Here is a 60,948-nt window from a genome sequence, read left to right as displayed (position 1 = left end):
GCACACAGCCTTGTTAAGTACACAAAGGGAGGTCACAGAAAATTTTGTTTACGGAAATTTATAGTATTTATAATAATAAAGAATTTGAGAAATATTTTACAATTGAGCAACATTTCAACAAAAAAAATGACCGTATTTATGCTCAAAGCTCTAAGGAAGCTTCGCAATTAGTCGGCAGAGTGCAACGTAGGCACTATCTGACTTCAGTGATGGAATTGAAGACTAAGTTATAGTGAAAATTAGCAGTTTCACCACAGTGTAAAAATGGTATCGTATTTACCAAATTATTTCTAAACCTCTCAAGACGGCTACCCGTAACTGGTATAATCGTCACCTTTTTTGGTCTGACATTGTCCAATCTTGTATTTACTTTTATAAGTTGCCCACTATGGTCGGACTGAAGATTATTAATTATGAGTTTACTAGTAATAGTAACAAATGTAAAAATATTATCTAAACAGGTTGCTGTTGTAGAAGTGATTCTAGTAGGTTCCCAAAATACATTGAACAAATTAAAACTTTGAAATAAATTTTTAAGGCTAGTACAATTGGCCGAAGGTTCAAGCAAGTTTATATTAAAATCTCCACACACTATAATTGACTTGCTAGTTTTGCTAAATTTTGATAGTACTTCCTCCATTCTATGTTGGAATTGTTCATATGATGCAGTGGGGGGGCGCTATACACTTACAATAATAAATTGCTCTAGTTCTATACAAGCTATCTCAATTAGTTGTTCTATAGAGAGATTAACAATATCTCTTCTATTTTTACATTTTAATCTATTATTAATAATAATTAGGGAACCTCCATGTATTGCCCTACTTCTACAAAACGAACTGACTACTTTATGTTCTCTAAAACTAAACTGGAGCTGATGACTCTTACGCCAATGTTCTGTAATACATAATATATCTATATTACAGCAGCTCAAAAACAGTTCAATTTCTAATTCCTTACTTGAGATACCTTGTATATTCTGGTGAACAATATTTATAATATTTATGAGCTTTATTTGTAGATACAAACATAATATTATTATACAGAACAAGTGATGAATTTTAGGAAGCTATAACTACCGAGCTTAACATCACTTCAGACGTCCCCCAAAGCCAAGCAGATTTTTAAAAGTAATATATAATCACTCATATGCCGGCTATATATACTATGTATATAGGTACTGTGGACTGATGTGCTGAGCTGCTAATAATATATTGTTGACAGTGACAGATGGACAGGGTGAAGACGTCTATAAAACGCGATGTCTCCCTAACGTTGACACACTTCCGCTGCAACCGTTGACGAATTAGGGTGTTACTCAGCCCAATTTCAGTTCGAACATTAGTCATTTTGTTTTTTGAAATTTATTCTTAGAACGCTGCGGGAAGACACCGACTCCAAAAGTAACAATAATCGTAACTAGAATTAGAGTGTATAAAAATACGCAATTATTATATATATATATATATATATATATATATATATACATATAATGCAAAAAAAAATTGATTACAGATAATTTGATATTCTTCCACATTAAGGAGTTCCATTGATAATCATATTTTACTACTACAATTACTTGACCATAACGACGATACGGTAGGTGACTCAAATATCCGGATAGCATAAAAAAGATTCGGTTGTTTCTTTGTCGTGGATACCATAGTCAGAACCTCACCAGACTCTCATCAAACTATCCTTGAATTATATCCTTTCCAATAAAAAATAAATAATCGAAACCGGTTGGCGTGATATTAAGTTATTCGTCCATTTGTCGCGTATATACTTAACACAAATTTAAGACTTTTATATATTTTCATGGATGCCATTGTCAGATCTAGACCAAATTGCAATGGGACCATACGGGAAGCACCAGCTTTCACACAAAAAAATAATGATCTAAATCGGTACACTCAGTCGAAAGTTCTGAGGTAACAAACAAAAAAAACCCTCGAATTGAGAACCTCTATCTTTTTTGAAGTCGGTTAAAAATGTAGATATTATATCCCTAGCACCTATATAAACTGTTAAATATATTAAATGTAAATGATGAAATTAATAATTGTGCAAAAAATAGTAAATTAATGTCAACAAACAATATTGATTATCAATTAATAAATTAATATGTCTTGTATCTATAATCAATTACTTCACAATATGTTTGATATCAGTTTAATCTATGATGCCATCAAAAATATTACTTGTAAAAAACCAAGTCTTCCAACTCAATTCATCTCAGTAGTACCAAGTCAGTCTAATTAATTCAGAGCCTACTAAAGGGTCCTTGTGTCTTAAAGTATTACATAATAAGCTAGCCTAACAAAGTCTTATAGTGACCATATTGAACATATTTTATGTTTTAAATAAATAGATTGACTTGGCCATCACATGACAACACATTTTTTTTAATAAAGCACATTCTATCTTTTTTTTAAGAAAACTTTATCTCGCAATAGGCTATTTAGTATGTTAGATATCTGCCTCTATTATAATATTATGAGTTTGGTAAAAATAAATTTATAAATGAGCGTCCAATCAACAAACATATTAAACAAAATTGTATTATTTTAACGGATACTTATTTTATTAATTCGATTTATATAAATTTTTCATATAAGTACGATAATTATTTCTTTTTCTGTCGTCTGTAAGGAATACTTAACAAGTTTAAGTTTTGAGTTTACGTATATACTTATTTTTATTAAATTATTTTTTCATTAGTTTTTCTTTTCCTAAATGTCTGCCGAAATTAAATAAAAATCTGCCAAAACTATTATAAAGCAGTTTTTTTTTAACTAAATTGTATTTTTCTGAAATGCTCAACTTAAAATTATTTTACTATAATTTCGATGATATTTGACACTTATTTAAGATTATCAACGCGAGCGAAACGGAGGGTAAGCACAGAATATATATCTCAATGTTGTTTCGTATTTATGTGCCAGCTCGCTGTATTGACGGCGACAATGGGGCTCTACAACGGCTCAATAATTGGGGAATGACATCTATTCTTTGTATTTTATGGAGTTGAAAGTAATTGCCGGCATCCCTTGTGTGACGCTCACTACCGCCGCACTCACCCCGCAGTCACGGAGCGTGGCCCATGACACACACACTCGGTCACACTCGGTCACGGCTACTTCTCGAACAAAGTGCGATATTATTTCGTTATCATTCACGTGTCTGACACGTAATCGCTGGCATTAATACGATAGCGACACTTTATTGTTGTAATTATATCTATAAATACTGATAATAATCGTTGAGTTGTTCTCTGTAGGCAGGTGTAATAGCGGTCAGGCTCACCTGACCCCTGATAGCTACAAACTAACAAACATCTTTCTAATTAACATAGAACGGTGGAGTTCATCAAGTCACTTGTGTGTGTTTGTTACTTCTCACTGAACGATCCGTTCTCCTGATCCTCGTGATACTGCTTGTGTCATAAAAAACTAAGAAAATAATTGTTGTCTTTGGTTCCTGTGTTCAAACTATAAATGATCAAGTTATTTTTGACCTATAAAATAAAACCTAAAACGTAACAGTATAGCCTATGGAAACAAATTTAATTTGTACCAATATTTTATGAACGTTCGTAACCCTATTGGGCTACGTCCCAGTGGACAGTTAGCTTAATCAAATCAAATCTTTATACTAGTATACTTAGGTATCATAATATATATTACTAGGTAACCCGATAGACGTTGTTCTGTACATAATAAATAATTAACTGTTATTTATGAATTCGTCAATAATATTTCGTAACATCACGGAATTATTTCCTAAAATATGGTCGCTGTTGTTAAAAGGAAATTGTTTCACAGCAGAACTGTCAAACCGTGCGTCAAAAAATTCTCTCATAGAAAATATGTCGATACTAAACAAATATTGTAAATAAAAATAATTATGGGTCCCAAATCGAAATAAAAACTATCCTATCTCTCAAGTTGGACTAAATTTCACTCTATGAAGTAATCCCAATTAAAATCCGTTCATTAATTTAGGAGTCCACGCGGACAAACAACGTGACACATAATTTATATACCCATATTAAGATATTAAAAGAAAGTGTAACCATTGCAACCAATTGTTGTATACTGAAATTGTCTCTTATACAATATTCTGCGTTTATAAATGAACATAATATACATTTTCTGTATAGATAAAGTTTATTAATTAGTCTCTAGAGCTCACTACGTAATAATCGTTGTTTTTTTTTCACGCAAATTCCGCAAAACTACTAATATTACGTCTTGAGTTAACATCACGTTCACCAGATTCCACTGCCTATGGTCCTAATCAATGTCGAAAGGAAAGAGAAAATTTTAAATTACGGATTGGTTTCTGCTGTGCTCCAACTCGGAACCGTATTAACTAAGAACAATAGCTTTTTATTACGAGAACTTTATACTGTAGTGTGTGGCATCTTGACAATCAATGGCATTTTACAATTTTTTTAATTTGTATACGCTTCGTGTTATTTTACATTGAAATTAATAAAATACAATTACTTGCTGATGATATGTGATCCCAGTCTCTTTCTTAGTTCCTGTGGTATTATTTTTACAAAGTTTTACTACGCAAACCAGCATTTTAGTTTCAATTGTTAGAAAAGTTTAACAGATCATGTGGCACATCAACGTGACACATTGTTCGAGAATGGCTCGAGAACGCCCACGGCGTAGTATAAGTTGCCCCATTTTGCGAGTACTCATGCGATATCTAGTTAGAACGTAGCGGACACCGATCCTTAATCTAAGTATTTTTTTTATGGAATAAGAGGACAAACGAGCGTACGGGTCACCTGTTGTTAAGTGATCACCGCCGCCCACAATCTCTTGCAACACCAGAGGAATCACAGGAGCGTTGTCGGCCTTTAAGGAAGGTGTACGCACTTTTTTTATATGTATATTAATAAAATAAAATAGAATATAGTTTGAAATCGGTATTATGTCTATAAAAAGTATTTTTTTTCTTAAGTCCAATATTTTTCTACTAACTGTTAATTGTGTGTGTAACTGTTAATAATTGTGTTCGATATAAATCTTTTTGTATTTGAAAGCACAGTGAGGAAGCTGGTGATCCAATTAAATGAATATATCAAATATAATAATTAAACTTCAACAAGTTTTGGGCCTTTCCTATATTCCTGTCAGGCCTTCTCCCTTGCCCCGCCGCAGCCCTGCAGGTTATGATTCTGAAACATTGGGGAATAAAGGGCTGCCTTCGATCTTCTGAGCTCATATTTAAGTTATAGAATTCAGAAAGTCAATGTTAATGGCAAGAATACTTTTAGGGCTCCTTTCAATAACGGGGTCACGCAAGGGTCTATGCATCGACCACTCTATTTCTTAGTATATTCTAATGATTGCCTTATTTTGGAGTAATTAAAATATACACAACATTATTTGTGATTTAAAAAAGAAGGAATTTATAGGACGATGTATATGCTTTATATGATGCCAGAAAACGTACAAAACAAATGTGTTACGAAATTTAAATGAATTGTTAAAAAACGATTGTGTAGTAAAGGTTATTATAACACAATTCATTCTCATAATTATACCACAGACTGGCAATGGAGCAAACACCCTCAAGCTATTTAAGTATAATAGTTTATTGTACGATATAACATGATAACCATATTTTTATGAAAAAAAAGCTGAGTTTTTTGCGCCCGTTTGTCTCAGGTCTGAGGCACATTATTTCGAACGGGTGGCTTTTTACGTTCAATTAGTGATTATATATCGTATTTTGAATAAAAATATTTGAATTTGAATGACACTTTGTAATGAAAGAATTAAATAAAAGTATTTGGTGTATTCAAAGACAAATTAAAACAAACAAACGTATGACATAATGAATATTGTTTTAGTGTGTATTTTTGGTTAAGTTCAAATAATTTACAGCTAATTAAGGTGTAGCTAATGTTTGTTCGAACGTTCGAAAATTGGTAACGCTAATAAGTTTTTTTATTTTTTTAGAATTTTGCAATTTGCTTACTTTGTACACTGCATCCGAGAATCGATACGCTTGTTTTTTGAAGTCAGCAGCTACTATATGTGACGCATTGAACCAGGGTTGTGATCTGCCACCTACAGAGCTTGGTATGAAAATATGCATGCCCTGAAGTTGGTACTATGTGGTGTGATAATCGGTCATTGCAACGGCACAGGCAATGCGATCATTCGAAGAGAAACAAACCTTGCCCCAAGGGAAAGATGCGGACCAGAAACGCATCCTATCCCAATGTGCTGACCTGTAGTAGCAATCGCGGCGGGTCGTTTATTGGCACTAGTCACCAGGCAATGCTGACGAGTGGACGTTCCGAGAGGGTCTTCGACAGAGACCTTGTAACTAACGGGATGAGTAGTCAGCAGAAAATCTAATAAGCATGGCATGTGGCCGTCCATACACCAATTCAAATTAATTATTATACACAGATTGCCCTGCGTAGTCTGTGGTGCGGCACGCAAGCTATTCGGCATCAAGCCCGTTGAAGTCCCCAAGCATACAATTTCAGCGGAGGGGATCCGAGCAAGCACGTCGTCAATTGCCGATTGAAGGCAGCCCATGGTTTTGTCCACCCGTTTTACTTCTGCGTTAACTCTTTATAATATGATATTAAATAAATAAATTAATAGATAAACCTACTTTAATTGATTTAATTGTAACTGGGCTACCTAATTTCATAGCAGATGAAATTGATAGAAATAAATTAAAAGAGACTGAGGATTTATTTAGTAGTAGTCGGGGCTTAGAACATTTAATGATTAAAAAGATTGAGGAAAAAAAGGCAGTAGAATCAGAAAGTAAAATAATAGGAAAAAATTTTAAAGACCGGCCATGCAGAATCTGTGAAAAAGAAAAGAAAGGGTCTCGGTATCATTCAGAATCTGTATGTTGGTTCAAAAATAAAGATAGTGATCGTTCTAAGAAAGAGCCAATTAGGAGTGTTAATAATTCACAATTAGAGATGAGCTTAAATGAAATAGATCCAAAAAACTAATAATTCCACCATTAATTAAAGTTAAGTTAATAATAAATGATTCAATAGAAACGTTGGGGGTTTATGATTCAGGATCAAATGTTAGTTTAATTAATTCAAAATTACTATCCTTAAAAAATTACCCAAACGACACTAAGAATAAACAACCAAATTTGAAAACGATTAATGGTGTAAAAAAGTCTATTGGAATTATAACATTAAAGATAAAGATTTTTCAAGTAGAAAAAGATGTGAATGTTTTTGTAATTGATGAAAAAAATTTTGATTATGATTTTTTGATTGGATTGGATTGTATAAAATCTTTTCAACTGGTTCAAAATGAAAACTTAGAAATCATACAAAATTTGAAGAAAGAAGTTAAACAAAATAATAAGTATATTCCTGGCTTTACAGGTGACAAAATTCAAAACAAACCATCTAATGATAGGGAAGTATCGGTGAAAAACAATTTTTGTATTAATGATAGGAATATAAATCACTATTTGCGAAATATAAATATGATGTGGGTTTAGTGAAAGGCTATGAAGCACATATAGACTTACTAGTAGATACATACTGTGGCAAACGACCATATAGGTGCAATTTTGAAGATAAAAAAGAAATAGAAAACCAAGTTTCAAAATTATTACAAAAAAAATTAATTGAAGAATCTTATAGTCCTTTTGCAGCACCTGTAACATTAGCTTTTAAAAAAGAAGAAGGAACAAAGTCTAGACTATGTATAGATTTTCGTGATTTGAATAAAATAGTGGTGCCTCAGTCGCAACCATTTCCACTTATAGAGGATTTAATGGTAAAAACAAGAAATTGTAAATTTTTCTCAACATTAGACATAAATTCAGCGTTCTGGTCTATTCCTTTAAAAGTAGAAGATAGCAAGAAGACAGCATTTGTTACTCAAGAAAATCATTTTCAGTGGACATGTTTACCATTTGGCTTAAAAACTTCACCTGAATTTTTCAAAGAATACTAACTAGCATTATTAGAAAACACAAACTATCAGATTTTACAAATTTCATTGATGACATTTTAATATTTTCTCGGACATTCACTGAACACATTAACCACTTATCAATGTTATTAGAAGCACTTTCAAAGGAGGGTTTTAGACTGAAATTCTCTAAATGTAACTTTGCTCAGGATTCTGTGAAATACTTAGGGCCACATCATAAAAAAATAATACAGTCACTCCACTAAAGGATAACTTAATAGCAATAAAAGATTTTCCTGTGCCAAAAACAAAGAAAAATATTCGACAGTTTCTAGGTAAAATAAATTTATATGGAAAATATATACGAAATGTATCAATCATATTAGATCCTTTACATAATTTGTTAAAAAAGATCAAAAATTTAATTGGACAGAAAATTGTCAAGAATCTTTTGACACAATTAAGAAACTGCTTTGTTTAAAACCTATTTTAGAAATCTTTGATCCAGATTTACCAATACACATTTATACTGATGCTAGTATACAGGGTATAGGGGCTATTTTGAAACAACTACAAGAAAATGGAGATGAAAAGCCATGTGCGTATTTCTCAAGGAAATTAAATAATAGTCAGAAGCGAAAAAAAGCCATTTATCTAGAATGCTTAGCGATAAAAGAAGTTGTAAAATTGCTCCCGTTCTACAAAAACATATCTACATCTTCTGGTAGACCATTTTACCAGATATGCGCACATTATAACATCAAAGACTCAAAACGCAAATGATTTTATAAAACTTGTAAAAAAAGTTATTCCAGATAATAAAATTCGATTGATTCTATCTGATCAATACCCAGGCATGAATTCAAAAGAATTCAAAAATTTTTTGGAAAAAGAGAACATACCTATTATCTTCACTGCAGTAAATGCACCTTTTTCAAATGGTTAAAATGAAAGATTTAACCAAACATTAGTTAACAAAATAAGATGTAAAATTAATGAAAACAATGATAAAATTGCATGGACAACTGTCGCTCATGAATGTACCCAGAAATATAATGATACTGAACACACAGTGACAGGATTTTCTCCAACTTATTTAATGGATGGGAAAATTATTAATATCTTACCAGATGAATTTAAAAAACATAAAACACAAAATCATTTATTACTAGATAGAAAAATAGCTTTGGATAGAACTTTAAAATCACATAATTATAATAAGAAACAATTTGATAAAAACAGAAAAAATATCCAATTCAATGTTGGAGATTCTGTATATGTAGAAAATGGCAACAAACTTAATAGGAAAAAACTTGATGAATTAAAAATTGGCCCTTATAAAATTGTAGACAAATTATCTAACTCAATTTATAAAATTAACACAGGATAAAAAAAAATTGAATCAAACTTGTATCACATTACAAAACTTATACCAGTGTCTGAAGAATTTTGGAGATCTGAGGGGGGGAGACGTAAATGAACACATTAAGTTTGACTTTAAATGTCAAAGTTTTACATGTCTATTTATTCTATGGTGACAGCACTTTGCACTATGTTCCTTCTTTAACGGTATTCACTCTGGTTTTATGTAATCGAAAATTAACTAGGATTATTTGTAAAGAAATACTATTAATCATTTTAGATTATTAAAATATAAATTGGAGCAATAGCTTTTAATGTTGTTTCTCTTTACAAGTTTGTAAATATTATTGTAATGTTTGAAAGTGTAAAAGTTAGTAAGTTTTATAACTAAATAAATTTCTCTTTACAGAGCAACAATTAAATAGTTTTTGTTTCATTATAAAACATATTACATTTATTTAAATGGTACGGCTTATGTAAAGGGCAATCATGCAAATAACTATCGTCTTCAATTTGTTTAGACTTAATACTGAATCCGTGTAAATAGTTTCGCAGTTTGCTCATTTTAATTAATTTGAATATGTTTAGTGTATTCCATCGTCGACTTTTCTATAGACCTATAAAATAAAAACAATGACCCCATACCTTGTTTTGTTATAAGACATTAGGAAGCGTTTTCAATGGAAGCCGGGTTGATTTTTTCCGAAATTATCAACAATCATTGTCATATTTAAATTATTATACACAGAACCCAAACATATTATAAACCTTAACCTTCCTCGTGAATCACTAAATTTTTTTGTGAAAACCATATTTAAATCCGTTCAGTAGTTTTTGAGATTATATCTATCTATCTATACGCGGCGGAGCACTTTATTTTTTATACAGTAAAACCCACTTAACACAATTTCATAGGGACCCAACCAACAAGAAAGCGTACTGTGCGGAATAGGGAAAAAAAACGTACTACATAATAATATTATATTATGATATCGCATATTAAATTATACATTTATAAATTAAATTAAATTCATAGTGTAATTTAAAATACGTTGTTTAAAGTTATAACTTATTTTGGTTTCACAGAAAGATTTTGATGCTAACAAGATTTTCAACATAACTTAAATTTTGCAGTGCGTTTTCGCTTTGGTTTAAAGAAGCTGCAAGGCGTCTTAAATCACTAACAGCTGATAATGACTGGGCGATTGACAAAATCGGAGTTGATTCCTCTTCGTCTTTATCATTCACACCTTTTTGTGTGTTATTCACATTATCAATAGGTAATTTATTTTAGTTCATAGGGTGCCTGGTGTACATTGTCATCAATAATGAATATCCAGGAAAACCTTGGAGTATAAGGGGTTGTTGGCGTATTAGGAGTATGTATTAAACGGGATGATGACGAATCGTTCTAAGCATTAAGAAATATATGAAATCTGACTGAAAATGACTGGAGTAAAATGGCGTATTATGCGAGAAATCGTATTAAGTGGGTTCTAGTAGTAGATTATCAGTTCATCTTAATAATTATGGTTGAAGGTGGAATATGTCAAAGCATGCCTTGTTGAGGTGCTCACCTGCGACGGGGGACAACTTCCTCATGACACACCACCGCGACTTCCACTGCAACAACAACAAACATATATGTGAAAACAGAATGATAGCCGCGAGATATGAGACTCGCAGCAGACAGGGTGCTGAGTCCTGGCTGCTGGCTCCCACTCGACACGTTGAACTAGTTTTCCCGGGTCGTAATTTGTTGAAAGCAACAACGTGTTATGTGTCTACAGATTATCCACATAACATAAGTTATAATTAACTCAGCTTTTAAGCCCGAATATGCAAAGAATTTATTTTTACAAAAACCTAAGCGCTGAAGTTTGATACAATGAACATTAGCCCTGAATTTACCTTTCATAAGAATTCCAATAATGGAATTCTGGATGTGTGGCGGTCCTCCACAGAGCGGTTTTCAAGGAGCTTTCTTCGTACTACAAAGCTGTGGAATGAGCTTCCTTGTGCGGTGTTTCTGGGACGATACGACATGGGTACCTTCAAAAAAAGCGCGTACACTTTCCTTAAAGGCCGGAAATGCTCCTGTGATTCCTCTGGTGTTGCACGAGATTGTGGGCGGCGGTGCTCACATAACAACAGGTGACCCGTACGCTCGTTTGAATCCTCCTATTCAATAAAAAAAAAGTTATAGTAAAATTGACCTCCATGCACGTTATATGAAAGGATAGGTTGTAGAAGAGCTATCTGCTACGTGCTGTGCACTCAGATGCAAGCACGCAAATTATTGCAAATGGTAGAAGGAGAACAACTGCGAGGATTTGAAGAAATAAAGGAGAGCGACCTTCTTTCCGTCCCGGAACTTGACGGTGCCCTCGATGATGGTGTTATCGTCTGCCATGATGGAGCCCCGCGCCGTCGCTCCCGCGGGTCATCACCGCCCCCTCACATCACCGCAACACAGCCTGCAACAAAGATGGCAGGGTCAGTAACTCGTCCGAACAGCAGCAGTGATACTGGTTTTAAAAGAAGGCATTTCGGCCTGGGAATATCAGCAAATATATTTTGCTTCATATTTTGGCTCAGGAATAATGTTCTTTGGTTCATCATCTCCATCGGTATCTCCGTTAGAGATGTTCTTCATTTAGATGAAGATAGAAAAGTGAGAAAGAAGAAAAGCATCAATTCGTGAACATGTGGTGCTTGTAGTGCCAGGTTAGGTAAGCCGACCTGATATAGTTAGTAAATCATTGTTTTTGTTGGATGCGATTACTAATTATGACAATAACCACGACCATCATGTTCACGAAGCATACTTACAATATTGAATTCAAGCTTGATGGTAATAAAGGTGGATACATCAAATATACGATAATAATTTATATTTATACATTTAATTCTTTATTTCTTTTTATGAAATAATTTATATTATTTAAATACAATTCATATATTGCATGCAGCTCCTTACAAACTAATTTGCTATGTATATTACAGCCATTGTAAAATACTCTATTTAATTGAAAAGAGTAGCCGTTGGGTTTCTTCTAAGTTTTTCTTACAAGCTCAACTTTTTCCGAATATATGGTAAATTCAGTAATTAAAAAGAAATATTTATAGTGACTATTCAAAAACGCTTAGTTTAAGCCTAATTGAATAAAGGTTATTTGACTGTCTGACTGTGTTAATGTATGTCATATAGATAAATTGACTTAGCTTTCAACTTAAGCGATGACGCCATTATTGTTGGTGATTAAAACCTAGGGTTTATTAACTGGAAGTCACAAGCTAACGAAGTTTTTATGACTCCCTTTAACAATAACAATACTCTTGGCTTTGGCAATTTAATTGTATTAGTAATAGCGATGACCGCTTTTTAGATTTAGTATTGAGTAACATGTCTAATATTAATGTATCAGCCCCTCCTGACGTGTTAAGTAGGAAATATACGAATCATCCTAGCTTATTGTTAAATATTGAAAGTTCTGGAATATCATGAGAGGTAATACAAAACTAAATTTTTATAAAAGTGACTATGTTTCTATGCGTCCATGATAACGTAAATAGTATGGTATCTGAGTTCTATAAAATAATTAACAATACCATTAACAAATTTGTTCCTAAAACAACCAATACGAGATCTAAATATCCGGTATGGTTCAGCTCTTCCTTAATAAAATTGCTTGCTGAAAAAGAAAAATTACGTAAGAGGTTCCGAATATATAAGAATCCTAGAGATGAATTAGAGGATCACATGATTAGAAAGCGTTGTCATAAACTTTACGATGATTGCTATACTAAATATAAGCGAAATATGGAAGCAAACATTCCAAATAATCCAAAATATTTTTGGAGTTTTGTTAAAAATAAAAAAGGCGGCAATTCAACACTTCCCTCTTGTATCAAAATGGATAATTTTACAGCACAAACAGCAGCGGATATTGCCAATCTGTTTTCATATAAATTTTCTTCTATATACACTTCTGGTCAGAGTCGTGTTCGCAGTTCTAGTTTAGTCCATATTGGTAATGTCCATTCTCTGATGTCCCTGAGCTTCAGTGAAGCTGAAATATCTCTGAAAATAAAAGGAATCGATATTAATAAAGGAACTGGGCCAGACTCGATTCCTCCTCTCTTTGTAAAACGATGTAGGTTTTCAATATCATTACCCTTAACTATTATCTTCCATAGATCACTTAATTAAATAAGGCACCTCTCGCTCGAATTCTTCGCGAGTAGAAAAAGTTCAACGATACCAATTCAGAACTTGATATATTCGGTGGTGGGCTGGTCAGGTTTAAAGAAAGTGTTGTTAAACACTTAGCTGTTACTCAATCTGCATTTGTCAAGTTTTTCATTATTTTAATAAGTTAAAGTTATAATTTGTACTTTCATTTTTTATTTTGTTTTTATTATAGCTTAGATAGCATTAGTTCTATTTTTCAAAAGTATTTTTTGTAATTTTTATGTTCACCATAATTGTTATATACTTTAGAACTACTAATTATAACATAATATTAAGAAAATTGTATTGTATAAGATGTGGTGTGCTTTAATAAATAAATAGTATAGTCATTTTATAAGCCTTAGCTTTCCCGCACGGCCGCACGTCCCATGCCCGGGTCATCTAACACTCGTTTGGGTGAAGTTAGCTCGATTTGACTTTAAGAGCGCGATCAGTCAGAGTAAAGTTAACCAAAGTTTTGCACATGGTTGTGTAAATGATGTTGGGAATTCAGAGATGAAATTATTGTTTTGAACTGAAGAATTCACACATTTATGCTTTGTAGACTGCGCGGCGGTAGAACTATAGGAACTTGCTTCAACAAACGCTGTGAACAAATTATGTATTGCTCCGTGAGAAGATCTCTTTTGCCATATAAAAAAAAATCCAATTCGAGCAAAACCTGTAGTCAGGGCCCGGTCTGATGAGTAGGGATCCTCCAGATGTTTTCAGTCCTGTCAGATGGTTTCTTGTGAGGTCTCCGCTGTCTTAACAATGGGTGGGCGCAAGAAATGGTGAAGATCGGTTGATGACTCCGAGCTGTCTCGCTGCGAATTACGCAGTTATTGTTGAGTTAGTAGTATCTGTGGTTTAACAGGCATTTGGTGTTGTTGTTTGACCAGATCTAAGGATGTATTGTGAATTACACCAACAATAAAAGACCAACAAACAGCTACCACCACTTTCTATGGGTAAGCTTCCCTTTAGGGTATTACCTTTTATGTTTGAACCGTAGTTAGCCATTGCAATGTTCACTTTATTTCTGTGCCAGTCCCACGTGCTCTACAATATTTCTGTGTAATCACCGGGTTAATCAACACTAATTTTCTATATTTTTTAATTTGCCGATGCCAATGGGTCAAAATTGTGGGTATGCCCGTTTCTACCATTGAATTCAATTCATTATTAAGATATCTCAGTGACTGGTCTTCCTCGGGGTTCATTCTTCATTCTTCAAGTCGAATAAGGGTTTCAAAAATAAATTTGTAAAATTGTTAACAATAGTATGATTGCAAGGTGGCACGCACACGCCTCGGGCGGTTGCTGCTCAATCATACTAGCTATAGTCATAATAACATCAACATACCTGCTGTTCATATTAATTAATATTTAATTTTCTTTATTTATATAATTAATAATTTTATTTAGTTTATGTTGGTCTCAGTGAGTAATACATCTTTATGCGCTTTGGTATCGAGACACTTGGCCCGTGGGGCCCAGAGGCGCGGAGAATGTTCAAAATACCTTCTTCGCGTCACAATAAGGCTACTGGAAACCCAAGCGCTGGCAGCTATCTCGGTCAACGGATCAGGCTAGCTATTCAACGCGGAAATGCTGCCAGTATCCTAGGTACGCTTCGACGTAATGACAATTTTAATTTAATATACTTATAGTATTGTAAATCTATACTAATATTATAAAGCTGCAGTGTTTGTTTGTTTGTTTGAACGCGCTAATCTCTGGTACTACTGGTCCGATTTGAATTATTCTTTCAGTGTTGGGTAGTCCATTTATCGAGGAAGGCTATAGGTTTTTTTTCAAAATTAGGGATCCGTAATAAAATTGCTATTTTGTAACACAAGGTGTAAAATCGAAAACCTATTTTTGCGTGCGCTGCAAAAACTATTGACGATAGAACAAAATGATGTACAGGCTATAATATAGGCAATATTTTATAAAACTATCGCGTGAATTATACTTTATATGGCAAAACAACGTTTGCCAGGTCAGCTAGTATAGTTATAAGATTTGTTTTGTTTGAATAAATATTTACTTTATTTATATAATTAATAATTTAATTTACTTTATTTTATGTCAGCACTTACAAGCGATTCCAGAGGAGAATCAGATCCTGATTCAACACTTTCATAATTATTGTTTGATAAAATAGTAGGTACTCTAATCAAGTTATATTTTGAAAAATTTTCGACATTAAGAATGTATCTGTTTTTTTGTAAATAAGAACAAAAGTAGTTGTGAATAATTATAAGTATCCATTATTTTTGTATTATTATTCATTACCCGGCTGTGCGACTCAGTGAGTGTGAATAATATTTTATAAAAAAATAACGATTTGTAAATAAACGTGAGGAGTTGAAATTACTCTTCAAACGTACAAACCTACTTATACAGTGGTTACTTGACAAGCAATCCTCATTATCAGTGAACAATAAAGTCCTGTGTGGTTCCACAAATAAAAATTGTTCTGCATTTTCTAAAAGAAGTGACTCGGCAACGCTGGTGGAGGAGACAAGGGTGCTTGAGATGGAAACTGGAATGTCAGAAAAAAAATTCTCAAAAGCAGAAGCTACTTCCTGCTCAGAGTGGATTTTTGTATTGTTTATTATTAGATTGTAATCAAACTTGCAGTCTTTCGCTCTTCCAGATTCCCAGTTAATAACTTTCCAAGTCATTCTTATTTTATTTGAAGCATTTTTAATTATTTCTCTAATATGCATTGACTTAGCAATAGTACATACTTTCTTAAATAATTTTGAATAATTTTTGACATATATAAGGAAAGATGCATCATGATTACATGATGATCTCTCACTATATAGTTCATATAACCGTTGTCTGCTCCTATGAATACCAGCTGTTGCCCAGTTGTTAAATGACAAGAGACCACCCGAGTTGACTGTCTTTGAAGTAAATATAGAAGCAAACTCTGTTTTAATTATTTTAAATTACTTACCATACATCTCATTTGGAGTACTGTTATAATTCAAATACAAGTTTGAGAGTTTTTCTGAAACATTGCCTCTATATTTCTCCATTCGCCTATTGTTTACCGGAACAAACATAAACTTTTTAGTTGAAGTACATTTGTTCCCTTCAATATTAAAAGAGGCTAATTGACCAAAGTGGTCTGAGCACAGTTTACTAATTATTGATTGAGAAATAGGTTTATAATTAGTAAAAATATTATCAATACAGCTCTTAGAGGTGCTGGTTACTCTAGTAGGTTCTAAGACAATATTTGATAAATTATATGATTTAAACAAAGATTTGAATCTAATACTTGTGGTGGAATTTTCTAATAAGTTAATATTAAAGTCACCACAAATCATAATATATTTTTTAGATTCTGATGATTTTGATAGAAACTCCTCCAATACACTCTCAAATAACTCATAAAATATAATTTTATTTTTATTTTATTTTATTTTAATAATGTAATATTAAAGACAATACTTGGCGGAATTCACACTTAATAGAAACCATAACATTTGGATCATAATTTCATTATCGAATTTTCTAGAAATTTTTGAAAAGAAATACATAACATTATCACCAAGAACAAACATAAGCTTAGAACTCTAAAGGTGTCATCCATGATAGGTTTGTAACTACATGCATTGTTATTGGTGAGACGTGCCTGAGTCGCACACGTGACGTGACGTGTTTAAAACAACGCAATTATATTTTGTTACTGTTTATTATTGTTTAATATTGTTTTAAGTCGGTTGTTATTATTATTATTATTTATTGTTATTTTTCTTTAATACTGAATTGTTTTTTTTCGAGACGAGCAGGACGTTCAGCTGATGGTAATTGATATGCCCTACCCATTAGAATGCAGTGCCTTTCAGGATTCTTGAAAAACCCAAAAATTCTGAGCTGCACTATAATTGCGCTCGTAACCTTGAGACATAAGATGTTAAGTCTCATTTGCCCAGTAATTTTACTAGTTACGGCGCCCTTCAGACCGAAACACAGTAATGTTTACACATAAATGCTTCACGGCAGAAATAGGCGCCTTGTAGGCTCCTATGAAATGCCCAGTCACTGAATATTGATTAATTATTGATGTACACCTTTTTACTTTAAAAATCTAGTTAAATTTAATTGTGAAGTCAATTAAAAATGTTTAGAACATTTGCTTTGGGCCAGTACGGCACTTTAAAACTTCAACCATAATTTAAATACTAGAAATAAATACAACCTTATAATGCCCCCTACTATACTCTGTAAAATAAACAATTCTTTTCCATTCAATATTATTAAATTTTACAATAAATTCCTAAAAAGTGTATTTGAATTATCAATAAGTAAATTTAAATCTTTTATTTAACGCAGATTCATATCAAAGGCTTATAACAGTATTGAAGATTACGTAAACGCTATTACAATGTGGAATTGAATAGTACATATTATAGTTGTTACTTTTATGGATTTTATGGTTCAGCGTTGTGTTGCTTTACTGAATTTTTTTAAATATGTAAACTTTTGTGAAATTAGCATGTATTTGAATTGTATTTTTTGGTTATTAACGTTGACGAGCAGTCTGTAGAGTTTAAGTAAGTAAAGTATTTTTGACTTTGACCTTGACTTAATTTATATAAGGCAGTCGCATACACATTATAATGTCAAACATTATAATAATGTCGTGTTTCAAGTGAAGTACCTTCTTACTCGCCGTTATCAAACACTTTATCATCGACTGGTTGTTCAAATGTTTTTATCTTAATCCCGGTGATAATTATTAATTATACATTGTTTATCAATATAATTATTAGCATACTGATTATTTAAATTCATGTTTATTAAATATTCAATAAGTACTTCGTATACGTTTCATAATCACTATAGTATGGTATCAAAACGGCGTGATTTTGTGCAGTTCGGTCCGTTAACTATTATCCAGGAGTCTAGCATCAGTGAGCACTCGATAATCTCTCGACATCGACTTGATTGAGAACAAAATAACATTTGTATGCTGATCGTTCTTGACTTCTACAACACAATGATAATAAACAAAACACAACCTCTCTCGAATAACAAACAAGTGGCAGTTGAAACATCGTGATGATGGGCTCGAGTATTGATCCGCCATTCAATTATAATTGGCTCCCGATGGAGGAGCGAGTGCCAACTGGTTCTGGTGCCTGCTACCACTGCGATCTATGTTTGAACGTCAACTACAACTTTTCTATCAAATCTCGTTAGAGATTGAACAAGACTAGTAGATAGACCAGATAGGTATATAAGTTGCATTGTTAAGCGGTCCATCAGCCAAAAATTTCTCCCAGCCACTGCTGTGTATCGGTAATAACAAATTACCTGTTAATTAATTGTCGAATAGCGTTTCTATTAATCAATTCATTTGAGTTTTATATTAAGTATTCCTGAACATTTTAGCTAGACACAAACAAGAACGCAACTGGTGGAGTTCTTGCATAAAGGAAAGGGGGCCTGCATAATACAAAGTCAAATCTTTATTTAAATTTATTGATTGTGTAATAAGCGAATACGAATCAACCAATCATCAAATTTTTTTCGATAAAGGTAGTCGTGATAACTCTAAATCTAAGTCAGCCAAAACTACATGACGGAATACGTTTAACTGGCATGAAAATCTCATTAGCAATGTGATTTTCGTGCCGACACTCAAAGAAAAGGTTTATATTTAAACACAAGTCACAGCTTGTCTAAGGTGTGTATAACGGATATTTCATATTCATATGGAAGATTTAGATTATTTGATGACAGATATCTATCTGCTTCATTTTTGTCAACTGACAAAAATTGCTTTCTTTAATAGATCTTGATCACTTCAGTTTATATTGTGCTTTACGACGTTTTAGTTAAGCACAAGCTAAATACTGTTTTGTAATAGAAAAAGATAAACTCCATTTTAGACGTCGTTATTGTGAGTTCACCGACGCTGTTATAGTTGGATCACCGTCTAACAAAACACGTGTCTACGCCATTTTTTTTGTAATAACACCATAATTGTTTTATATTTATGTGACATAATACTTTGAAAATAACTAAATTAAACGAGTCACGCCGTCCTTATCAGTTTATTGTCTAATCATTCTAACCACGCCTGCTACAAAACTAAGTCTTAAATCAAATTCTTCAATATGGGCGCACCTTTGGAATCAAGAATGATGCCAAGAAATATAGCAGATTCAACCGGTGTTATCACCTCTCCGTTAAACAAAACACTTACATCTACATTTATGTCATGATGTGCGGTTAATTTTAGATACTTGGTTTTCTTGCTATTTAACTCATCAAATAAGTGCAAGGCTGTTTGGGACCTCATTAAAAACAAAAGTGTCAGTAAATTTCTCTCCGCGTACATAGATAAATTAATATACAAAGAAACTACAATAAGTAACCCTCAAGAAATTGCTGACCTCTTTAATAATAAAATATTTGCGAATGTGACAGATCCCAATTATAAAAATACTCACACCAATATTTGTTACAAACAAGTTAAAACAGGAAATAATTCTATTTATCTGAAGCTATGCACTCACGATGAAGTAGCAGCTGCAATAAAATCATTAAGAGGTACACAATCAACAGGTTACGATGAGATCTCTACCCAGCTGCTAAAATATTGCAGTAGGTTTACCTTATTTGTCGAACTCCTCACATATCTAATAAATCTTTCTTTTTCCCAAGGAAAATTCCCAGAAAAACTTAAATATTCAATAATAAGACCAGAGGGCCTACCATCAACTTTTAATAAGCGATGCGATTCCGACGCAGTTCAGTTTGGGTACCTAAACTGAATCACTAAAATTTGTACCATGAGGTGCCTTTTATGAATCGCGCTTGGATCGCTTATAAAGAATGAACGAATTAAATCTGTCTGTGGTCCGCGGTGTGAGAAAGAGATGACGCTCTACAGTCGTTGCATAGGTTTGTCTCTCTTACTCGAACCATACGCGTTGCGTTTCGAAACCTAAAATGATATGATTTTATTTTAGCGGTTTTTTTGCGTAGAAAATACTAAAAATACATTTAAAAATTGCGCAATTGCTTCAAATTATAAAACATTAAGCCCTTTTTTATACTTATTAAATAATAGTAATATAAGTAAATATAGTTCTTTAAATTACAAATTCAATGTTTGCTTAGGTGTTATCGTAAAAATAACGAGTTATGAACGCACCTCCATTGATGTTTGATTTGACAGGACCACAGAGTACATTTTTTTTAATTAGTTCTTGCGAACAGTCTAGCCTGGGCCCTTACTGCCTCGTCTTTAGTTTTTTCATTTTTGGTATTTATTTTCTGTATTTTGTTTTAGATGGAAAGAAACAAACTAAGTGTAAATATTGAAAAAACCAAAATGATTCAATTTAGTAACAAGAACAAGAATCGTAATATGTTTAAGAGTATAAGTTATCAAGGTAAATCTATTGAAGAAGTCCCTACTATAAAATTCCTTGGTACCAGTATAGATAAAAATTTAGACATTAATTTATCTTTGCTCTTAGGCGAACCAGAAAGACTATATTAAAATATGAAGCTGCAATCATTGCCTATCATCGCTATATAGCATCTATAATTAGGTATGGTATCTTGCTATGAGGTAACTCCACAAACATAAACAAAATACACTGGTCTTCAAAAGTAAGTATCACACTTTTAAAATTGGGATAACGTTTTAAGTTCACAAGATATACTTTCGAAATAAAAAGGACTCCAAAGAGAATTTAATTTTGTACATAAAAACTTTATAGTCGGTAACCTTCTTTTAAGAATTGGTTGAAAAAAAAACTTCAAAAACAAAACCATTCCTTTTTCAAAGTGGACGTTTTCGAATTACAATTTTACCATTCACATTTTTCTTTCTGTTTTAAATTTCTTTTCAAGATCGATGGGTCTTGTTTTAAAAATTTATGCTAAAAAGCACATAACATTTATTTATCATGCTTCTTTCAGTTGAAGAATGTGCTAGGATCATGGCTTTTCTGGAACTAGGCATCAGTATGCGTCGCACTGCAAGAATGGTGGGTGTGACGGTACGAACGGTCCAGAAGGTAAAGCGAAGGTACGAAGAGACTGGACACCATCTGAGGAGACCTTGTAATGGCAGACCCAGGTGTACCAGTGCCCGAGAAGATCGTTATATTATTTCCACTGTGTTAAGAAATCGCCACCAAAATGCAGTTGAAGTCCAGCAACAGCTACTTCAGACCCTGAAGGACTACATTAGTGCCAGTACAGTGAGAAGAAGACTTGCTGAAGCAAATTTGAAACCCCGAAGACCAGCGTGTGGCCCAAAACTCGAGAGACAGCATCGAGTAGCGAGACTGCGATACGCCCGTGAACACATGCAGTGGGATGAAGAATGCGACAGGCGACCTGGTGAGCGATACCTTCAAGCCTGCATCTCAGAAAGAGTCCAATACGGTGGAGGCAGTGTACATGTATGGGCTGGCATATCTTCAGAAGGTCGCACAGAGCTAGTAGCCATAGAAAATCACCCTCACTGGGCAAAGATATGCTCAAGAGATTCTCAATGAGTATGCAGGGCCGTATTTAGCAAATATGGGTGATGGATCGATGCTGATGCATGATAATGCCCGGCCACACACCGCTCATATCGTACAAGAGTATATTCAGGAGGTCGGCATCAGCGTGATGGCTTGGCCATCAAGAAGTCCTGATCTCAACCCGATTGAACACGCCTGGGATGAGCTTGGGAGGCTAGTCAGAAATCACAGACCACCACCTACTACCCTCAGGGCACTAAAGCAGGCCCTGGTAGAAGAATTGGAGAATATTCCCCAACATCAGCTCCGAAACCTAGTGTTCAGTATGCCAAACCGGCTCGAAGCTGTAATCAGAGCTCGAGGAGGCAATACCATTTATTAAAAATTAAATAACATGTAATACATTTTAGTTGAATTTTTTTACACTAAACTAAAAGTGTCTATTTTCATTGTTTTATCTTTTTTAAGTTAAAAATGTTACTAATGTGTAATTTTAGTTTCTTAGAATTAAAGCCTATAAAATTTGCAACAAAACGTTTTTTATCTTAAATCTCTACCTTCTATAGTTAAGAAAAAAAATTAATTTGAAAAGTGTGATACTTACTTTTGCAGGCCAGTGTATTACTGGCTCAAAAGAGATGTATAAGAGCTGTGGTTGGTATAGGGCCCTTCGATAGCTGCAGACCTCTATTTATAAATTTAAACATACTGACTGTTACTGAAATTTACGTACTAGAGGCTAGCTTATTTGTTAAGAAAAATTCAAATCTATTCACTCGGCTGGGCGACTGTTCTTTGTTTCCATCGCGTGATCCTACGAGACTTCGAGTACCCCACATTAGAACCGCGTTGTACCAAAAAAACTGTCATGCTATGTGTATAGAAATGTTAAATAAATTACCAAAAGAAATAACACTTGCTAATGAACATAACACCTTTCTTGAAATCGTTTTGGAAGAGTCTCCTCCCGTTATCCTGCACCATTCCCGCTGTTTTTGTGGGAGGGAAGTAGCATTTTATTACCATTGCACCCAATTTAAGTGTGTTACTATTATATTTATTATATATACCTATACTCGCATCTATATTTACAAATATTACAATTAAATTAATTATTAGAATTAAAGAGTATTAAAATTAAATCATCAAAAATTATAGAGTATATGCTCCTGTTATTGAAACACCTGACATTATTATATTAATGAATATTAACGGAAGTTGGAAATTGCCGAGTTGTAGTGAAAAATTGAAATTCGTTTTTCCTTTAATTTAACATATTTATTTAATCAAAATAATTACCATTATTATATATGAATTACTGCCATCTAATAAGAAGGTCATTTATGTCTTTGCGTTAGAACTGTGGTGATCTAGATTCGACTGTGAAAGCAATTTTGTACTGCATCCTGAGAAGAAGACTTTTTATGACGTAGAAAATTGTCCAAATCACAAAACAAATGGTAGACCGTTGGAGCAAGATCTGGCGAATACGGAGACTGACGAATGGTTTGTAATAATTACAGTTCCTGTAGAGTTAAAACGTTTCTCGTGCTGTATGTGGTCTCGCGTTATCATGGAGCAATAATGGTGAAGATCGATTCATGAGTCAGGGCTATTTCATTGCTAGTTTTGGTATCATTTTTTGGAGTTCGGCACAGTAGACATCATCGTTATTGCTTGACCAGATCGGAGAAAGCTATAGTGAATAACACCATGCCGAGGCAATCAAACAGTTACCATTAACTTTTTATTGGTTTTGCTTTGCTTCAGGACACTGTTGCCGTATTTGACCTGGGGTCAGCCATTGCGGTTTCGCTTACGGTAATAGTAAAGAATCCACTTTTCTTCGCTTTTCACAATTCAACAACCAACGTTCCAATATTCTTTTATTTATGTATCGATTAAATAAGGCAAGTTTCATTCAATACACGTTTCTTTCTACAGATCAGTCAAATCATGAGGCACTTTTTCATATTTTTTTATTTTATTGATTTGACTTGACGTGACTTTGAGTCAACCATGCCGCTAATTCCTGGGTAGTTTGCCTCGGATCGGCTTCCACCATCTCTTTAAATTCATTCTTATTCACCTGTGTGGGCGGTTTTCCACGTTGTTCGTTCTTTAAATCAAAGTTTACATCACGAAAGCGTTTAAACCAAAATATCTCGGTGCTTTCGTTAGCAGTCCCCTCTCAAGACGCAACATTGATATTTGTTATGTATTAAGCTGTTCCTGCCGCGGAACTAACTGCGTCGGAACTCGTATTCAAAAATCACTTGAATTTTCGAAGTATACGCCTTTCTTGTCTAAGCTGAATAAAAAAGCAACTGTAAGTCGATAATCGAATGTTGCATATTTTTTAAAAGAAGAACTGCAAAGGTACCATGTAAAAAAGTTTTGTTCAAAAACCATGAAGGTTCTATGTCAATTCGAAGTGCCTACTAGAATAAACCTATATAGTTATTAATAAAGTTTTCATTCATTCATTCAATAGATATCAATATAACGTATTCATTAAATATTTCTGAAAAAGCATTTTCTTTTTAAATATTTAAGAGGGGACGAACGGGCAAGAGGATCTAGTGATGGGGAATGGTGAGGCAACCGCCCATGAACATCCACAACAACAGGAGTCAAGAGATGCGTTGCCGGCTTTTAAGGTGTGAGTATGCTTTTTTCTTGAATGTCCTTAAGTCGTATCGGTTCGGGTAAACAGTAGCAGAGGATTGATTCCACAAAGTGGCTTTGCGAGTCAAGAAATTTCATGCAAAAAGCACGGCTGTAGAATGCTAGACGTCAACGTGATGAAAGTGGTATTTGACGTATAGCAATTTGACGTACTGTTTGCTTGTGAAATACGTCCGCTGGAATCAACCCAAATAGCTCCCCTGAGCCCTCCCCGTGATAAATGCGGTAGAAGATGCTGAGAAAACTATACTATATATATACTATACTATCAATATTAGACCTAAATTTTTTCACGCACACTTTCAATTTTATTATTTTTAATTTTTATATTAAGATTGTATCGCTTGAAGCCATTGAACATTCGGTACACAGTATGAATTCGTATTGAAGCCATTCTGTGTACCAAAAATCATATATAATTTGTTTTTACTGGGTTGAAAATTAATGAGTTTTTCTCTGACCATTTGTAAAGTTCGTCTAAGTCTGAATTAATTAAATTTGTTGCGTAATCTATGGCGTGAGGATCGAAAGATAAATATAGTTGAATGTCGACTGCATATATTTGATACTTACAGTGCTTTATATTTTGCAGTATGTCCACACTATACAAAATAAATAAAAGAGGGCCTAGTATGGAACCATGTCGAACTCCTCTTTTTATGTTACTACACTTTGAATAGCGAACTCTACCATACTCTTCTGTGATTACAACTTTCTGAGTTCTATGACTGAGGTAACTATGAAACCATTGTATAGCATTTTCACTGAGTCCATAGTAGGCTAATTTTGATAGTAATAGAGTTAAATTTAAGGTGTCAAAAGCACGAGAATAATCAAGCAATACTAAAATGGTTACTTTACCCACATCCTGAGCTGCTAGAATGTTGTCAACTACGTCTAAGAGTGCAGTCATGGTACCTCTTTTCTTTCTGAGCCCGGATTGATGTTCTGGTAAAATTTTATAGGTTTCTAAATAATTTATTAATTGCTTATTTATATATTTTTTTTAATTATTTGAGAAGGTAAGGAAGAATTCTTACCGGTCGGAGGTCTTTTAAGTTATCGCGATTGTCTTTTTTTAGCACAGGACAGAAAATAGCATGACGCCATAGGTTTTGAGATCGGAAGGAGACATTTATTATAGTTTAGTATTTTAGGTACTGTCAGTAGTAACATGACAAGTGTTGCGTGGGATTTAATTTCATAAAGAGCTTTACGTGCTATATTATCATCAGTCGTATTAAAATCAAATGTTGTATTACTGTATTTGTAAAATTAATAGTAAGTCAGAATTGATAATGACACATGGCCAGTGCCTGGAATTTAATGTCTTGTGTGTTAACTATATAACAGAGTACTAAACGGTGGTCTCATGCCGTTGTCATATGGCAATGGTAGCTTTGGTATGCCAATTACATCTGCACTTCGTGTTTCTTCAACTTATTTTCGTAGCTGTTTATTGAAAAGCAATGTATGCTTCGCGGAACATTTTAACTACGGCAAACAGCAGCGAGCAACACCATAGAGTTCTTTACTACTACAACACACGCAACAGGATATTTATACACGTACCTATTGTGTTCTTTGATATATTAACGCGTAGCTAATTTTGAAGAAAATATAAAACATACCATCAAGATCATCAATAAATCATACGTGGCTTAAAAGCTATTCATTTAATATTATTATAATATGTTAATTTTCATTAAACCGTTGACTCATATCACTAATAATTATTAACACGATTCTAAAGTTACCCATCGCTACCGATGAAACTAGGGAAAAACCATAATCGTAAGTAGAAAGAAACACTGGTTGAATAGTCATGATGACAGGTGTTTTCTATATCTGTACGTTTTGACATAATTACATTGTCATTAATCAACTCATCACTGATCGCAAGACCGTTGGAAAAGAATAGTATTAAATTATTAAAGAAGAATTTCACATCTGAAAAAATCGGAAAAGCCAGGGATTTTTTTGTTTTTGTGGTCGGTGTGATGAGTGTTTTCTTGCTTAGTTTAACGTTGAGTCCAGCAATCCTACGCTAAAACTAACAACAAGCTTGTTGTAAATTGAAAAAATCAGATTACTACAAATTCCCTGTTTATATCTCACTATTTTTTTTACTTTATCTTGAGAATATTTTTAATGTTTTACCAATGATTTGGTTAAGACGCAAGAATAGCCCAATTTTCATATAAGGATCGGCATTGTCCTTTATGTTTTAGCCCAATAAGGTACTTAAAATGCTTCCCAGATATTATCGGTTTTTTAATATTTGAATTTATATATGCTTGTTTTTCACGAATCAGTGCTTGAGGAACATAACGTTTCAAGTCCTTGTAACAGTATATGTACTACATTATTATTTTTACGAGCTCTTCTATATGCTTCATGTCGACTTTTCATGATCAATTTTGTATTATACGTAATCCGTAGGTATATTATTTATGGGTGGGGTTTGCAAGAAGATCTCCAGCTGTGAGACCTTGACGGAAACCGTAGTGGCAGTCGCTTATCAGCTGATGCGGTTGATAATGGAATGGAGGTAATGGTAATAGGTCGGTGGACGAATCCAAGCGTACACCTTTCTTAGGGATAGGGTGCACTATAAGTAAGAGAGCCAGAAATGACAGATAAGGGCTGGTGCCAATTCCGGAGCAAATGTCTACAGCACAATCAAGGGAATGTCATCGGGTCCGCTCGGTTTATGAATGTATGCGAAAAGCGCCTCAAGCACAGCGCTATGGTGAAATTTTACCTCCGGCACGTATGAGTGGCAACGCGGAATATGCGGAATATGCACCTTGGTAGGAAGCCCAGGGGATCACATTTCTCTTTCGTGTCATGGGCCAGCGAGTCATTGTCCCTGTACAGTTGCGGAATGGCAGGCTGGCAGAAGTTTCCTCGGACAGCCTTGGCGACTGACCAGAACGCACGAGTTCCCGAGGAAGGCGTGCAAGTCTCTCGCCAATTCTGCCGCTGTGCGTTGACTTCGCCTCACCAATATATTAATAATAATTTAACTATGTATATATGTGTTGTGTTGTCATGAATAAATGCATACTTTACTTTACAATAACTCTTTTGAAGTTGATTTTGAATGTAGATGATTGTATTTTTTTTAATTTGAATTACTTTTATTTAGGAAAATACAAAACATTACAAAAGCGCATTGTAGGTAATTCAGTTCCACGTCATTCAAGCCAAGTGGCATGTTAATACTTCCGAGTAATAAATTAGTATACTTCGTTATTTATATCGACCATAAATATACAATTACGATACGACATGGGTAGATTAAAAAAACTGGACAAGTGCGATTCAAACTCGCCCGCCGAGGTTTTTATATGTATTATTAGGCGCCTACCTGCCTGTTAAAATTCTTATAATTCTCATAAATCGAAAACTATAAATCATAAAAAATAATTAAAAATGTTTAAGCTTATGCCAACGAACCCCGTTCATACGAAACCCCTCATGACACGGTTAGCTCAATTCAAAATTTGGGCTGCCCACGGCGTTTCTTCTACAAAGACACTGTTTTTGTTGTGTAGGTATAGTTTTTAGACTTTTTGCTACACTTGTAGTATAAGACCGTAGTACTTGCCAAATGCCAAATTTTATAGTAGTCAACCGAAAATACCCTATAACTTTTGATTCCCTTGTGAGTTCGAAATATATACGTTTTTTGCAGGTCGGATTTTTTTAAGTTAACTTGGAAGTTTGTTTTTTCACTCCTTCAAGAGACTGTGGACTTAAGTATATGGTTTTAATTGATCAAGATAAGGGTTTTGACAGACGGACGGGCTGACAACAAAGTGATCCTACAAGGGTTCCGTTATTTCCTTTTGAGGCATGGAACCCTAAAAAACGCGTACACCTTTCTAATAGCCGATGTTGATACCGGTGCTGCAAGTGATTGTGGACGGCGGATATCACTTGACATCAGATGACCAAGCGTGATTAAGATATTTTGTAAATCAATGAAGCTGTACCGTAATGTTTAATGATGAGGGTCTTTTTACTTCTCCTCCTTAAAACTCTACCTTTTCCAAAGTGATGGTAAATGGTAAAATGTACTTTTAAGATTCATAAGTACCATTTCATTAGGCTAAATGAATATATATATATATATAAATATATATATATATATATATATATATATATATATATATATATATATAATTTATTGTATTGTATATATAAAATATTCATTTGATTTTTGATTTGAAATATAAAATAAACTAGAATTTAAATAATTTTTGAAAATAAAATTAAAAACAACTCATTTGTGATAATTATATTTGAAAATTACTCATAAAATATAAAAAAAATACTGAAGTTACATAGAAAATGTAGAGAACATTTAGATATTTGAAATCTATAGTTCGCTCGTTTATATTATTACTTATACCTTAATGATTCTTAACTTGTTTTGTCACTTTTAGACACACACACTTATTGTTGCGTTCTGTGTTTATTTTAGTTCTGTATTTATATGTCCTTTATCTAGCTAAAATAATAAATTAATTGCGTTATAGAAATCTAAAGACGGTTTATCTCTTGTATCATTTAACATAATGCTTTTAACTTTTTGAATTTCCTGCAGCCATCTCCATCTTCATACCGTTTTTCATTTCATTCCATCATATAACAACTACCTACAAAGTACCAACAGGTTCTGCTCCTTGGACCGTCCTCTTTATGTAACCTATAGTGACCACTGTCCGCTCACCTCGCGTCCGCTGCCGGCTCACCAACACAACACTACCACTTGCGACGATGAACTCACAAGATTGTAACATTCGTTCTGCAACATTCACCACCAAGTAGAGCAGCACTAGCGCGGTGTCGACAACTAGTCACTGTCGGTAGACGATGCCACAATTCAACAACAGGTCGCACCTCGCGCCGGGTGTCACTCGCGGCTCGCGTCACGTAAAAGTTTTGGGACGTTGAGTACGGCGTGACGTCACCGCGTGCCTCCGTCCTCGTGCGGCGTTCCCGACTGCCGGAGCGCCGAGCGGGGTCCCTCTCGTGAGCGGGGGGGCGGCGGGGGACACGCACCCCGGCCTGGAGTCCCGATATTGGAGCACTCCGGTATACAGGACTCCGGAGTGGGAGCACATTTATAACACCAGTAGCGTCGAGCTCGGTACTCGATGCGTTAGCTGACATCTCACAGCTGCAATACGGAGCAGCGGGTTCATGTGGATTGGCTTTTGTTGAGCAACAATTGGACAATTCAATAAGTAATGAAAGTTGATGGTTTTAAGCTTTTACCGAAAAAAAGTGTGTGAGAGTATACTTTACACGCAATTTAAGTAAAACTGTTTACCTACTCTTGCCATAAATACTTTAAAATACGCAACAGTTTCTAGGTGCTATCTTCATCTCCCAAGATAAAATCTTTTGCTTTCAGACAGGATTTCTTCGAATTCTTTCACTCCATTTTAAAATCGCAAAAATATATTATACAATGTATTGGCGCGAAAATGAGAAAACTCAAAGAACAATCATATAAGTGACAGATTCCAAATTCAAATGTAATATTTAGTTAATTTTTAATTGTAACAGTATTTATGGCCATACTAAGTATATATAAATAAATAAATTGCTGTTCGTTAGCCTCGCTAAAACTCGAGAACGGCTGGACCAATTTGGCTAAATTTGGTCTCAAATTAATTATGGGAGTGGACTTCTCTGGAGAGAAGGTTTAAAAGGTGATTAAATTATGAAAATGCTCGGAATTAAATAAAAACAACGATTTAGATATTCCTTTGATGTGTCCCCCGTCGTTCAGAAATCAAATTAAAATAGTTTAAAATGAATAACTAATAATAATTTTTATATCTTTTTCAGGAGGTAAAACTAAACTTAATTTAAGATAACTATAGTAGGTAGACTACAGTTGTTAACTTTTTTACTTTTTTTTATGAAAACGAGACGAGCAGGACGTTCAGCTGATCGTAATTGATACGCCCTACCCATTACAATGCAGTGCCGCTTAGGATTCTTGACAAACCCATAAATTCTGAGCGGCACTACCATTGCGCTCGTCCCTTGAGACATAAGATGTTAAGTCTCATTTGCCCAGTAATTTCACTAGATAACTGTTAGATAGTTATTTTGTAGTTATTGATTATTTTTATGTAGATTGATAAATCTTAAGTTCTGTCACAAATTAAATTTCTGAACGTAAACAATTTTATTTGACATTTGACAACAAACTATAATGTCGATATTGATAAATCAAGTTTAGTCAAAAAGTAATTTTTTTGAACCTAACCCCACCACAAAACAAAACAAAAAATATAGTTTATCAGAAAGCTTTTAATTGATTAGCAGACTGTATCATAACTGTGTGTGTCTGTCAATATTAAATTGAAACCTTATAAATAGCCGGTATGTGTAATTAAACGAAAATAATAAAATTTCATTCAAACCGAGCATTTTTTTATTTGTTTTGAATTTATTTTATACAAAATTTTAGGTCTTCTATTTATCCATTGAAGCAGTACGAAGTCTGCCGGGTCATCTAGTACAGAATAAATAATTATTCTTAAAAAGTTGAAAGACAAGAAAAATTTATGTATAATATCATCAAGTATATGACTCGTTGGTTTATGACTCATTACATTATTTTTTATTAAAGTACCTAGTATTACCTATTTACAGAAAATTAGATTAAAAATTAAAAAAAAACCTTTCAAACTTTTTTACACGTCAGGGCATTATCCAATTCTTGATTTTCTTTTTATGGAAAAGGAGGACAAACGATCATACGGGTCACCTGGTGTTAATTGATCACCGCCGCCCACATTCTCTTGCAACACCAGAGGAATCACAGAAGCATTGCCGGCCCTTAAGGCGCTATAGTCCTAAAAAGTAACATTTTTGAAAATCTACTTAAAATAATTCTACAAATACCACGGTTCCAATTTTTTGACATGTTTATCTTCATTTATTTATTTAAATTATCGCAGTTTCGAAAACACGATTACGAAAAGAAATCTCAATAGATTTATTTTGAAATATAGTCTTTTTTATTTGAATTGTTTTATATTATCATAAAACTATGATAGCTATATACACAAAACTTATTTTATTCGATAATTTATTAGTATTTATAAATTTTCCTCGTGGGTTTTGTCAAAACGCTTTGTGAATTATTTTATATAATTTTTTTTCGAAAAGCTCATGCCAGCAGTACGCCCTGCGTACGCCATGCGGCGGCTTTTTTGGTTTTCAAAAATGATCACAAAGTCTTTCTCTGTACCCTCGAGAACCTCGGATACGATATCCATATATCTGAAATCATAATTATGAGCGGCGGCTATTTTGGATTTCAAAATTGATCCCAAATTCGTCCTCGTCACTCTCGAGAACCTCGGATACGATATCCATATTGTTGTTGTCATAATTTTGCGAGGCGGCCATCTTGGATTTCAAAAATGATCCTAGAATCGTTCTCTGCACCTTCCAGAACCTCGGATACGATACCCATAATGTTGTAATCATAATTTGGCGCGGCAGCCATCTTGGATTTCAAAAATGATCCCAAAATCGTTCTCTGCACCCTCGAGAACCTCGGACACGATATCCATATTGCTGAAATCATAATTTTGTGCGGCGGCCATCTTGGATTTAAAAAATGATCACAAAATCGTTCTCTGCACCCTCGAGAACCTCGGCTACGTTACCCATAATGTTGTAATCATAATTTTGCGCGGCGTTCATCTTGGAATTTAAAAAAAATCCTGCACGATACAAGGCTGGTAGGGAAGATGTTCCACTTACTAGCGGCCGCGCGCTAAACCTGCACGATACAAGACTAGTAGGGAAGCCCGAGAGAAAGAAATACTCTTCCTCAATCGGTGTCAATCGCTCTCTCCCTTCAACAAAAACGTCTCAAATTTCCGTGACGTTCTTTTCCGTTTCATTTGTAAAGAAATTACCCTTATGCGCCTGAAGAAGTTTCACTTCAAAATGCATAAAAATATCGCAGCATTTCGTACTCTTGCGCAACCGTTTTTATAAAATATTACGCGGTCCTTCCGGGGTTGGGTCGTTGACCCGCATCGCTCGGCTAGTGTCTCAGGCATGCCCGCGTCGAACGTATATATGTAACGCTAGTGTTGGGAAAACCTCGCCTTAAGGAAGGTGGACGCGCTTTTTTTGAAGGTAGCCATGTCGTATCGTCCCGAAACACTGCACAAGGAAGTGAACTTCCTTTCACTTTTCCTTTCACTCCGCCATTTCATTTTACTGATTATTATTTAATTTTATATTCTTTATGCGAATAAATAATTCCACTTTCATATTTTAAAAATTTTCACTCATAAAAAAAATGAGATTCATAACCAATTGAAGGTTAGATTTGCATATTAAGATTGTCAATGTATCGTTGTTATTGAATATTAAAGAATGCGCAAACGTTAGAAAATTTCTGTAAACTTTATAAATATTTTATTTAAAAAATATTACTAAATCATATACTCGTTTCCATAATATAGTAATCAGGTGTCTTACGTAGAAAATGAATTGAGGTGCAAACTAAACATGACATTATTTGATTGTAATAGTTCTAAAAAGTGTATTGTAAAATCAGTTGAACAAGTTACTGTCGTAAGATTAACTATTAATTTAGTTCATCAGAATATTCAGTCTATTAGAGGTAATAACTTGGAAATTGATTTGTTCTTGAAGAGTAAAAATATTCACATTTTTTGTGTTTCTCCACACTGGCTGAAATTTGAGGAACTCAATATGTATAATTTTAGTAACTATATGATAGGAAGTTCCTTCAACCGATTCAACTCTATTCATCAATTAATAATAATGAATGTTGCGGCACATCACTAGTGCCTCGGGTGAGGCGCGAGAACGAAGCCTCCTGTCCCCACCATTTTGTTTGCCATAGACGGTCAACCGTCGCACACGCATCATATTTAAGAAACCTATCGGCCGCGGCACTAGTCATATTTGTAAAAGTCATTTAATATACACTAGATTCAATACAATTTTGAAGTATTTATTTATACATTCCCGAGAAGGAACATTGGTAACCCCGACGTGATGACGTCGTGATGCCGACATTATGAAGACGTAATACATATACACTGCAGCGAAGATACGCCACGTGCACAACATAGCCAGGAAAGTGCCCAGTCATTCACATACTTATATCCTTTTCAATTCTTCCAACTGTGATTTTTCCCTTCTTGTTTGCCTGAATAGCATTGCCAATTCTTCTTTATTTGTTTATTGCAACTATTCAAGCTAAAGCCGCGCAGCCCACTTTCATAATGTTAAACGTTATTCATAGTAATTATTAATTATTACACTTTTAAACCAGCTTAACGATACATTCAATTTACATTTTGCCATTAGTAATTGTACAAGAAAGCCATACATTTTCTGCTTTCTTCATTCGAGTGCAAGACAACTTTTATTTTTTTTGCTTTAGAACAATTGAATATCGAATCATTAATTAACCATTAAACACAGATAAAACCAAAGGTGAAGCTATCCGTTTGCTTAAACCCAGTTTTTTTTCGTTACTTATAATTTTTATACTGTGCATTCCAGTACCTAAGCCGCGCCGCATGGCCACGTTACTCGCATCCTAATCGCCGCTATTGTTCTCGAGTGCATCAGCTATTTCATACCTACATCAGTAGCAGCGTCTGAACGAGCGCCAGGTGTTGGGGCGTAAACTGGCTTGAATTTACGTATCGGTCTATTTATGTTTTTTATTATTTGATCTTCTTTATTTTTCTTGATTGGTTCAATTGTAATTAAGTAATTACTGTAGTTTTTATTAATCAATATGCCAAGAAGTGGTGAACAATCCTCTAAATCACCTTAAGAAGGTGACCACTTAAGATTAAATATTCCTCCAACAATAGTTAATCGTGATATAAAAGATTTAAATGAGAAACGAAGTTCGATAAAAGGTCGTATCACTAAATATAACAATTTTATAAGTTGTTCAGTGAGTCTGATCCTATTACGCGTGCTAATTATGATATGATTAACCAGAGATTTGAGCGTTTACGTGAAATGCTGACGCAGTTTGACGAAGTGCAGTCGGAAATAGAATCTATAAACCATCATAACTTGGACGATGAACTAGATATTAGGGAAAATATTGAATCCGACATTTATTTACTTATTGCACAATCTCAATGTTTTCTTGAAAAACATGAGAATAATTTCAAAACGAACAAGTCTGAAGGCGACGATTCTCATTCGGTCTGTCGCAATTCATGCAATCAAAATCATAGTAGGAATATATTATATAAATATAATTATTTAAATTATTTATCTGGGGCCCAGAAGCGCGGAGAATGTTCAAAATACTATCTTCGCGCCTCAATAAGGCTACAAGCGCTGGCAGCTATTTCGGTCAACGGATCAGCTTTGCTATCCAACGGGGTAATGCTGCCAGTATTCTTGGTACGCTTCCACGTAATGATAGTTTTAATTTTATGTAGTCGTAGTATTGTAAATATAGTTATAAGATTTGTTTTGATTAAATAAATAATACTATTATTTAAATATTTAATATATATATATAATATTTATATTTAAATTTATTATATAAATTACTATGGGGTTTCAACTACCAACTATAAAAATTGCGCACTTTGACGGTACTTATTATAAATGGCTAGAATTTCGAGACACATTTTCAGCACTAATTCACAACAATGACAGAACTGAACCAATACACAAATTCTATTATTTAAATTCCTATTATAAGGTAGCTTGGAGTCTCCTCTGTGAGAGATACAACAATGTCAAACAGCTAATCAGTAACCATTTGCATTCTTTAGTCAACATTCAGCCAGTACAGCGTGATTCTGCCAAAGGCTTACGATTCATTATTGATCATGTTTCAAAGAATTTACGTGCATTAAATACGCTGGGTGAAAAAACCGAATCATGAGATCATCCTTCGGAAATATATTTAGTCGCAGCCAAACTCGACAGTCTAACAAGCTTTAAATGGGAAGAACGTCGGGGTCACCAATGTTCCTTCTCGGGAATGTATAAATAAATACTTCAAAACTGTATTGAATCTAGTGTATATTAATATGTATATATATATAAAAATATATATATAAATGACTTTTACAAATATGACTTGTTGCCGCGGCCAATAGGTTTCTTAAATATGATGCGTGCGCGACGGTTGACCGTCTATGGCAAACAGAATGGTGGGGACAGGAGGCTTCGTTCTGGCGCCTCACCCGAGGCACTAGTGATGTGCCGCAACAATGAGAAAAGATTTACTTGTTTAAGTTGACTTTTTTATTGCGGAAGCCGCTGCATGCTTCCGAGCAGGTCGCCGTGGATTTGCGGTAACTGCATCAATAACTCTATCAACGTTTTCATATGTTGAAACAGATGGAATAGGTCCGATGTTTTTATGTTCTTGGTAGATCCTGTTTCCCAAAACTATTTTATCCAACCTTTTTGTAATCTTAAAATCGTATATGAAAATGTAAATGGTTTTAGAACCAAAGCGCATATTTTACGAGAAAATGTACTAAAACAAGACTTGGACGTTATTCTATTAACTGAGACAAATTCAAACGAGTTTGTTTATGACCATGAACTTATAGACAGCAGATACTTAATTTTTAGGCGAGACCAACACTCGACAGTCCCGCAGTAAGTGGAGGGAGGTGGGGTCCTCATAGCAGTCCACCAAAAACATGCCCCCATTAGGAAATTGAAATGGGAGAATACTAATGAGAACCTATGGATTACGATTAAGTTTGGCCAGGGTAACTCAAAAGTGGAATTATGAATTTGCACTTACACCTACCTCCCCCCGTTAAGTATTATTCTTTAGAAAATTTAATGAATAATGTAACAAATGTAATACAACACAAAATGTCAAAAGAGACTGTAATTCTTTTAGTGGGTGATTTTTCTCTTTCTTTCAACGATCTCCACCAAATGTGTGCTACACCAAACTTAAATGGGAGGTTTTAATGGGAAAAGACAAAGTATCATCGTAGATTTAAAATGTATGGCAATCCTATGGATCAGTTTACTTATAGGTTGTCTCATCTGCGAGAGATGTGACAAAATCTTAACGACTGATATAAATAGTTTGAAATCAGAAGCCAAAAATTTTATCAAGAAAGATCCTAAATATTTTTAGACATAGGCAGACATATTTTATTTCACATCAACATCACACAAAATAATTTACAAAGTTTTATTATACACCTTAAAGTTAAACATAATAATATCGCTTAAAGTAAAATAATATTTGTGAACATAATTATATAATCAACAATACAATCAAGAATGATGCGAAAATGGACACCGCTCAGCGTATGCTATAGGAAATGCTACAGCGCTGGTTTTCAACGTAGCCCATTACGAGACAAACTCGCGCTGTGGTTTGGAAGCGTTTGAAATATTTTTATATACTTACAGCATAACACATACTTAAAACTGAAAACCTACCCAAATAACTTATACGTAGAAAAACCAACATTGAAGAATAAAAAAAAATACCAATATACAATATACAAAATATGCAAAACTTGAAATCAAAATATGATACACAACAAAAAATACAAACGCTGCGATTACAATATAAAATTAAAATAAAATAAAGCCAGTTCAGAAAATATATATATTATATATATCGGCGTAAAAAAACGTGGACTAGCACGTGCGCCGGGTCCTATAAATACAGCCGCACGGTCGATACTCGAGTCAGTCGTGCTCGGGCCGACGTACGGTACGGACCTCTCTGGGACGTCGTAACGCTAACGCTGGGAATAAACGAAAGTAATAAAATACCTACTCGTGTAGTTTTCTTTAGAAGAACCAATGAGTGATCTTCAGCAAGATAGCAATTGTGATGTCAACAGTAATGACGTCACACCTCTTAAAAACAATACAGAGGTTCTTTCCTCGTCATCAGAAGTGGGATACGATTAGATCAACTGCGACCAACCAACATCCAGCAGAAGAGACCGTTGGTAGATAACAATACGCCATTGGAAGCAGGGTCACAAGGACTGCAAGCATACCCATATTATGGAAATCAGATGGGAGCGATACCAAGTCATTTCTTGATGCAAATGATGGAGACGTTTAATGCAAAACGCATTAGGTTTAATGAAGCGAATTTCAAAGAATTTTAATAATATTAAGACTATTAAGATACTATATTGTACTTTTGTTAGAAGTCATCTGGAATATGCTTCACAAATTTGAAATCCTACATATAGTACGTATGTTGACCGTCTAGAAAGTGTTCAGAGGCGATTTTTAAGATATCTTTGTTTTAGATTTAAGGTACCTTACGATTCTTACATCTATGTAGATTTGTGTAAAAAGTTTCACTTCTTACCACTGAAAGAACGGCAAAATATAACTGCCTTTTTATTTATGTTAAAAATTATAAGCAATCATGTCGATTGCCCAGATCTGCTGCATAAATTTAATTTTTATGTACCTCAAAAAGCTCTTAGATATAGCCCTCCACTTTGTGTTCCTGCTGTTAGTAGCAACTATAGGCAAAACTCATATATGGTGCGAGCGTGTAGAACAGTGAATGATGTTAGTAGATTATTAGATATTGACATATTTGCTACTAGCATTTCTAAGGCAAAGCAGTGCATAACCCTCAACCTTTTTAATTAAGTATTGTTTTTTTTTATCTGTTTAAAGTATCTTTATTGTCATTAATTTGAGCCGCAAAATAGTGTTCACATACATATTTTATATTACTTCTATTAGTGAAAACCTTTAATTGGCAATCTGTTACTATTAAAGTTTCTACAGAAATTGTATTAGCTGTTGGTTTTCCTTAAATAAATATATTCCCCAATAGTTTACCCAAGATAAGTGGGGACTATTTTGCCACCTATTTGTAAATCAATATATATATTCAGTTTACCTACTATTTTGCCACCTATATGTAAATCTTTTTGATAGTTAATTAAATATTTTAATTTAAAACTATATAATATGGAGTAACTATTCCTAACTGGTGGTGGTATATTGTTCCAACACTTAGTGGTAGCGTAACGGAAACTACCACGAAAGGCGGAAGTGCGGGGAGGAGGAATAGTAATTGGAATATTTCCTTTTCTGATAGGATACCTTGTTTCTGAGGCATGGCGCCATTTTAGTTTTTCGTACAGATTTTCCGGGCGACCCTTGCGTATTATACCAAACAAAAGAGTGGCTAAATGAAGCTCCCTACGTAACGTCATCTTAAGTATACCGGCGTTGTTTAGGTGTGGAGTGATATGAGTTCGAGGCGGTAAGATAAAGCAGAATCGATCACAGGCGTTTTGGATTACGTATCAGCAAATGCAGCTGTAGAAGCACTGTCATCAAAACGATGACCCTTTTAAATCTTTTGTTGAGTCACTTCGGAACCGAGCTACCTGGTTTCCGTGGACCCTCCTCTGGGATCGTCGCACCATTATGTCATGCTGGTGATGGACTTAACACGAGTCCGAACGATGCCCCTGTTAACTCTGTTGCTGTTGTGGTCTGTACTGATATTTTATTACTTTCTCTTTGGTCATGTCAGGCGATCAGAGAGTTGATATCCTGTACCCTCTTTGGGCGCTCAAATTTCTTATTAATATTATGAACTAAAAACTAATTTAGCATTCGATCTATTTCGCAAGAACTATAATGATGATATCCATATTATTATTGTTATGTTTAATCTACACAGTGGATTTCAAAAAGATTCCATTTTAGTGTTTGCATAATATTATTATGAGATCAAGTTTTTCAGATTGAATTGAAGTGAACCAGTAAAGTGAGTAAAATAATGACTTTTATTTATTTATTTTCAAATTTGGTAACATTGTTGAAAAATACATAACTTATTTTTTAATCTAAGCTTATTTATTATTATTTATTAGCTAATTACTGAATAACATAAATTGTTTACTTTAATTAATGAAAAGGGTAAATATGTCATGGCATAAACTAACAAATATGATTACTGTTAACTAATATGTACTTAAGTTAAAGTACATAATATTAGCAGTAATGTAACAGAATATTTAATTGACCTTAATGAGCTAATTATAAATTTACAATTTTGTTAAATTATAACTTTTTGCTTACTTTTCTATAAGATTGGCATCTTTCGTAATGATACAGTATTTGTACATTAGAATAAGTTTTTAATGTATAAATCAAGATTTATTATTACTGTATGATTTACCCAATAACAAAAAATAAAATTCAATGCGAAGATATTATTTTAAGTCATAAAAGCCTAATAGCAAAACAACATGTTAAACAGATGCTTAAATTCCGAGTTGTACATAGATTTTTGTTCATTTAAATGAAATTGTGTGATTAATGTGCAAATCTCCTTTTCCTTCATGGCAAAGATTAAAAATTTCACTTTCGTGCTGGAGCACGAAAGTGTGCTGGAGCACAGCCTTGACCTAAAGCTTTAATTAATTATGTTATCGATGATGCGACCGGTCACGCATTCGTCATCGAGATAGGAAACTCAAAGTTTGTTTATGAGTGAAGAAGGAATTAGAGAAGAACCATATGAAATAAAGGCTATGACATACACAGTCATACAGGAGGCGGTTAATACTAACGCTCACTAATTATCGTCTATCTCGAAAAAAGGATGCACCACTGGGTTTACGATAAACTAGGCAGTGGCGTAGAAGGCTGCGAGCAGCGCCAGGGCGGGGGCCAAGGCGAAGGCGGTGCGGGCCCGCGGGCTGCCGGGGGCGCCGCCGGTGCAGGGTGCCGCGTGTAGCCCGCGGCCCACGCAGCCCGCGTAGCCCATGCGGTGCGGCAGCTCGCTCTGCTCGTAGAGGCCGGAGAACATGTTGTGCTGCGCGCCCCACGCGAACACGGCCACGTCGTCGCCGCCGTGGGTCTCCGACGACAGCGGCACCTCCACGTGCGAGCGCCACTGCAGCTCGCCTGCGGCACACATCATTTTACAATCTTCGCTTTACAAGACTTTCTGGTGCCTTGAATGCATTGCAGAGACAATCAGGCCGGGAAAGGACCGATAAACTTTTAAACGAACATGGAATCATACGAAAATATTTTATTTAAATTATTATGTAAAGAGCCTCAAGTCCATAATGTTCTCAATATTCAATATTGTTATTAATGTGAGATTTGAGGTTTTAGACCTCATGGTCTATCATGTGTAGCCGTTGAGGGTAATCACAACTAATGTACTGAACTAATGAATGATGCCGAAACTCGCAGAGAAATATCCACGACTCGTCTTCACCATTATTCCTGAATGGTTACTCAAGGACTCACACGATTCCACAAACGGTTTCAACTTTACAGGAGCTATATTTAAAAACCCTGCGACGTCCTCCATATTCGCCGTAACTGGCTCTAAGCGACTACCATTTTACACTGAGTTGGAATTTTTATACATGCAAATAATTTTTGTTCTCAAGGAGCAAGGATCAAATTTTTCGGTCCAGGTTTCCAGAGTTCTTGCTCAAAGACATTAATGACGTCCCCGTGGAAGAGCAAAACTCGAGGATAAATATATTTTACCTTACAAAAAAATCTTTTACAAAACGGCAGTCAAAAACAAGCTCAAGTTTTTTTTATGAAAATAAGGGACGAGACGAGCAGGATGTTCAGCTGATGGTAATTGATGCGCCCTGCTCATTACAATGCAGTGCCGCTCAGAATTCTTGAAAAACCCCAAAAATTCTGATTCTCCCACTGGTGATTATACTGCTATGATAAATATATAATCCATTCAGAGATTAAAATAAATAAAAATAGTAAATTCTTCTGAGCCTTTATGAAGTCAAATGAAACATCAACTGGAATTCATAATACCGTATTTTTTAAGAATATTTCATGTAGTGATCCTAAAGATGCATGTGCTTTATTTAATGAATACTTTTACTCAGTCTATGAAGTCGGTCCTTCTTGTGATAATTTGAACTTGAAACATAACTGATGCTTCTGTCAATGGCCAATCTGTTTGTAATAACACCTCTACTGGATCTGTTACAGTTACGGTCAGCATTATTGAAAAATACCTCAAAAAACTTGATACAAGTAAGGGTACTGGCCCTGACGGTTTGTCCCCAGTATGCCTGCAATCTTTCCATAAAACCAAAGCTTATTCACTTTTATTGTTTTTCTCTAAGTCCCTTAACTCAGGTATAATGCCACAATCATGAAAACGTTCGTTTATTATACCCGTACATAAATGTGGTAATAAGAATAATGTACAGAACTACAGACCAATATCAAAACTGTGTACATTTGCTAAGTTATTCTAAAAAATCATTTATGATAAAAAAATTCCCACTGTAAGGCCTATAATAATTAACCAACAACACGGTTTCGGTAATAATAAATCAACTGGCGATTCAGTTGTAATCTCTGTAAATTTATTCATCATGTATCTACTGATATGGATAAAGGACACGCGGTGGACATCGTGTCAACTGACTTCTCTAAAGCTTTTGATAAAATTTCACATCGACAGTTAATATTATGTAAACTGAAAATACTTGGTACACATGGCGATTTGCTCCGTTGGTTGTGTTCTTACCTTATTAACCTAAGCCAAGCAGTGACTATTAAAGGCTATACATATTCGTTTCTCCCAATATCTTCAGGTGTTCCCCAAGGTTCCTAACTTGAACCTCTTCTATTTAATTTATTTATTAATGACGTGATACATGTTTTCGTGAACTCTAAAATTCTGCTCTATACTGAGGACATGAAGACCTTCAGAGCTATTACGCAACCTGCTGATTGTTTAATATTACGAAATGACTTGAATAATTTTTACAAATGCTGTTGTGATAATTCCATAAATTTAAATATTAAACACTTTATGGCCATCACTGTCTCACGGAGGTTATTACATTACACACAAAAATTACCACTTAAATAATGAATATATTGAGAGAGTCACAGAGGTGTGTGATTTAGGCATTTTTATCGACAGCAAATCTCACATCACATACATCACAGCGAAGGCCTTTCGTATTATTGGCTTCATACTGAGTATATTATATAATATATATTATATAATCATATTATATAATGTCAATCTATTTATTAACACTAAATTGTTTTTTATTAAAAAAAAACATTGCGTGCGTACAAAGTACACATGTCAGAAGTGAAACCTGCATGGTGCATGAACCTCTATACTGCATATGAATTCCTGGTACGTGTTGCTAGGATGTCACATGATTTCAACTGCTATGATAGACATTTCTAGCACCACTAATATACATAATAATATATTCTCCTGTAAGAAATACGTCGTGCGCTTGGAGTCAGAATATATTAAGGTATACTCGCACCATACCATAAGACAACCTCTTCTTTAACTAACCTGGTACCAAAACATTGTATTATGCTTCCTATGTCATTATCTCCCATGTTAAATATTATGAATTGATGTGACTGCTCTTTTTACTGTCGCTTTTTTGTTTCATTGACTTTCAAATCACAACGATGATAAAGAAGTTTTCACTTCAATAGTATGCATATTTCTGTCTCATTCTTTGCCGGCTTCATACTACACATTTTTGTATTTGTGTCGCTTACCTGTCGTTTTTTCCGTTGCATCCGGTTTGAAATCACAACGATTCTAAAGAAGTTTCACTTCAAAAAAAAATATTCTGTGGGTTTACTGAACCGGTTTTGAAAATTATGTCACCAATAGAAAGTCATATTATTTTTGATCGTCATAGGGACTACCGCCAACTTATAAGCCAAGTCGCCTCACATCTGATTCGTTCCGCTCAGGGTGAATTTACGATAGCATTATATATAAAATTTCATAAAATTTTAAGATTTTGTGGGTATGTTAAATATTATAAAATGTAGAATGTCATAATACAGTATGTCTTTTTATCGCATTAGGATATCCTGTAATGATAGTGTGTATTTTGATAAAATAAATAAGTAGATAAATATCATACCAGAAGTTACTTACCGAAATTGGGTTCCTGTGTGACATCGACCCGTAGTCCGTTAACCTCGTTCCTGTGTCCCGGTCCGTTGATGTAGGAAAGCGTCATGTAGGGCACACCATTCCTGTCCCTCGCATTTGACGCGGCCAGGATGTTGGAGCCGCGCGCCGTGTACCCGTTGTGGGCCATCACGTGAGCGTGGTCCGCTGTCACCACCACCAGCGAGTCCTGCCGACACAGACCGCGGTCACACATCGTCTACAGCCAGATCTCTTGAGCCCGCCCCCCCACGTACCTCCTCATCCAGCAGCTCGACGGCGCGCTGCACGGCGTCACTCATCGCGATGGTCTCGTCCAATGCCAGCTCCGCGTAGTTGTCGTGGTGGGCGTGGTCGATGCGCCCGCTCTCCACAAACAGGAAGAACCCTTTCTCGTTCCGTTTCAGCATCCGGATCGCGACCTCCGTCATCTCGGCCAGGGTGGGCTCCGTCTGGTTGTTAGCCTGCAAGTGGTACTGCATGTGGCTGTTCTCAAACAGGCCGAGCACGTAGTCTGGCAGCGAGGCGTTGGCGGCCAGCAGTTGTTCTCGGTTCCACAGATATTGGTGGCTCGCACTGCGGTTCACTTTGTCCGCCTTCCACTCCTCTATCAAGTTGCGACCGTCAGTTCTTCTTCCTCTAGCGCCTTCCTCGTCTATTGTGTCCGTAGGTATGAACTCACGGCGACCCCCACCGAGAATCACCTGTTAGAGGGAGAAGAAATGAGGTGGTGTCATAATTTTTGGATATGTAAGTAATGCCAATAATATTGAAATATAGTTTACTGAAAAGTGAAGCCAAATTACTAGTTTTACTATAGTAATTTGGCTGTTAATGTGTTGGTCGCAATGATCGACTTAAGGACCGGCGCCGCTTACCTTAAACTGGTTTCCGGGAGCAGTCCGCACGAGCTGGTGCGCGATGTCGGGGCATAGCGCGGGGTCCACGGCGTCTCCTCGCACGTCCGCGTCATTCTCCCAGTGGCGGTTGGCGGCCGTGGCGAACGTGCCGGCAGGAGATGCGTGGGTCACGCGGGTTGTGGTGACGAGACCTTCACAATAATACTCATGAACTTCCCGGTATTTGTTTAAAATTATTTTATTTTATTGCATAAAGTTTTATTTGTGGTTTATTAAGCATGATAGTGTGTGTTCTGGAAAAAAAATCTTATGAAAAATACTAAATAATAAAGGTGAGAACAATCATAAGTCAGCAATATAGAACCAAAAAATTCAAGCGGTGAGATGTCTAATTCTGCGAGAAGAGTTTTTTTTAAATATGAGTGGGGAGCGAGCTGTGTTAGGTCAGGTCTCTTCAGTGAAGGTATACCGGCATCTCGTCCATCGGCCAGCGCCCAGGCGGCGATGGAGTCGGCGTGCGTGCTGGCGTCCAGCGAGGCCGAACAGTTCCAGCGGGGCACGGCAGCCGACAGCCCCAGGGTGCCCTGGTTGGCCTTCACACCGCACAGGTAGGCCGTGGCCGAGCACGCCGAGTCCGCGATCTGAGCGTTCACGCAGTACGTCTGAGGGACACACCGACACCGGTTACGAAGTCCGTTCGGAGACCATCTTCCCGTTATATTAAACTTATTTATTATCTTATATAACCTTTATCATGCCGGAGGTCGGGAACGTTTCGAAAAACAATTCCGCCTCTTCGCCGAGCTGCCGCCTGCGCTGCCCCAGCAGCGTGCGCGCGGCGGACAAAGTCGGCACCGACATGCCGTCCCCCAGGAACATGACGATGTTCTTGGCGAAGGTCTCCCCGGGCCCGCCCAGCCCTGCGTCGTGACGTGCGCGCACGTGCGCCTGCGCCGCCGTGACCCAGTAGTCCCGGTCCAGCTCTGGGGCGGGCCCGCGGGGCTCTCCCCCTCCATTCCGCCCCTCCGGGTGGTAGCGGTCGGCGCCCAGCACCACCGCCGCCGTCAGAACCACCGCCAGGCCGCGTCCGAAGCTCCGCATGCTGTGGTCCGAAGCGAACTGCGCCACGATATCTGCAGCGTGTCTTTTTACCAGGTCAGTATCGGCCCACTATCTCACCATTGACACATTTTAAAATATTAGAGCATTAATTGATTAGGAACGATCGAGCACGCAGCCGAGTGCTGGCGTCACGACGACGGCGCCTGAGAGCGGCGCATCGCCCGCATTTTATTTATTTATCAATTTTAAGACAATTTATAGCTTACCATTAATACTAAAAGTATTATTCAAATAGACTCTGAAAGCCAACTACAAGTTTTAAGATAGTTCAAAATTTTATTAAGTACACTATGTCTATGTACTATATGACATAATGTTTTAAATCTTGCCAAACTTTAACAGTTTGTTAAAAGTTAAGTTTGTTGTTCAATTGGCAAGTTATAGCGTTTAAACACATTAAATTATGTATACTTACTTACCTACTATTTTTCAGTTTAAATTTTAATGTTTGTAAATGTAATCATTTTTAAGTACTTCAATAAGGAGGAGGTTCTCAATTCGATTGGTATTTCTACATCGATTACGCCGAGATTTATTATGATCCAAATTAACGTGATTCTTTTTTAGTTTGATGCGGAATAGATGCCATTTGGTGACATAAAAATGTTACATTATTTGGGCCAGTACTTTTCTTTTATGTTCATTTTTGTATACTTAGATTATATAAGTGTAGTTTGTGTACGGTTTTTATAGGAGTTTTGATTCAGGTTGATTATTATTAACCCTGGATCTAAGGCTACCTGTCATTTATAGCAAACAAACGTTCTTCACGATCTTTCACTATTTCCAAGAACATGAAATAGAGTTAGAACAGCATATTTTCGGAGTCGATTTCCTATTTCCATTCTCGTTTCTTGGGATCTATATTGGTTATGGCGCGCGACACCTTTCGCTACCTAGCTACTTAAAAATGACTTTTTCATATTTATGTCAATAAAAAGCAAGTAAATGTTATAGTTTACCTGATATAATCAAAAAAAAATTTGCTGTAGTTTACAGTACAACCTATTGCAGACACTAAAAAGTCAAAAATAAAAAACTAAGTTTATAAATACGCTAGCGTGCTTGCAAATTTATTTAACATATGTATCAAACATTCATACCTACCTGCGGCACTCATGAAAACTGTGGTGGTACCAATTTTTAAAAAACAAAACCGGGGATATTACCGATAAATCCAACTACAGGCCGATTTCTCTAGCTACCATTATTGCTAAAGTACTTGACGGTTGGCTTTGTGCGCAACTTGACAGATACCTCAACTTACATGACAATCAGTTTGGTTTTAGACCCGGCCTGTCCCCGGCGTCTGCCATTTTGTGTTTGAAGCAAACTGTCAAGTATTACTCAGAACGACAAACGCCGGTATATGCTTGCTTTCTCGTTATGTCCAAGGTATTTGATCTGGTTTATTATGATATCATGTGGCAAAAACTAAGGAACACGGGTATGCCTGACGAGCTCATAAAAACCTTCAAGTTTTGGTATCGGAACCAGATCAATGTCGTGCGATGGTCCGAAGGCTTTTCTAGACCGTATAGGTTGGAGTATGGGTGAGGCAGGGCAGTCTAACCTCGCCTAAACTCTTCAACCCTTACATCAATGGACTGATAGGCGATCTCAGCAGCACACGTGTCAGTTGTCATATTGACGGAGTCTGTTTAAATAATATTAGTTACGCAGATGACATGGTGCTGTTGAGTGCGTCTGTCTGTGGCTTGAGGAAACTGATGGGGATATGTGAAAACTATGCCCGCAGTCATGGTCTGATCTACAATGTAAAAAAGAGCGAGTGCATGGTCTTTCAGGCGAAGGGGAAGCCACTCCCATCCCGACAATCAAATTGTATGGGACACCACTGAAGAGAGTGGATCAATTTAAATACCTAGGGCATGTGGTTGCCTTTGACTTAAAGGATGATGCAGATATCGAGAGAGAGGGCAGGGCGTTGTCTGTTAGGGCAAATATGATCATCTGCAGATTTGCTCGCTGTACCGTGCCAGTAAAAATTATACTCTTCAAAGCATACTGCACCTCATTTTACACGAGCAGTCTGTGGGTCGACTATGCGCAGAAGCAGTACAATGCCCTACGTGTTCAGTATAATAATGCGTTCAGAATGTTATTGGGGCTGCCACGATACTGCAGCGCGTCGGGGATGTTTGCTGAGGCACGCGTAGATTGTTTTTACGCGACTATGCGTAAGCGGTGTACGTCCCTGTTGCATACCCTATGGTATTCTGAGGGCATTTTCTCACAGGTTCGATAGTCAGTAACTGAACCACTGCTGTTTGATGCATGTGCTGATAAGTCGGTCCTGTCCTAGATTAGGAAGGTTTAGATTTTAAGATATCTTGTACTAACACTAGGTTTTAAGGTATTTTGTTACTAACACATTATGATCCTTTGTTGGTCGAAATAAATAATGTATTATATTACTCTTATAAAACCGAGTTAAAACTAAAAAGTATAATTAAAAGTAAAAAGTATAACATAATATTAAACAAAGTCCAACACCGCGTCTGTCTGCCTGTTCGCGATAAACTCATAAACTACGGCACCGATTTTCATGCCGTTTTCACCAATGAATAGCGTGGTTCTCGAGGAAGGTTTTAGGACACAATTTGTTAAGTATTTGCATACATTTTTAGTACGATATTTGTTGGAGGTGACCGAAATACAAATCGCCTGGGAGCTTTCAACTAAAACGCAGTTAATACTCTTTGTAACAGATGTAACAAAATAATGTATGGTGGAATTGTGTGTCTTATACAGGTCTACAGAAAAGTCTGCGATGGCATATGTCTATCTCTTAAGGGTTACATACTATATCCATGTTAATACTATAAAAAAATGGCAATTATAAAGCGGTAATATAAAAGCTGCTTACACAAAAACGATATCAATCCTTATCATTTTATTAAGAACTACACTATATTATAAAATCATTCAGAAATACATTTTTGTTTAATTTTTAACTCATTAACTTTATACCTGAGTACTTACATCATTTTTTTTCTATTGACAGAACATCGTCTGTCGCGTCCGATAGTACTTTAATATGAATGAATGAATGAATGAATGAAAACTTTATTAATAACAAACACAAACCACACAGAATAATACAACTAAAAAAGACTTAGAGGTAAAAAAATAATAATTAAAAACTTATACTTAGCATAAAAATATACAAATGATAAAAAAAAAATGAAACAAATGTATGCATAATATTATAGTGATTATCTTAATTTAAAAGTACTGTGTAGCAGTCATTGTTATCAAAAGGAACTGACTCAGCGTCATGCTGCATTGGAATAATACCAACACAGCGCTGATTTTCAGCAGCCCCCAGGTGACCCATTGAGTAACTATTAATGTTAAAAAATAAATTTAGTTTTATTAAAGGTTCCATCATATTATTTTTAAAGATGATAATTTGAAATTAGCTTCTACTTGTTCAGAATATTACATAAATATACATACATACATAAATATTAAAATAACAGCAATTTTAGAAATATTTGCAGAAACAAACTAAAACTTCGATCCCATTATGTATTATTAATAAGATAAATCTTATAATGTAGGACTTATGCACATAATTTGTAAGCAGATACTTAATAATTTAAATAGACGTAAGGATGAGATTTTTAACTTTTTTCTGGAAAGTTCCAACAGTCTTCAGATTGCGAAACGGTGGTGGTATATCATTCCAGCACTTGGTGGCACTGTACCTAAAACTTCCTCTAAAAGAGGCGGAATGATGGAGTGGGACTGACAGGACATTGAATGCGAACCTTGTTTCAAAATTTAACTGGCTGCGCTGACCTAGCCATTCCAATTTACTATATAAATATTTTGGCGTTTTTGTCTTAATAATACCAAAAAGAAGCGTGGCTAAATGAAGTCGTCTACGAGCATCCATATTTAAAATATTTGCTTCTTTGAGGTATGGAGAAATGTGTTGTCGGGCCGGTATGTCCCAGCAAAAACGAGCACATGCATTTTGTACTCTTTGTATTGACTTTCTTGTTCTGCCAAGCAGCCTCGGACCATACACTGTATCGGTATAGTTAAACTTGGATAGAACAAGAGCCTCACAAAGACGTATGCGCAATTCTGTGGTTATAAATGGTCTAATTTGGTACAAAACTTTTAATCTATAAAAACTGTTGGAAATGACTTTATTTATATGCTTCTCAAATCTTAAAGATTCATCCATTATCAACCCAAGATTGCGAACTTCTTGTACGCGTTCGATATCCTTATCATTAATGAGTAGTCTTACATTGAATTCATTAATTAACTCTAAGCCGTTACAATTGCCGAAGATCATAAATTTTGTTTTATTCGGGTTTAAAATCAGTGAGTTTTTTTCAGACCACATGAATATTTCATGAAGATCAGCATTTATAATATCTATTGCCTGTTGGGCTTCGTGTGGCGAAAAAGAAAAATATAGCTGTATATCATCAGCGTAGATTTGATAATTGCAGTGTTTAATTTTTTTAATTATGTCTGCAATATATATAATAAAAATAAGAGGCCCTAAAATAGAGCCCTGAGGAACTCCCCTCGTTATAGTGTCACGTTCTGAAAATTTTGTGTTACCCTGCTCATCTATCACTGAGACCGTCTGTGTTCTATTAGTGAGATAGCTTTCAAACCACTTAATACTATTTTCACTAAAACCATAGTACGCTAGCTTGGAAAGTAGGAGATTTATATTTAAAGTTTCAAAAGCACGTGAAAAATCAAGAAGTATTAAAATTGTTACTTTTTTCTCCTCTTGCGCTGCCAAAATATTATCTACTACGTCAATGAGGGCCGTAGTTGTGCTTCGCTGTTTTCTGAAACCGGATTGGTGATCCGGTAGTATATTTTGAGCTTCTAAGTAACTCATCAATTGCTTATGCACAATTTTTTCTATAATTTTTGAAGGACAGGGAAGTATACTAATTGGTCTTAGGTCGGAAAAATTGCGTGGTAGGTCATTTTTTGGCAGAGGACGAATCAAGGCATGTCGCCAAAGGTCGGGAAAAGTATTAGTTTTGAAAGAAGTGTTAATAATGTGTGTTAGTATGGTTAAAGTCTGTGATAGCGTGAGGAGCAGCATGTCTAGGGAAATGTCATCAATACCAATAGCGTTCGACTTGAGCTCTTTTATAGCCATAAGAGTAGAATTTTCGTCAACAGTCATAAAGTCAAAAGTAGAGTTACCGAAACGGTGAAACTCAAAATACGTAAGGGTTGATAATGTTACTAGATTAGTTCCAGGGATATTCAAAAAGTGAGAATTAATTTTATTTGGATCATTTAAGTGGGGCGGTAATGGGTTGTGTTCTTTTGATTTTATGCGAATATTATGTTTTATGTGTTTCCACATTTTTTGAGGATTATTAATATTAGAGTTAATGTACGTATTGAAATACACTTGCTTTTCCCTATGCAAAGCCTGAGGAACATACCGTTTTAATTCCTTATAGAATTGTATATGTGACTCAAGTTTTGTTTGTTTTGCTAATTTTTGTGCATCATCACGACGTTTCATTATTAATTTAATGTTATAAGTAATCCATGGATATTGGGCTTCTTTAATATGTATATTTTTTTTTGGCGCGTAAAAATCGAACAAATTTATAATATAATATGTCAGCAAAGATACAATTTCATTTACATTAGTTAATAATAATAATTTTTTCCAGATAATATTGTTCAGCGAATAAATGAAATTAATTGAATCAATGTCTTTAATAGGTCTGCATACAATATGTTTAGGTTGTGTTTTATTTTTTGGTATATTTAATGTACACGTTATAAATGCGTGACTACTAAGTGACTCTATGTAGTCTACCCCTATACTCTCTAAACGAAGCGTTTTATTTGTACAGACTAAATCTAGAAGGGATTCTGAATGTGACGTAAAATGTGTTGGTTGCGACATCCAACCATGGTGGCCGATATGCTGTACCTAGGACACATGTTTTTCCTCGCAATTTAAGTTTGACCCACATTTGTTCTACTATACATGTTTGAGGCGGTAACAAAACCTGTACTCCTATATTTTTTTTTATAAAAAACCCAACTCCTCCCCCGCGCGAGCGAACGGCAGGCGGGCGCGGAACATGAAGCAGTCTGTAGCCAGCTGGTGCTGGCGCGCGCCCCTCCTCCCCCGCGCGCAGCCAGGTCTCGTTTATGGCCAACAAATCCACACCGTGTCGCTGCACTGCTACGAGAAACTCGTCATGTTTCGTTCCTAACGAGCCAGGGTTAAGAAGTCCAATTTTTATTTTATCACTATATAACATTTTTCGAAAGGTTATTTTGCAAGTAGGATTGGAATATGAAGTCATATTTAAGTATGGTGATGTTGCAGTATAAAGAAATAATAATAATATATAAAATAATGCAATAATAATAATATGCACATTTTCTTTGTGCAACATAACAATATGTTCTATTGCTATTTATAAAATAATAATAATGTAAAATATTATTTGCTGCAAATATTAGAGATACATTAAATCCACCACACAGTACTTTTAAAAATAACACCAAATGTGATCTAAGCAGATGTACAACTATGATGTCGCCTACGTGATATATGCAAATAATTGTTGACACACAGAAATAATAAAAGAAATTAAAATGAGGCCGACAGTATGTACGAAATAATAAACAAATAAAACAATAACTAAAAACAGCGATAAAATCAAAAAATAATACAATATCTCTATTTATCTTTTGCAATGAGCAGTATTTAGCAAAACTATCTAAAATTTTATAACACAATATATAGAAATATCTTAAAAAATGTCTTATTAAACTTACAAGGTTATTGAAGTAATGAGTAAGGATATATTTTTTACCAAAATAATATAGTACGTATAAATATGTTAGAAAGTTGTAGTTACTAATATTTAAGAACAAAACAGAACAGTTAGTCATGATAGAAGTTGAAATATATAACTCCAACGATATTAGAGAGCAAAATCCTTTGTTAGGTCCTCCTCAGAACCAATGGTATAAGTTTTTGATGTGCTGTCCCTTCTGGCATGGATGCGCCCGTCCCGTGTCCAGACAAAGCGCCAATTTTTCTCACGGACCATTTTCTCTCTCACTAAATGAAACAATCTACGATTTGAGTATGTTAAATGTTCGTTTACGTAAAACCGTCGTGGCTGATCGCCTATTGTCGTTCCCGAGGTGTCAGCTCCGCGACGAACTCGGGCTGCGTGTAGTAGTTCGTTTCTGAGATTGCGCCGCGCTAGACGGACTACAATGGGCCGCGGCCGCACGGCCTGCCCGTCCGTACCCGCGTCCGCTCGCACTATTGCTCCTTTGTCCGCTACCGCTGCTGGCCGTGAGCGGTTCCCTCTCCGGTGCACACTTACAATTTCCCGTTCGTCTAAGTTGAGACCTATTTTTTGAGATAACGTTATAACCACGTGTAGAAGGTTTTCCCCTCCCATCTCCGTTACGCCAGTTATCTCAACATCATTCTGCAATTTCTCCTGCTCTGACTCGTTTATTTGTTTTTGAAGTGCAAGTATAGTGTCATTGAGATCCTTATTTCTCTTATGAGTCGTGTCCTCAAGTTCTGAAACTCTGTACTCTATTGCGTCCAACCTCGCGCTAAAGTCAGAGACGAGTGAAGATATTCTGTTCATTTCGTATCTGAAACCAGACAACTCTGTTCGGAGAAGACGTATTTCCTCAACGAGAGAGGAGCTGCCCGATTCCTCCAAGTCCAAAGATACCTCTCTTTCAACACATTCTGTTTTTTTCGTTGTGTTTTTTTTTGTGCATGTCGTGCACGTCCATTTATTATTTTTTTTCGCGTCTGGACTTGTATGACTACACTGTTTGTGACATAAAGCAGAGCACTTGCAGCATTTAGCGCCATCTGCCGACGCGTAGAATTTGCCACATACAGGACACTTGTTCGTCATATCGATGTCGGACAATTTATATTAGCAGAAACAAACTATGCTTCACTAGATGTCAGTATAATAAATTTGTCTTATATGAATGTAATTAGAAGTTTTCGAAAATGATTTAGCGGTAGAAAAAAGTTCAATATTACCGATAAGATGACAAGAATATTACTCACAGATAGATCAATTAAATAAATAAAAGTATTTTCCTCAGACTATTAAAATAAGTCTGTTGACGAGTTGTTGAGGGTACACGTAAATACCGCACGTAACAAAAAACAGCTGTTCATAAATTTGCTCACTGTTTTTACTATTTTTTACACAACTCAGTTAACAATTAAAACAAAAACACTCCACTGTATGCCTTGAATACTTGTTCAACTATTGCACTTGTTTTACTTTTAAACAAAACACTTGTTCTATTATATTTCAATTAATTTGTTTTAAGGAACTATGTAACTAACGAACTATGTAATAAAGATTTAATTTAAAATACCTCTTATACAAACCGTTAATGTTTTTATTAAATTACACGTTATTTTGCGGAAGTCCATAACTATCCAAATCAGGTTTGGAACTCTCAATATGAAGTTCACATTCACAATAGACTTGAAGAAATTCAAACAAGTTATTTAAGATATTTACAATATAAGTGTAATACATATGATACAGAATATATAATAAGATGTAAAAGGCATAACATACTACCATTACGAATAAGGCGTCAAATAGCTGATACAGTTTTTTAAACTTAAGTTACTTCACTCTAAGATAGATTTTTCTAAATTAACATCACAAATTGGTATCAAAGCGCCCAATAACTACACGAGGACAAAATGTACAGTATACGTTCCTCATTGCAGTACTAATTACAGGCAACATTCATATTTTATAACGTGTCCACAAGCAATAAATATTAGTTGACTTGCCTGATTTCGATCTATTCAATACGTCACCAAACAGATTGACGAGGCGTTGGATGAGTGCGTGTTCTCTTGAGTGCTGAATACATGAATACTATAATTTCCATTCATTTTGTCTTCGTGTATTATATCTATATACTTTTATTGATTATTTTGTACTTTTGTTCATTATTTGTAACACGCTTATAATTTTCTATATGTAAACTGTCAATGGTAAATAGATGTATACATTTTTAACGTATTTATGTCATGTAATACTGTTTGTTTTCCTAATAAAATAAAATAAATGAATAAATATCATATTGTTGTGAGCCTTCTTGAGTGTAAATTTAATTTTGTCACCCACTGACAGACTGACTTTATGGGACTTCTTGCAGACATAGAAGCTTCAAATTTAAAATACAATAATCGTATATTTATTTAAATTGTGTTACATGCGACTTAGTACCAAACCAAATTGTAGTACTAAATAATTATCACACGCACCTCGTACGGCATAGTAATGAACAACAGAGGCAGACATTCAAATATTTTTTTCCTCTAAGTATCATATAAGTCATTAATAGAATACTAACTTTTTTCCAAAAGTAACTTTTTCAAAGAGCTTATGAATTTTTTAACCGACTTCAAAAAGGAGGAGGTTATCAATTCGATCGGTATTTTTTATGTATGTTCTTGTTTTGTTTGATGCGAAATAGATGCCATTTGGTCCCATAATGACTTAAAATCTATCAATAGGTAGCACATACAAAATATAATAGTATTTTATTAATATTAAAGGTAAAGGTTTGCATAAGAGGTGTATTAAATTAAATTTTTAGTTATTTGATTCTTTACAGTTTTTGAGGTCGGTTTTTTTAAACGTAGTTTTTTTTTTCTTAATTACATATTTCGAGTATATTATATGTGCACGGCAATGTTAGAATATTTACTTTTTGAAAATGATATTTGGAACTTAATCTTTGTTTCATATTTGCAAGCACACGAATACATTTTTTCTGTAAGATAAAGAGTGCGTGTGCATCTGTTGCCCCACAGTATGACGCCGTAGTTTAACCACGCTTGTGCGTAGGTGTCACTGCCGTTTTTAAATTTGTAGATTTCTTTAGTTCTCTTATAGCGTATGTAATATATCATAATTTAAAATTTTTTTTTTTAATATATTGTGATTTAAAATTAACATTAGAATCAATATTTATACCCAGTAGAGAGAAATTTTGAACACTTTCTAATTTTGTTTTATTATATGTAAAATTTTACCTTGGTGACACTGAAATAAAAGATATATTTAGTCAACAGAAAAAATGTATCAGAATTTTAGAAAATATTCAGCAGATGGATTCATGTAGACCATATTTTATTAAACACAAAATTTTAACCCTTACTTCAATTTACATCCTAGAAGCATGTAAATTTGTTAAAAACATTCGGACTTATACTCAACACTACCAAATAACAAGCGAAATAATAGAAATTTAAACAAATTAAAAATTCCCCAAACAAGTATGTCATTAGTGTCATCGAGCCCTCACCACATGGCAATAAAAATTTATAATCACATCCCAAACGAAATTAAAAATAAAGAGAAGCCTTCTTAAGCCGACAATATGTGACGCCCTGCAAGGGTGCAGGGCGTAAAATATTTTGATTTGATTTGAAACTGTTTAGAAAATTAAAAACGGCTTAAAGTTTGAAAGTTGCCAATACTTTTATTGTTTTTCGAAATAACCTCTGTTCCTCTCTACACATCGTCGCATTCGATGGAACCACTGAGAAAAGCAGTGGGCCCATTCTTCCTCCTAAGGGTCTCTTCTATGGCATTATCGGACGCTTTCACCGCATCTTCAGGGCTCGCAAAGCGAATAGCTCGAATTTTATCATCTTTTTTTCCTTGACTTCTTCCTTTCTTTACCTTAGTTGGCCGATCCTCGAAAGGAAACACCCACTGAGCTGATTGTCTTTTGGTTTCGGGTTCGTAGCAATATATCCAGCTTCCATCTCCTGTGACGACGTCAAATACAGCAATTGAGTCACCGCCGTTGAAGTTATCTAACATTTGGCGACACCAGTCCATGCGAAGGTGTTTCTGGTCGTCGGTTAAAGTATGGGGAATCCATTTGGTACAAAGCTTTCTGACGCCTAAATGTCCCGGTAATATTTTTTGAACTTGACTCATACCAATGCCTAGGCTTTCCCGTATCTGCTGATAGGTCACTCTCTTATCTTCCTCTATCGTGCGTCGCACAACACTGATGTTATCTTCAGTAGTCGCTGTTTAAGGACGTCCCTCACGCGGATCATCATTGAGATTGCTACGTCTACACTTAAACTCGTTAAACCAATTGTAAATAGTGGCAACCTATCATAGCTTTGTTGTTGAGTAAGCCCACAACGAAAGTCATAGTAAATCATTGACCGAAAATGTTCTCGCGTTAGGTTCATTTTCTCGTGTAACAAGAGTTTAATTTACCGCCAATTCACAAAAACAAATGACAAATGAATGCAATATACTACATTAGGTTACCAAAGAGTTCTAAAATTGAAATTCAAAAAAAGTTTTCATTAGCAATGTTTCTAATTTGCCAGTTCTAAACATTTTCAGTATTACCTACGTATGTATAGGTAATTTTTTTGACTCGGTCTAAATTGCATTAATTTGGTTTTACTGAAATTGATCTCTAAATTATAATCGCATAGCTACTCTTACACTTTGTTTGTAATTATTTCAATTTTTTCATTGAGTTTGCTACTATTTATACAAGGGAAGACAAACGGTCTGCAAACATCACACAATGTACCTCAATAACTTTCGGAAGGTCATTGATAATTGGTACATAAGAAAAAGGACACATCCGAGTACGGATCCCTGAGGTATTGAGTCCCACACCTGCTGGGCCCTCGACCTGACGCGCGATATAGTTTTAGAGCTTTCATCTACATGATCTATTTCGACGTACTATGAACGATTGCTGAGAAAGGAAGCAAATCACATATGATCTACACCGCGGATACCAATGTCATACAGTTTATTTAAAAGAATTTCGTATTTAATTGTCTCATATACGTTTTTCGTGCCCAATGAAATCGAGATTGCGTATTTTTGATTATTATATATATTTAACTTCATTTATATATTTATCCTTAAAGCCATTTTGGGCGTCATCAAAAATATTGTATGTTTGGCAAAAGGAAGAACATTATCGTTTGAACATAGCATTTTCGAATATTTTTTAAATTACTGATAATAGTCGATGGTTTATTGATAACAATTTTTAGAAATTCAGGGTATATTTATTTATTTATTAATTCCTGGTCCACCAACACAGAATACACAAGACAATTCATAAGATTGTAACATAAATTTCAAAAATCGTGTTCCTGCAATTACAGGTGAACACATCATGCACATAAACATACAAACAATTTAGTTCTTAATAATATAAAAGTAAATTGAAGTCCTATAACGCTAACATGTCAAAACAATATAAAAGTAATAATAAATTAATTCCACATATCAATACAAGCTACAATACAGTCACTTCACTATATTCTCTAAAATACACTGGCCTGCAAAAGTAAGTATCACACTTTTCAAATTAATTTTTTTTCTTAACTATAGAAGGTATAGATTTAAGATTAAAAACGTTTTGTTGCAAATTTTATAGGCTTTATTTCTTTGAAACTAAAATTATACATTAGTAACATTTTTAACTTAAAAAAGATAAAACAATGAAAATAGCCATTTTTAGTTTAGTGTAAAAAAATTCAACTAAAATGTTATTTCATTTTTAATAACTGGTATTGCCTCCTCGAGCTCTGATTACAGCTTCGAGCCGGTTTGGCATACTGAACACTAGGTTTCGGAGCCGATGTTGGGGAATATTCTCCCATTCTTCTACCAGGGCCTGCTTTAGTGTTGAGATCAGGACTTATTGATGGCCAAGCCATCACGCTGATACCGACCTCCTGAATATACTCCTGTACGATATGAGTGTGGCCGGGCATTAATTATCATGCATCAGCATCGATCCATCACCCATATTTGCTAAATACGGCCCTGCATACTCATTGAGAATCTCTTGAGCATATCTTTGCCCAGTGAGGGTGCCATTTTCTATGGCTACTAGCTCTGTGCGGCCTTCTGAAGATATGCCAGCCCATACATGTACACTGCCTCCACGGTATTGGACTCTTTCTGAGATGCAGGCTTGAAGATATCGCTCATCAGGTCGCCTGTAAACACCTCGCCTTCGATCAGTGCATCATCATCTCACTCATCTGCAAACAAAATTCTTGACCTCTCTTCTTCATCCCACTGCATGTGTTCACGGGCGTATCGCAGTCTCGCTACTCGATGCTGTCTCTCGAGTTTTGGGCCACTCGCTGGTTTTCGGGCTTTCAAATTTGCTTCAGAAAGTCTTCTTCTCACTGTACTGTCACTAATGTACTCCCTCCGGGTCTGAAGTAGCTGTTGCTGGACTTCAACTGCACTTCGGTGGCGATTTCTTAACACAGTAGAAATAATTTAACGATCTCGGGCACTGGTACACCTGGGTCTGCCATTACAAGGTCTCCTCAGATGGTGTCCAGTCTCTTCGTACCTTCTCGACCGTTCGTACCGTCACACCAACCATTCTTGCAGTGCGACGCATACTGATGCCTAGTTCCAGAAAAGCCATGATCCTAGCACATTCTTCAACTGAAAGAGGCATGATAAGTAAATGCTATGTGCTTTTTAGCATAAATTTTTAAAACAAGACCCATCGATCTTGAAAAAAATTTAAAACAGAAAGAAAAATGTGAATGGTAAAATTGTAATTCGGAAACGTCCACTTTGAAAAAGGAATGGTTTTGTTTTTGAAGTTTTTTTTCAGCCAATTCTTAAAAGAAGGTTACCGACTATAAAGTTTTTATGTACAAAATTAAATTCTCTTTCGAGTCCTTTTCATTTCGAAAGTATATCTTGTGAACTTAAAACGTTATCCCAATTTTAAAAGTGTGATACTTACTTTTGAAGGCCAGTGTAGTTGGCATGTGAATATTTATCTTGCTCAATAGCTGCATATTAATGATTTTATAGGAAAATATCTGTTCATGGATTTGCCAACGATCCTCCAAGGATACCATTTTATAATTTGCTAGCCTGCTACTATAATTTATATATAATAGCTGTCGAGATGTCTCATTTTTAGGCGAAAGCTAATAATTTTTAGAATTTTTTTTTGGTTACTCTCAACGCGCTGTATAAATTTGTTATAATAAGGGTTCCAAACAACAGAACAATACTCAAGACAACTTCTCACCAGCGCATTATATAGTACAATAATTGTTTCAGAATTTTTAAATTCCTTGGTATTCCGCAGAACAAATCCGAGCATCTTAAAAGCTTTGGAAGTAATGTGATTAATGTGTTGGTCAAATCTTAGGTTGCTATCCAAAATCACTCCAAGATCCCGAATCTGCTCAACTTGTTTAAGAGGAGTATTACTTATTTTGTACACTACATCTTTACAGCTATTTAGCCTTTTTCTAGAAAATCTCAGATGATAACATTTCTCAGCATTTAATACCATAAGGTTACATTTACACGAGTGAGCTAAACTATTTAAATCCTCCTGAAGCTTTTCAGAGTCACTAATAGAATTCACACATCTGGCAATTTTTAAATCGTCCGCAAATAAATAACATTCTGGATGATGGATATTTGTACATAGGTCATTAATAAACAAATTAAATAAAATAGGACAGAGATGGGAGCCTTGTGGTACACCAGTTGTCATTGAATATGTGGACGAGTGAATCCATTTACTGCCAGTATACTAGATCTATTTGCAAGGTATGAACTGAAGAAGGTTATTTCCGATTTCCGATGCAGCAAGATTTTCGGTTAAGATTGAATGGTTAACTCGATCGAACGCCTTGCTGAAATCGGTGTATATGCCGTCCACAGAAGATTTAAAGTCTACGGTTTTAGAAATGCTTTCGACAAGAGATACCAAATTAGTAGTGGTATACTTATTGGCTAAGAAACCGTGCTGATGAGTAGTTATAAAATGTCTTAAATGCCATGTGAGTACTTTGCAAACTAATTTTTCAAATACCTTGCCTAATACCGGTAATATTGAGATTGGCCTATAGTCACTTACCATTTCCCTGCCACCTGATTTATAGATTGGTACTACGCGTGCTTGCTTCTATCATAACGGGAAGATACCGCAAGATATCTTTTCCAGTGGATATGATAAGACTTCTGCACACTTGACAATGAATAATGGTGATATGTTATCACAACCTGCTCCTTTGTATATATTTAAACCCTTTAAAAGTTTAGTGATATCTTCACGG

At 35.2% G+C, this 60,948-nt stretch overlaps 1 protein-coding gene and 1 long non-coding RNA gene across 2 annotated transcripts; one reads left to right on the top strand and one right to left on the bottom strand.

The window, feature by feature from the left end:
* The first annotated feature begins 23,435 nt into the window (after positions 1-23,435).
* Positions 23,436-28,678, top strand: LOC126973837 (uncharacterized). The gene is made up of 3 exons (XR_007731430.1): positions 23,436-23,564; positions 25,339-25,479; positions 28,447-28,678. It is a non-coding gene; the product is annotated as an uncharacterized LOC126973837 (long non-coding RNA).
* Positions 28,679-39,574: 10,896 nt separating this feature from the next.
* On the bottom strand, positions 39,575-45,730 carry LOC126973822 (membrane-bound alkaline phosphatase-like). Its single transcript, XM_050821164.1, has 6 exons — positions 45,369-45,730; positions 45,091-45,283; positions 44,640-44,812; positions 44,019-44,465; positions 43,747-43,951; positions 39,575-40,718 (listed from the first exon to the last, which is right to left on the bottom strand). Exons 1-6 carry the CDS (start codon positions 45,720-45,722, stop codon positions 40,438-40,440), a joined length of 1,653 nt encoding a protein of 550 aa, XP_050677121.1. The 5' UTR covers positions 45,723-45,730; the 3' UTR covers positions 39,575-40,437.
* Between the last annotated feature and the right edge of the window lie 15,218 nt (positions 45,731-60,948).

This window comes from Leptidea sinapis, chromosome 30 (genome assembly GCF_905404315.1).
Source record: "Leptidea sinapis chromosome 30, ilLepSina1.1, whole genome shotgun sequence".
NCBI classification, from domain to species: Eukaryota; Metazoa; Arthropoda; class Insecta; order Lepidoptera; family Pieridae; genus Leptidea; species Leptidea sinapis.
This window is presented reverse-complemented; position numbering and strand designations above follow the sequence as displayed.

Excerpts from the sequence above, each read along its gene's own strand:
- LOC126973822 (XM_050821164.1), bottom strand. The coding sequence starts at position 45,722 with ATGCGGAGCTTCGGACGCGGCCTGGCGGTGGTTCTGACGGCGGCGGTG. Across the intron at positions 45,284-45,368 it reads CGACCTCCGGCATGATAAAG|ACGTACTGCGTGAACGCTCA; the intron begins GTTATATAAGAT and ends TGTGTCCCTCAG. Across the intron at positions 40,719-43,746 it reads CACACAGGAACCCAATTTCG|GCGAGCTGCAGTGGCGCTCG; the intron begins GTAAGTAACTTC and ends TGTGTGCCGCAG.